Raw genomic sequence first — 59,683 nt, forward strand, 5'->3', positions numbered from 1 at the left:
AGCATTAGGTTTTTGCAACATTAAGTGTTAATTATTGGAGTAGGGGTAAGAACAGTGTCACTACTAATCAATATCTGGTCATGGGTTAATATGGAAGCCCACAGGATGATGGAATTGAATTAACATCCTCTTAAATAGAGTTATTATACTATTGGTAATCACATCAGGAATAATGGGTCATTGGTGGTTAAGTGGGGTGAGGCTGGAATTATCTCACCATTCTTACTTTTCCTTATGTTGGGACTCAGTGAAGCTCAAAAAGGACAAGGAGCCAGAAGCTATTATGGTGACAACTTGATAGAAAAGGGGCATCATACAGAGTAAACAAATACCTTAAATGGCTGCATGAAGTTGTTTCATAGAGTTACAGAGGTGTGGAAAGAAAATCAAACGAACTACAGATGCTAGGAATATGAAATAAAAACAGAAAATGCTGGAAACACTCAGCAGGTCAGGCAGCATCTGTGGAAAGAGAAACAGTTAACGTTTCAGGTCTGGGATGTTTCATCAGACCAAGGGTCAGGGATCTGAGATGTGAAGTTGGTGGGAGTTGAATAAAGAAACTCCTCCATGAGAACTCAACATTGAGGCAAAAACATGCAATGGTTTTGTTTAAAAGATTGTTATCAACCTCAAGCTGCAGTTAATTGTGTTCTGCGTGACAGGATATGGAGCTTGTGGTTAGTTGTAGAGGAAAAGCTGCTTGGGGCTTTAAGGTTGATATCTAAGGGTTGGAATAACATTTTGTGTTTATTTTAAGAGAAATTTTAGAATGCAGGTTTTCGACCAACTAGATAGTCAAGGTACATGCGTAGAACGGATAGCAAAACACAAAGGCAATGCCCTCTGAATCTCTTGGTGTTTGTGTGGTTAGGACAAAGGACATTTTAGCAGCAAGTTTTTCATCATATTTTAATAACATACTAGTCCAGTTATAAAAGTCACCCAATCCAACATGGCAAAGAAGCGCTAGGGCATGGAATGACGTGTGTGTTACATGCTATTTGGTATATATTGGTCCCCCTTTGCCCCTGAAAAACATGCTCAGTGGCATGAAATTTTGAGCCCAGCGCATTCCTAATGCACGCCAACCAGTCCTGTAACTCATTTCGATTATGGGCCAACCTCTGTATTAAAGAGTAGCTGTCCCACAGCTTCTGCTCACACTGCCACAAAATGCTCAAGGAAATGGCCACATTTGCACAGAAACTTAAAGCAGTTGGTATCTAGGAAAGCTTGGTCTTTAACAAAAATAAAGAACATTTAAAAGAAGGGGAAGATACAGGTGTGTTAACCAACAGGATTGTGAGATCTTCTCTTGATTTCACAACTGTGAACAGACCTCAAGTCCCTCAAACTTCCTGTGGCATTAAGTTAAATCAGCAGTTGTTCTATCTGATATACTTTATCTTTCGAACAAAACATGTAATGGATCCAACACTGCTGCGGTGCAACTCTCTGCCTATTTTCTCCGTGCTAGTTATTTTGTGTAGATGTTGGCATCAGTGATCTTGCTTGCTTGCTTGCACTTAACCTCTATAACAATTTACCACAGAATTTTCTGAAACAAGGAGCTGTTATTTTCTAAACTTTCCCATAAATCGTAAGCATGGCAAAGGGAAATTAATCTCAGATTTTTTTTGCCACTAATTTGAATGGAATTGAATGTTATGATCCAAGCTATAAGTTGAAAATGTTTCTTCTCACTGATCCTTATTGTCTCCTGTGCCTTCTGAAGGTTCTGGGTTCAAGACTCGCTTCAGAGACTTGACCAGAGGAGCAATCTAATGCAGCACTTGTACAATGGAGAGGTGCACCATAAAGTGATACCCTTCTCGTCATCTTGTGTGGCATTATTTTGAGAAAGAGCTGAGGAACAATTCACAAAGTTCAAGCCAATATTAGTTCCTTAAATGACAATAGTCAAACAAATTATCTGGTCATTACCATGTTACTGGGGGCATTGTTGCACTCTATTTAATTGCTGCAGTTTCTACATCACAACAGTGGTTATAATCATTGGCTGTAGAGCACTTTGGCAAGTTCAACAATCACGAAAGGGACTATAATGCAAGGTTTTCTTTCTTTGGATGTATTTGACAAGAAAATTTGCTCTGCACAAATTTCCTGCTTTATAAGTTTAGGAATGTTGAGGATACCTCCAGCAAAGGCTACAAACTTTTATAATTCCTGAGGAAGATCAGAACATAAACAGGATTATTTAGCTCCATGTTCCACCACTCAGTTAAATCATGGCTATTCTGTGTCTCAACTCTGTTTACCAATGCTGCCTCTGTAAATCTAATGCCCTGCCCAACCATAATGTAATATTTTCAGTTATGCAACTTTCGTGGGTATCCAATTTCCATTTTCTTTTATGTGGAAATTTATAGTCTACCCTTGACTGCACCTTCCCCCAGAGGTCTGTCTTCCTGACCAGTTGTAGTCCCTATGAATGAGTAGCAAACCAATGAGCCAAAGACATAGCCAAAGACTTTGGTATTTTGTGTGTCTTTATTTATTTATTCATTACAGGATATGATCCATGCACAATGCAGAGCAGCAAACTAGTGTAACTCTTGATGTACTGAGAGCCAATAGAAAATAATCATAGGCTTTTGCAGTTATATTCATTAATGCAATTGTCAATGTCTATAGGAAATGCTCAAAGAAATAGCCTGGAGCAAAAACAGAATAATCAGGGTCATCTTTCAGTCTGAAAGGTCAAGTTGGCTTTCCTCATCTCAGCCCTTGTCCCAATCCAACTGAAATAATTGAGCCATATCAGCAATCTGTTTCTGTGACTTGTGAGGGAGTTGAAGAGGGATTGGACTTCCTGTCAGGGGTTTGACTTATATGTTAAGGATCCCGACAAAAAGTCCATTTAAAAACTCACAACCTTCTATTATGCCAGAACACAAATAGTTTTTGCAATAAAAAAAAGTAAATCACAATGCTTGAATTAACTTGTTGAAAAATAGCAGACAATTATATGATGCAGTTGGCGGTTCAAAAGAAGAGTTGTGGAGGGACAGCAGCTTTTAGCTTCAGTTCAGTATGCTTCAAAGTGCTTCTCAAACATAATTCTCCACATAATGAACGCTTGAAGCTCAAAAATTGTTTGTGGGGAGAGACAATAAATGGCCCTTGTGCTTTGAACAGCTAAGGAGGGAGAATGGAAGGGACATAAAGGTCCGCTCACACACAACTTCTAGCAACTGCAAGTGTATTATGCTTTATTACATGTTTAGTTGTAAAGCAACTTGGAAGGACATAAAAGGTGCGCTATATAAATGTAACAAACAATCTGCTGGAGGAACTCAGCGGGTTGAGCAGCACCTGTGGGAGGAAAGAAATTATCGACATTTTGGGTCAAAACCCTACATCAGGATTATATAAATGTGTGTCTTTTCGTTCAACACAGTAATGGATTGGCAATTATCGTAAGCACAATTTGAAGGATCCAGGGCAGGTGAAATCCAATACACAGTAAATAATTCCCATGAAAGGAAGAAAACATCTATAGAATTATTCTTCTGACAGCAACAGAGTTCTGTTCTCTGTGCTAGGTGAAAATATGCACAGCCATGGGAAAAGTAATACTTCTCACACGAGCTTGGTGTGTGTTTGAGTAATAGCATATTAACAGGTTCACCTCTCCCTTTCCTGTTTATCACACTAAGGGCAACCTTTCATTTGTCATTATAAGCATTTGAAAACTTGCTTATTCAGACTGGTCAGCAGGTCCTATTGCTTTTTCAATTTAAATATGTCATCCATACTTTCTTGTCAATACACACCAATTTCTCCTTCTGTAATATGCAGGGTGAAGTCTATGGAAGGCAAATATTGGAAGGGAAAGGGTGATTTAACATATGGGGCACTGCTTGTCTGCCTGCCTGGTTAGTGCGCGTTATCTACGCAATCTCCAAACCTTTTTCTTAAGCTCTTTGTGGAAACATAGAACAGTTACTTAAATCTGCCTGAACATTGTGAATTTTTTCAGCCTTTACTCAGCAATAGCTATTTTCACTGTAGTATACCGAGTGCATGTAGGATTTAAACACAAGTGGAAAACTCTGGACTCCTGTAATTTCAAGCAATTTTTCCAATTCAATGAAGGTGTTGTCTGCAAAGAAAATAGCGAAATTTTCAGTGTTTTACTACCACAATCAACCGTTAAAATGACTGTTTCTATTTATGGTCATTCTTTTGACAAATTCTGTTTTATTGATCTGAATTCTTACTATAATTGATCAAGATTGCTAATTTGATAAAAGGATTCTAGATTGATCTACCTTTCCTGAAGTCCACAGAGGTAAAAATAGAGGGAGAGACCAAAACACATTGCTGCTTTTGGCCATTTGTCAATGTTGCCAGCTTTATAAATTTTAACATCTACTTGAAATGAGCGACAAAACACCAAGTAATGGTTTATTCAAAAGCAAAATTTTAAAAACATTTTACAATCCCTGCCCAGGTAAAATTAAATTACCTTCAAATGCATTAACAAAATTTTAAAAGTATAATGGAGACTAAATTACAGAATAATAAAAAGTACAAAACAAAAGCTTCTGTTAACTTAGCATCAAGCTGGGTATTAAAAGTTGCAACAGCCTGGTGTAAATCACTTGTGACACCACAACACAGTAACAATCAAATGACTCCCATGCTATAATGTTCAGGCTGCTGGTCACTCTCTCTCCCTCTCTCTCTCTCTCTCTCTCTTTCTCTCTCTCCTTTCTCTCTCTCTCTCCCCCTTCGGTCAGTTCTTGCTCACTGTTTTGCTCCTCAGCCAGACTTGGTGTCGCTATAGCCTCAACAAAAAATGAAATAAAGCAAAAAACAAACTCTCAGATCAGTGTCATATAAGCGTTACATACAAACACTGCGACAGTATGGTACCAGTGTACTTTGAGGTTGTGACACATTTCATGAATCAGACCAAATATTTGACAGCTTCTCACAGCTTATGATGTTGCTCGATTTATGAGATGTGATATAGCCTGGAAGCACACTACTTGTTATTTTATATTTAATCCACTATGGTCCCACTTTCCGTATTTTTATAATAGGAAAGATCAAGTATCAATTCTCTCCGTTAAGTTGACCATTCTATACTTACATCTATTAAAAAGACAACATCAACATAAAATACTCATTCGATATTTTGAAGGCAAATGGCAGATTTCCCAATTGGAAACTCTTAGCAATTGGTGGCACTCACAGAGAACAGTGAGCAATAAGTCATTGGCCAGCAGCCTATCTAAACAAGTAGATGAAAGCTTTGGGCCGAGCAATTCTGGATCAGCATGTCCCAAGACTGCTGATCCTCTCAGCAGCCTTCAGTTTGGAATTCATCCTTCAAATGCAGAATGAAAAATAAAGCGGTATTTAACTTATCCAGAAGCAAAATGCTGTTGAGTCTGGAAATCTAAACAAAGGGGCATAAAAATCCCGGAAATCTGAGGAAGGAAAAGGTCATCTGGGTGACACACAATGTCTTTTATTCTGGTCCAACTCTCTGAGTATTATATGTACTTGAGAGATGAAAAGAAAAGACATACTTTGCCATAAATCTGAAGCATAAATGTAAAATGCTGGGAAAAGACAAAAAGGACCATTGTTTTTTTAGGGCAAAAGGTTGGATGTTTCTCTTTCATAAGCTGACTGAACTTATTAAGATATATCCTTTTAATTCCTTAGGGAGGTTGCTGGAAAATTCATGGTCTTGTTGATTTTATTCCTGAAAGAAGGACCTTTCACTGCCATAATTGGGAATTCCCCCATGATGTAACATCACAAATACTAGACTCTCACGTAAATATTTTCATTGATGTCATACCTACTGCTCTCTACAAAAACGGCAATATCAGAAAATAACGTTGCAGGAGAGGTGAATTTTGGATGAGCCTCTCCCTTGCCGTCAGGACTGAAGGACTTTCCCGGGATCTCCGTCCTTCCAAGATGCTCATAGGACCCGCCATGGATACTACTCTGGATGGAATCAGGTGGGGATTCACTCACAATGCACACGTTCTCATGGTAGCTTGATTTGAAGCCTTCCAATGTATCCTTTGAGACGCCAAGCCAATCCTGTAATGAATAAGAGATTGCAGAACACAGTAAAGTACTTGTGTTCTTTGCTTTAGAGTGCTGGCAGATCACAGTATTGTAAAAACTCTCTAGCTTGCTCTTAGAATATCAAAGCTCCACCTGCTTGGATGGAGGCTCTCTACTGCTGGTACAATACTCATCCAATATTTTTGTTTTCCCTTTGCTGCAAGATATGTTTACCTGTCCATTCGATTGTTAAGCATTCTGAAACACTGTCTAGCAACCCATGTCGAATATTCACTTTTATTGGTCTGAAGGCACGGTACTATAGCGGTTAGCGTAACGCTTTACAGCATCAGTGACACGGGTTCAATTCCAGCCACTGTCTGTAAGGAGTTTGTATGTTCTCCCCGTGTCTGTGTGGGTTTCCTCCGGGTGCTCCGGTTTCCTCCTACTTTCCAAAGACATACAGGTTAGGAAGTTGTGGGCATGCTATGTTGGCACCAGATGCGTGGTGACACTTGTGGGCTACCCCCAGAACACTCTACGCAAAGATGCATTTCACTGTGTGTTTTGATGTACATGTGATTAATAAAGATATCTTATCTTATGAAAAGCAAATAAAATGTTGCATGAGAGTAGCTGATAGATTATTCTTTTCCTCTCTGTGTCTGACCTCCCTACAATAATGTAGCTGAGATGAAAGTAATCCATGAAATTACATCAACTGATCCAGCATAGGATTTATACTATGAATGGTCGGGCACTAGGGAGTGTAATGGAACAGAGGGACCTAGGAGTACAAGTGCATAGTTCGTTGAAAGCAACTTCACAGGTAGACAGAGTGGTGAAAAAGGCATTTGACATGCCAGCCTTCATCAGTCAGGGCACTGAGTATGGGAGCTGGGACATTATGTTGCAATTGTATAAGTCATTGGTGAGGCCACACTTGGAGTACTGTGTACAGTTTTGGTCACCCTGTTATAGGAAAAACATGGTTAAACTGGAAAGAGTGCAGAAAAGATTTATGAGGATGTTGCCAGGACCAGAGGGCCTGAGTTACAGGGAGAGGTTGACCAGGCTAGGTCTTTATTCCTTGGAACGTAGGAGAATGAGGGGCAACTGTATAGAAATGTTTAGAATTATGAGAGGCATAGATAAGGTGGACAGTAATAGTCATTTTTCCGGGTGGGGGACTCCAAAATTAGTGGACATAGATTTAGGGAAAGATGTAAAAGGGACCCGAGGGGCAACTTTTTCATGCAGAAGGATGGTGAGTATATGGAACGAGCTGCCAGAGGAAGTGATTGAGGCAGGTACAATAGTCTCATTTGAGAAGCACTTGGATAGGTACATGGAGGGGCGGGGCTTAGAGGGATAGGGGTCAAATGCAGGAAATTGGGACCAGCTGGGTGGGCACCTGGTCGTCATGGACTCGATGGACCGAAGGGCCTGTATCTGTGCTGTATTGCTCTATGACTCTATATGGCATCAAGAAGCACTGGTAAAACTTGAGAAATGGGCATTAAAGGGAAAGCACCAAGGGTTGGAATGTTACTTGTATAAGGGAAGATGGCTGAGGTTGCTTGATCGTCACACCATCCACCACTCTAAACTTTCACAGCTTCCAGCACCAGCACTTTCTAACTGCAGTGTATTTCATGCAAAATGGACTGTGGTCATTTTCCTTGGCTGCTCCACTCGCACTTCCCAAATCTATGACCTCTACCCCAAGAAGAACAAGGATAACAGGCATATGGGAACCTCGCCACCTATAGATGCCCCTCTATGTCACACACCATCCTGACCTGGAGGTATGTCATTTTTTTATTGTTGTGAAGTCTAAATCCTGGAACTTCCTACCCATCAGCATAGTGGGAGGATCTTTATCAGGTGGTCTGCAATGGTTCCAAAAGGTAGCTCACTACCACTCTCTCAGAGGCATTTTGGGATGAGCAATATATGTTTGCCTTGTCAGTGACATCCAGATCCAAAAAATGAATAAATAAAATATATCCTGAAGAAACCTCACTTGTGGATGTTGTCCTGAATGGGCAACCTAAAGTAGTTCATTTGCTTCAGGCCAAATCAACAGCAAGAAGCTTGGAGCCCATCTCTGTGGGAAATAGATCAGACCAAGGGAACTTTGGGCTCAAGGTATTTCCCTTTATTGTTGTAGACCCAGAGACTTGGCAATGGGCAATGTAATTTTAGCCATTACCTTTTGGTTCTAATGTTGGGTTTTATAAACTGCAACATACATGGAGCAAGCCATCTCCCCAATGGACAATTAAAACTGTGAGAAATTTTTGAGTCCACGTTTAAGCTCCCACTTTTGGATTGATTATTGAGTCAAGCAGGAATTGGGGTTGATTCAAGCAGGAATCTAGGCTACCAACAGACAGCTACTGCTAAAATTGAGATCAGAGGTGATAAGCTAAATACTAATCCTCTATTTTTACACTATCTATCTGGAGGAAGGGAGATAAAATCTTCTCCTATGTCTCTTAAGACAGTTTACAAGAACCAACACACAACCTTTCCAATATCATCTGTACTTTGAAAAACAATCACTGTCCCCAGGAGATACCCAATTGAGTCCTGATTGTACAGAATGTCAAAGATGCCCAGTTAAATAAAGAAAAAATTTACTTCATTAACTCTGTAGGCTTCTGTAAAATGTGTCTTTGAGAAAATTCTGCATCAGTTCAATGCAGCATTAGACATCCTGAGTTAATAGCAGAGAAGGAAAAGAGGAAGGATTGTGCATCCCTTTTTAATTATTTGTTTTTTTTTTCTGTGTCTGTAAAAGCAACCAACCTTCATATCTGTATAGTGCAGAAACCACATACAACGGTTACATTCAACTGAGGTTTGGGCAGGATGTACCATAAATTGTAGCATGGGGAGGAAATTCCAAGCAGAATTTCATTTTCAGTCATACTAAACATATTTCTTGTCACTGTGCAGTCTTGGGAGAACTGAATGCTGGTTCATTGACACCTCTGATGCTCCCACAAGCCACACTGATTTGTGTCACTTACCCGGGGCAGCATAATGACACAGCTAGTAGAGCTGCTGTGTCACAGCTTCAGCAACCTAGGTTCAATCCTGACCTCTGGTGTTGTCTATGTGGAGTTTATACATTCTCTCTGTGACTGTGTGGTTACTCCTGGGTGCTCTGGTTTCCCCCCACATCCCAAATACTTGTGGGTTGGTAGGCTAATTGGTCACTTGTAAATTGTGCCTAGTTTGTAGGTGAGTTAATGGGAGTAAAAAAATGGGACTACCATTGGATTAATGTAAATGGGTGGTTGATCCTCAGTACAGACTTGGTGGGCCAAAGGGTCTGTTTCTGTACTGTATGACTATGGCTATGATCTATAGGTTACTTTTCCAAGTCCAATCTGGCCTTTGGCAACATTCCAATGAATCTCAGGCAATTTGTGATTCTTGCCGTGATGTTAATCTTCATAAGTTCCAACCTTAATTATGGTTTTACTTTCTGAACATGTAGAACTGGCAATGCAGAATAGGCTTGTATTTAGGAATCAAGGGAAGGTGCTGAGATGATGTTGGGGATAGAGAACATCCATCAGAATGCCAAACTGGTAAAGCAATTGCACCCTCACAGTAAGCGTTCTTTCCATCTGCCTAAACCCCCTGCACCAGTGCATCTCCTACCTACCAAACCTGGTTCAGTTTATAAACTTCTCAAAAGACCAGTTAACAACTATCCTGCCCAGTTTAATACAGAACCATTCAGACTCATCAATCCCAGCTTTGATCCCTGATACTTCCTGTCAAAAAATCTCAGGGCAGGTGATGGCAGATTGACTGCTATTGGCTTTAACATCCCTGAACCAGAGCATGGTAATGATAATTCCTGCTACAGTCACTATAATTCCACTTAGTAGAAGTTGTTGGGGTCAGCTAACAACAGAATTGTATATGGCACAAACGGTCTTCTGCTCATCTGTGAAGGAATTTCGGTGGATTTAAGGAATCTTTCCTCAGGATACATCATCACCTTCCAAAGCTGGGAGAGGATTGAAGGGTTTAAAGTTATAGCCACAACAACATTCCTGCATCACATGCCAAGCACAGTATACATTGAGAAAGCTGGTCTAGAGTCATGGAGTCATACAGTCACACCATACAGAAACAGGCCCTTTGTCATACCTTGGCCTTGCTTCCCATTTTACCTATCTAAACTAATCCCTTTACCCACATTAGGTCCATGGCCTTCTATGCTTTGGACTAATCTATCATCCTAAGACTAGTTAGCCTCCAACTGATCTGAGGAGCATTCAGGCATTTAACACTGCAGCCTTAAAGTGACTCATCAAACTCCACACCAGAACATAATAACACAGATATAATGCTTCAAAATATAAAACCAAATTATAAAGCCAAACCTACTGGCTTACTGCAGATATCTATAGGACAAATAAACACAATACTTATTTTGGTTTACCATGCTGTTGTAGCTTCCATCTGTTCAAACATTACTCCCACCCCAACCCTTACACCTCCACCTACTCATCTAATCCATTCAGTATTTTCTACCTTAGAGAGTGAACAGGGTCTACCCTAATTCTCAGCAGAAGGCTGGAGGGAGTTGGTTCGGATGATTGCTCCACCGTTTCTTTCCCCCTCACTGTCAGATATGCATCCAATTGCAACCCCCAAAGTGCCAAGAGATTGAAGTGATTTTGCTTCAGTAAATGGAAGCCAATCTCCTTCATTTTTTTTCCTTACCTGAAAGTTTCCATTGTGATTGTTGAAAAGAGGATCAAAATTTCTGCCTGGATTTGGAATTTTTGGGATGATAATCACCTTCAACCTGCAAGTAAAAAGCAGATAATTAAACCTTATCATAACCATAAAATGGAGTAAGACATGAATGGATCTGAGCAAACAATCAGACACTGAGTAGGAGGTACCTCTGATCATTTTGATACCAAACTCTGGTTCAGAGTGCAACTACCCATCAAACATATACACATTTCTCAGCTGGGCTTACTAAATGAACTGTATAGTGGAATATTTGATCTTTGTGAGGGAGTGAAGCAGTTAAAATAACTGCAAAGCTACACTGGTTCATCTCCTGAGATAGCATGCTTTGACCTAGTTGATAAAGAGTGACTAGTGCCAGCTGTGAGCTTTTTCTGAACACCTGCTGAAGAACTGTGTGGTTATCCCAGTGTGACTCAGTAACAGTAACAATTCCTAATCGCTTTAAATAGGAATGGCCAATCAAGACAGTCATTCTGTGAGGGGGAAGCTCACTCATTATGCATATATGGAATCATTAGTTTAGCTGCACAATATCCCTTTGCATTGTGCCTGGAGACTCACCTGCTCCAATTTAGAGTACCTAGGTATGACATTATTCTTCTTCTTAGGCAATCCCATGGAATCAAGGAGGATGCATCCATTCTGGTTTTGTGGGTTCTGATGTGTCTGATGAGGCCAATGTGGGAACCACAAACTAAAGCATGACATTAATAAATAATCAACATCACTATAATAGATTATCCAGTTACTTTACTGTTGGCCAGAGATTTCTACGTACAAACCAGCCACTACATTCTCTAGATGACAGCAATGACTGCACTTCCAGACACAGCTTCCTTGGCCACAGTGAACTTTGGAATATTCTGAGATAAAAAATGGCACACAATAGAAATGCAACTCTTTCTTTAAATAACAGTATTTGGGAACAGTGCTAAATATTGTTCTCTCTTTCTGTAAATTGGCACAGATGTAATTAATCTCAATCGCGAATGTGTCATGTTAAACAAAAAGATCTTCCTTCAAATACCCTGCAAAAAAAAATGGAATGCAATTTTCTACATTTCAACAGTGATTACAATTTGAAGTACTTCATTGGTTATAAAGTGCTATGGGATAAGCTTAGAACGTAAAAGGTCAAATTAAATTTTCAGCAAAATAGTGCATGCGGGGAGCATCAAGCAGAATATTGGGAATTGAGGTAGACTTTACCCAGTATCCATCCACTCACTTCAGCTGATAGAATACAAGATAGATTGCGTAAAGCATATACAATTGTGCCCAATACTCGACCTGGCTTTTCTAGTGCAAGACCTTCCGCCAAAAATTTGCCCAAATGTTCCATGGAAGGAATAACACAACCGAATAAACATTCTATTGACCTAGACAATGATAGACTGCAATTGCAAGGACAGATATTTGTGGCTATATTTGATTGTCCCATCGTTGTTTGTTTTAGCTGAAAACCACTGTACTGAGCCATCCTTTTGCTTGATGCACACAGCCTTGACAGGAGGAAAGTTAGGTATATCAGTCCTCAACTCTGACAGAAAGGGAAAGGTGAATGCGGAGAGAAAGAAAACATAAAGTGAGAGGGAAAAGAACAAAGAGAAAATAGAGAAAGAAAGAGTCGATGGAGATAAACTAAGATCTGGCAAATATTGCTCACTCCTTCCCACAGGAGTCTTCTCAATCCACAGCACTTTTGGCAAAAGTTCATGTTCCTTCAGGCATTCATCCTGATCTTCCCCCTAAGAGCAGTGGGGAGATTACAACATAGGCTCCTCGCCTGGCACAAAACCATCCCACCACTTGACTTCAACTCAACCACTTCACATAATGACATAGATCTGATCCAAATGAAAGGAACCACAGAGCCACACCTACCCATTGAGCTCCACTGACTGCATTTGTAAGAGCAGCCCTTCAGTAGAACTGGACCCTCATCAGATAAGTTGGCAAGTACTACTGTGTACATACAGTGGCCTGTTGTGGAATAGCGCACCCCTGGTAATATATTAGTAGCAGAAACATATGGCACAGCATGGAGTAGTGTTTTACATGTATGCTAATATTTGGGATCTTACCTTTCACTTCTTATTAGACAAATCACAAGTAAAATTAATCCCACTAGTGAAATCACAGTGATGTAGGTGCGGAATGCCTCTTTTGAATTCTCTGCAAGGTAAAATAACAAATTCTCTTCATTATTTTAGATATTCTTACTATTTCTTTTATTATCTTTACATTTCCTGCCACCTACAATACCCTAAGTAATTTCCACCCCCTCACCCCCCCCATTTGTTGATAACTATTTGTCTGAGAGTACACCTCATCAAGAATCATATAGTTTGACTAGGTTATCTTTTCTCCCTGTCTGCCTGTGTCCTGTACACTGACAGTTCCTACTGTCACACCATATTACATCTTCTTAAACTCTCTCAGTGACATTTAGAAACTTTAGATGGTGGATAGCACTGATTTGAGAGTTCTGAATTGGCATCATCCAGATGGACAGGCCTTGGGAGATATTGGGAGATCTTCTGAGCGCTCTTGTTAACGACTGGGTTTATAGAATTAGGCTATTGGTACTCTAAGCACTCACAACAACCCCTCTCACTTTCTGTGAGAATCCTCTGCCCTGCCAGATTCAGTCTTTGAGGAATCACTGTAATAAACTGCCAAGTTCTTTGGAGTTCCTGGGTCTTGGTGAGTTGGTCCACACCTTTGTTATACAGAGAACCTGGAATGATTTGTTTGGGGACTTCTTTTATCTGGTCCAGTACCACTCAACTAACTGTTCAGATATCCTGCACACCTTTCCTCCAAGGCATTCAACCCGCAAAAAACATCTGCTATCGGTTCCCAGTAGATGGAATGCCCACATCATCAGAAGTCGCTTCAGAACAGAGTATCTTTAGAACACATTTTATGAAGATCTTGTCAATAGCTTTACACGCATGTTTGATGTACCTTTTTGGGTATCGTTTTTACCCCAGTGAACAGGGAGGCTCCACTCACTCCACAGCTGAGTTGTGCCACAATAGATGTTAACCTTGCTTTTCACTTGAAAGGTGTAGAACTTCTCTGGGTCCACACTTGCCAAATTAAAGTTCCTTTGCATTGAAACTGATGCTTTCTACATGGAGAAATCATGAAAAAGTAGAATGTCATCAAATATGATGACAAGTTTAAAATCTAAATACAGAGCTTAACAGTCTGTCTTCAGCATTATCATTTATACTCTAAAGCAAAAGAAACTGCAGATGCTGGAATCTGGAACAAAAAACAGAGTGCTGGAAGAACTCAGCAGGTCAAGCAGCATCTGTGGAGGCAAAGGGTATAAGATGATGTTTAGGGTCGAGATTCTGCATCAGGTCTGGGAGGTAAGAGGAAAGATTGCCAGTATATAGCAGTAAGAGGAGATGGGGGTGATGGGTTAGGGTAAGGGATAGAGGCTGGTACCGGATGGGCAGGGGATGATGTGTAGATAGAACCAGGTGGGGGGAGGAGATGGGAAAGGTGAACAAAGGGAGAAGAAAACTCGGTGGACGGATGCAACAAACAAAGCACTGGAGGAACTCAGCAGGTCAGGCAGCATCTGTGGATGGAAATGGACAGCTGACGTTTCAGGATGACACCCTTCATCATGGACAGATGAGTGTGTGTGTTTTTTTTCAATTTTCATTAAAGTTAACCAAATTTTGTCTGATAACATCCATTTATTTTATCTATTTTAATGGGACTACGCAAAGGCAAGAGGAGAGCACCGGGAGTGCGGGTCACCTGAAATTGGAGAATTCAATGTTCATACCATTGGGTTGTAAGCTACCCAAGTGGAAAATGAGATGTTGTTCTTCCAATTTGCGTTTGGCCTCTCCGTAGCTATGGTGAAGGCTAAGGACAGACAGGTTGGTGTGGGAGAGAGACTGAGAGGTAAAATGACATGCAGTCAGAAGCTCGAGATGGCCACTGTGGAGTGCAGGTGCTTTGCAAAACAGTTGCTTAGTTTACACTTGGTTTCAGCAAGTTAGAGGAGACCACATCATGAACATCGATGCAGTAGACTGTCAATGAGTGACTAGGTAACCCATTCACTCATCAACTTGATAACATGATTTACAGCTTATCTCCACAGTCACTCTGGTTTTACTCTATCAGAGACATCTTCCCTTCCCCACCTTTCATGCAGCTTAACAATCTTCTTTTCTCTCCTTCCTACTTCTAAAACAGGGGCTTCAACCTTAAACATTGACCCTGTTTGTTTTCCCACAGATGCAGCGTGACCTGCTGAGTAGTTCCAGTATTTTCTGTTTTTATTTTAGATTTCCAGCACCTGAAGTTTTTTTTTCAATTTTCATTAAAGTTAGCCAAATTTTGTTTGATAACATCCATTTATATTATCTATTTTAATGGGATTACGCAAAGGCAAGTTGTTGAAAGGAAGTTAATAATCATCTGGCCCAAGTCAAGTTGGGGAAGTTGGATGTTGAATAAATCTCCCTTGATTCAATCTCAACAATGGGGGTATACTTCCTTGCATTTTGAAAATAATAGGAAAATACTTTGTTTTCCATAAACTTTTGAGCAGGCAGTTAATGATACTGTGGAAATGCATTGTTTTTGAGGATCTACTTCAGTTAAGGAAATGATAAAATAGCATTGAGAAATATTGAAGACTCAATCAATCCAGCTATGGAATGTAGGAAAGTAGAAACGTCACTGAAAATAGCACAAGGAAATATGTAAAGCCAATTTTCAGTCATGACCCTAATGGCTCATCATTGTTATTATGGATATATATAAGCATATTATCAATGGCATACAAAAGTAACAGCAAGAATGTGTAATTGCTAGATTGCCTTTACTGTAACAAAATCTACTGGGAAGTTTCACAAGACTAATATCAAGTGACATTTGACACTGAGTCACGTATGGAGATATTAGGGGAAAATCACCAAACACTTTGTCGAATAGGTAGATTTTCAAAAGTGTATTAAAGAAAAGAAAGGAAGAGCAGTGGAGAGGTTTAAGGAGTCCAGCACTTGACCAGAGTTGGGAAACCAATCACGAACAGCTGAAATGATAAAATGGGACTTCCAGTTCAAATGCGTCTAAATGCAGATGTTGCTCTCAGTTACATGGAGTAATGTGGTGATTCTAGTCAGAGGGACCAGGTTAGCAAGATCTGCCCCCAAATCGTTTTTCCAAGGAATGGCCTTACGCTGATATCATTTCAATTAGAATAGGGGCAAGTTTTTCACACAGAGTGTGGTGGGTATATGGAACGATCTGCCAGAGGAAATGGTAGAGGAGGGTACAACTACAATGTTTGAAAGACATTTGGACGTGTTCATGGATAGGAAAGGTTTGGAGGGATATAGGCTAAATGCAGACAAATGGGACTAGCTCAGAAAGGCACCTTGGTTGGCGTGGATGAGTTGGGCCAAAGGGCCTGTTTCTGTGCTGTATAATTCCATGACTCTATGACTATTTTACCAACTACAAATCAGACTTCCCTCAGTTTGAGAAAGGACCAACAGAGAGCAGTTTGATCCAATCCGGCTGCCAGAGGGAGGAAACCTTTATCCTAATTCCCAGTGGCAGATGATAAACTACTTCTGCTGCTCCAACCCATTCATAAGAATTAGATATTAGCCTCAACGTGAAACACATGTAAGTCTTGTAGTCACTGCCACTCTGTACCTGCCACTCCTTCTCCTTATTATTCTGGTGCCTGACTTCATACTCCAGACATCTCTCTGTTGGCATCGGAGCATCCCAATGCAGGAGGAGCCCATTGTCTTCTGTGGCATTCACCACCAGGTTCCCAGGAGGAAAGGGTTTCACTGAAAAGTAGCAATTGAGTTTTTGTCCTGTTACAAAAGTGGCTTAATCCAAGCATATCAGAGTGTAGATTCTTTCAAAAAAAATTATAGCATGGCAAAATTGAAGTGAGAGAAGTGGCCAAGCTTCAAGGGCTGGCATCAGTTTAAATTCAATGCAAAGACTGGATATTGCAATTTTCTTATCAGTAGGATATGGAAGAAAATTTGTTAAATTATTAACTGACTATTTAGACACCTAGACTATTGATGTGTAGACATGCTGTCCAGGTGATTTAAATTAACTAAATCTGAAATAAAAAGCTGGAGTCAATAATGGTGATCATGAAACTTTCAAACTATTGTTAAGAACAATAGTTTGAAAGTTCACCAATGTACATCAGACTGGTCTTCATGTGACTTCAGAATCACATCAATGTGCTTGACTTTTTAGTCCCAACAAGCTCCTCTGTAAAGGGTGAATGAGGAATTGGTAATACTTGCCTTGTCAGTAACGCTCATGTACAATCAAATAATAAAAAAAGGTTTACAACCTAAGAACCCTTGATCTAAAGCATTTTCAATGTGATAAAACTTAAGTTTTTAGGACTATATTTATACATTTACCATTCCAGTTATCATTAATTCAATAGTGGAGACTTTGTGCTGAAGAAGTTACTGATAAGAACCTGCCAATGAGTTAAATAACTGAACAGAATAATAGATAAAATCAATTAAAGAGATTAAAAATTTAAAGTGGATAATATGGCCTCTTTAAAGTCTCTGATAATGTGAAACAGTAGGCAAAATCTCACAAAAGGGAAGCTTGTTTTGAAGGTGATGAGCTTCACAATGTAAAAGTCTATCATTTATTGAAAACAGTTCTTTGCTCATACATTTTCTTATGATAAAAGGAAATTAATAGTGCACGCTTGTACATAAACTAATATGCAGGAAGCTGAATGATTATGGCATAAGATAAAGGATTAATGAAAGGCCATTTAGCTTCATTATTCAGAACTCATTTTACAGGTTTTTCTATTTCTTTTAATTTTTTTTATTTATTCATGTTTCGGGAACTGGCAGTACTGACAATGCCAGCATTTAATCCCCATCCCTAATAGCCCTTGATAAAATGGTGGTGAGCTGCTTTCTTGAACAACTGCAGTCTTTCTGATGAAGGTACTCCTACAAAGCTACTGGGTAGGGAATTCCAGGATTTAGACCCAGCAATGAAAGACCGGTGATGTATTTCCAGGCTGGTCTACAGCTCGGAGGTGAACCTGCCTGCGATGGTGTTCCCATGTACCTGCTGCACCTGTCCTTCTTGCTGGTAGAAGTCACAGGTTTCAAAGGTGCTGTCAGAGTAGCCTAGGCAAGTAACAGTTGTGCATTGTGCACCAATGGTGGAGGGAGTGTATGTTCAAGTGGTGGATGAGGTACCAAACAAATGGAGAGGGCAAGGGGTGGTGAGAACAGAGGGCAAGTGGTGCTACATTCAATATATTTCTCTCTCTTTCCATAGATATGGCTGTACTTTCCTGTTTCAATGTTTTGTTTCTTTCCCTTTTATCTTTTATAAAGTAATGGTTACTTTGACAATTTAGTTCTATACCATAACACAGACATTCTCTCTGTTCTGTCCATGATCATTCCCTCTTCATAATTTAAAACATGCTGGTGTTCTCACTTTTTCATCTCTGATGAAGTTTCCTTGACCTGAAACATCAACTCTGCTTCTATCCCCACTGATGCTGCCTGACCTGCTTAGTGCTTCCACCATTTTTTTTAATTTCCAGTGTCTACTGTTTTTTTTGCTCCAATTAACATGCAAAGGGGGAGGTTGTTTCTAAATGCTGGCCTCTCTTTGATCAAAAATCTAAGACTCAAGATTAACTTGCCTAAAACTTTTCCTTGAAGCTTTGCTTTGTACTGAACCCTTCTCACAAAGATTGATCTCTTTGTTTGATTATTAAAATATAAATATTAGTTTTTTTCTTACTAAATAAACCACTGACAGAAAAATTGCTTTTGATTGTAAAATAATGGTTAAAATGCCAAGGTCATTGCTGTGGTTGAGCATAATGCCGCAATTGTTAGTGTCATAATAACAAATTGTAAAACATTGGTAAAATGAAAATAATTGGGTGGAATCAAGCTTCCAAATGTATGAGTCCAAAATGAGTTGATGGTCAGATGCTAGTACATTTGACCTCCTGCTTTGCAACTGGGCTCACCATTGAACATTTGCAGCTGGATTACCTTAACATTCAAAGCAATCCATTACATAATAGAATGCTATTAACATAAATTAGTGTGACAGTACCTAAGTCAACAATGTCCATATTACCTTTTGAAGATTTATCAGTATTATGCGCAACTAACTCAATCCACAAATATCTTCAACAACACTACTCCCTACAAGAATAACATTGCCAGGGCCCAATTACTTTAGGAAAACCCATCTGCTAGTTTACATTGACATCACTGGCTCCAAGTCGTATCTTCTTTCCGAGTTCTCTCACCATTGACCTGAACTGGAACTTTTTTTTGACACACTTCTTCAGTCACTGGACATTAATATAAATGGGTGCAATAATCTTCCTCAATTTCAACATTCTTTTGTGATTTTGGTTTTACCCATCTCAGCCAGTGTCTTATTTACAAACACCCTTACCTTGGTCCTGGAGATGAAAAATTTGGGCTGCTCTTGAAATATTTTGTGAGTCATTGGATCCATTTCTGAAAACATAAAAGTCTTTGAATTGTACAATCTCATTGGCTGAGAAATTGCACCCAATGTTATAGCCATCCTGCTGAATGTAGTTTCTACATTCCTCTGCTGGGTTTGAGCCATACCTGTAATGAATGACAAATGGTCACATTTTCAATTATGAGTGGGAAATTAAAAATTGTAAAAACTACACTTATGAAACTATGAGAAGAAAGAAAGACAGTCTAAAAATTCATACACGTGGTGCTGTCTTTATTTGCGCCACCCATATGAAAAACAAGTATTTTCAGAGTGGAACTTGATAAGACAACCTCCAGGCTGAATCATTGCCACTCTGAAGCATTAACTGAATCATTGTTGTATTGATGATGGGAATTCAGCATCTGATCATCTGATAACATTCTGAGGAAAAAAATTAATCTGAGTCCTGATGCAGGGTTTCAACCCAAAACTTTGACAATTCCTTTCCCCCCACAGATGGTGCTCAGCCCACTGAGTTTCTCCAGCAGATTGTTTGTTGCTCCAGATTCCAGCATCTTGTCTCTTGTGTCAGGATTAATCTGCACTTGGAGATTTAGGGATTATTCAAGTACAGTTAACATGGCTTTGTTAAGTGGGGGATCCTGTCTGGCCAGTTTGAATTTTTGGAAGAGGTAACTAAGTATGTTGATGAGGATATTGCAGTTGATGTATTCTACATGGACTTCAGTAAGGTCTTTGGCGAGGTCCCACATGGGAGATGGTTCCAAAAAGTAGGAACCCATGTGATCCGGGGCAATTTTGTCTATTGGATCCAAAGTTGGTATGGTGATAGGAAATAAGGGGTAATGGTCAAGGGTTGTCTTTGCAATTGGAAGCCTATGACCCATGGTTTACCAAGGGGGTCGATACTGGAGCACTTGTTGTTTCTTATGCACATTAATAATCTGGACGTCATTGTAGAAGCTATGACTAGTAAGTTCATGGATGACAAAAGTCACCCCTCAGCCTCCTTTGTTCCAGGGAAAACAAAGGCAGCTGAACCAACCTCTCCCCATAACTAAAACCCTCCAATCCAGGCAACGTCCTGGTGAATCTCCTCTGCATTTTCTCCAGTGTATCCACATCATTCCTACAGGGTGGCAAACAGAACTGTACACAATACTCCAAGTGTAGTCTAACCAGAGTTTTGTAGAGTTTCGACATAACGTCCAAAATTTTTTAATACTATGTGCTGACATATGAGGGCATGCATGCCATATGCTGTCTTTACCATTCTGTTTACCTGTATTGCCACTTTCAAAGAATAATGGACTTGAACCGCAAGGTCCCTCTGTTCATCAGCATTCCTCAATGCCCTACCGTTTACTGTATGTGTCCTACTTTATTTAACTTCCCAAAGTGCATCAGCTCATACTTGTCAGGATTAAATTCTATCTGCCAACACTGTTGTAAGCTAAGGCAACCTTCCTCTCTGTCCACAACACCACCAACTTTGTGTCATCTGCAAGCTTACTGATCATGCTTCCTACATTCACATCCAAGTCATTTATGTCTCCTGTGGGGGAAGGCGGGAGAACATGGACATACACCATGAATGATAAGGTCCTAGAGAATACTGAGGAACAGAGGGACTTTGGTGTGCAAGTCCATAGATTCTTGAAGGTGGCAGCACAAGTAAATAAAGTTGTTAGGAAGGCATATAGTTTGCTGGCCTTCATTAATCGGGGCATTGAATACAAGATCAGGGAGGTTATGCTCCAATTTTATAAAACCTTGGTCAGACCTCAGCTGGAGTACTGCACGCAGTTCTGGTCACCACGTATAGGAAGCATGTGATAGTGCTGGAGATGGTACAGAGGAGATTAACCAGGATGTTGTCAAGGATGGAGCATTTTAGTTATGAGGAGAGACTGGAGAAGCTAGGCCTGTTTCCTCTGGAGCAGAGGAGGTTGAGAGGGGACATGATTGAGATATTTAAAATTATGAGGGGTATAGATTGGATAGACTGCAGGAATTTTTTCCCCTAATTGGAGGTGAATAAAACTAGGAGACATAGATTTAGGGTAATGGGTAGGAGATTTAGAAGGGATTTGAGGGGAAACTTTTTTACCCAGAGAGTGATGAGTACTGGGAATACATTACTAGAGAGAATGGTGTAAGCAGAGTCACTAACAGTATTAAGCAGGTGTCTAGATGAGTACTTGAATTGCCTAGGCATTGAAGGCCACAGGCCAAGTGCTGGAAGATGAGATAAATACAGATGGGTGCCCATTGGTCAATGTGGACATGGTGGGTCAAGTAGCCTGTTTCCATGCTATATGACTTTATGACTCCAATCCAATTCTTACTTGTGATTTAGTTTGTGGGATAAATACTGGTCAAGGTCTATGGGAAAGTAATCCTGATCTTACACAAAATGGTGTTGGAGAAACTCGATGTTCAATCCAAAAAACAGGTCCTTTGTGATGTTTGAAGTGGCTGTATCAGGAATTCTTATTTTGTCACTTTTACTTGCTGTTGGGATAAGAGTATAGTTTATAAGGAAATGGATGGGTGAATGGGATTGATCTGATGTTTGGCATAGACTTGATGGGAGGAATGGCCTCCTACATCATAAAGAAATATGAAACACGAGAATAGAAATAGATGGATCATTGTGGAGTGGGAGTTTGTAACTAGTGGGTAGCCAATGACACAGCTGGTAGAGCTGCAGACCTACAGTTACAGTAATCCAGCTTCAATCTTGACCGAGGTGCATCTGTGTGGAGTTTTTAATGGGTTTCCTCTGGGTGCTCCAGTTTCCTCTCACATCCCAAAGATGCGCACACTGGTAGCTTAATTGACCCCTGTAAGTTGCACCTAGTGTGTAGGTGAATGGTAGAATTTGTGGGGAGTTGATGGGAACATGTGGAGAATAATACAGGATTACTGTAGGAATAATGTAAATGGCTGTTTGGCATAGAGTTGGTGTACCAAAGATTCTGTTTCCATGATATATAATTCTATGACTCTATGCCACAGTTTCTCAAGACAAGAGAGGAGGTTGAGCAGAAACTATGTTGGAGTGGAACATTGAAATCTTAGTTACACTTCACAGGTGTAACATTATTGGTGGTTATTTCAGCCTAAAAATACTGCACTATAAGTTGAGATTCTTGTCAATTCACTGCCCTTGCTTTGATTGCCAAACTTTGATTCAGTACTGATTGCAGGATATTACTGAAAGCAACGTTGTATTTCTGCATTGAAATGTGTTTACACGTTCTTCAGAAGCTGCTATACAGCAATGAGAATGAATGTTGAACTGTTGCCTGGGGAGCCATCTTCCCATTTGGACTCCCAACAATGGAAAATGCAACCATGGATTTATTGGATTGCTACAGAAACCTCCATATTTTTAATATAAATACATTGATTAAAGAATGCCAGAAGTTCCTTGAAGAATAGACACTTTTCTTGACCATATTGTAGGTAAGTGTTCAATGCTTCCATTGAAATAGCACAGGCTACATTTTGTAGTTTCTGCATAGAAAATAATTGACTGCCAAATGTATTAATGGATAGCCAGTCTGTTCAACTTTTCCAGAGTAAACAATCCAATATATTAGTCCAAAGCACCAAGTGTGATGGCATAGTGGTTGAGTTACTGGACTATTACCGTAGGCCTAGACTAGATTTGAAGATGAGAATCTTAAACGCACTGTGGCAGTTGAAGAAATTAAATTCAAGTACTTAAGTAAATTTGGAATAAAAAAACATGTGTTATGGTAACTATGGAATTAGTTCACTAATAGACTTTATGCGATTCTAGACATACAGCAATATGGTTGATTCTTATCTGTCCTCTGAACTCTTAGGAATGGGCAATAAATGCTTTTCTCCCCAGTGTTGTCCACAGCCTATGAATGGATCATTTTAAAAAGGATTAACATATGGAGCTCTGAATCAATGTGAAGAGTGAAATTAGGCTAATTACAAAGATATAATTGTGTAGGAAGTGGGAAAATTCCAGCCGATCAAGTATGACTAATACTGAGCAAGAGAAATTACTCTGACATGAAACTTTGCTTCTAAAACTGCACGGAAATCACATTTGGTTGGTATTAGGGAAGATTTATTCCACATTAAATCTATCCTTTAGTTGTCGTCTAAGTATTCTGTGTAATACCGTGAAAGGAGTGCTATTACAGCGCCGGTGAACTGGGTTCAATTCTGGCTGCTGTCTGTAAGGAGTTTGTACGTTCTCCCCATGACTGCGTGGGTTTTCTCCGGGTGCTCTGGTTTCCTCCCACATTCCAAAGACGTATGGGTTAGGAAGTTGTGGGCATGCTATGTTGGTGCCAGAAGTGTAGCAACACTTGCCGGCTGCCCCCAAAACACTCTATGCAAAGGATGCATTTCACTGTGTGTTTTGATGTATATGTGACTAATAAAAAGAAATCATATTTTATATTACATCAAAATGTGTGTTATACCTCATTTCAGAGTACCAAATGCTTGACAAAAATGAAAAGATTTTTGTTATTCTACATATTTCTCATAATGTCCCACCAAAATCATGCCAACAGTTACAAAGAATTATTACAACATTGAAACAGATGACTTGGCCCAAATGGTCCATGCCTTTGACCAACCTCCTCCCACCATCTTTCATTGAGTGTCAGCCATGGTTTAGTTGTCAGTCATGGTTTAATTAGTTGCACTCTACCTCTGACTCAGAAGGTTGTGGGTTTAAGTCCAAGTTCAAGCTCAAAATACTGGCAATGTCAGCATTCATTGTGAATCCTTAACTGCCTTTAACTGAGTGACTTGCTCAGTCACTTTAGAGAGCATAAGAACATCAAGAATGTAAGCAGGATTAGACCATTCAATCTATTATCTCTGCCGAAGGAAGTATCATCCCTGCATTCTCATTCTTTCTCTCTCTGTCTCTCTTTCTCTGTCTCTGTCTCGCTCTCTGTCTGTCTGTCTGTCTCTCTCATTGCTTGCTTGCTGTACCTACACATTAACTTTCAGTGATTTGTACATAAGAACATTCAACTCACTTTGAATACCAACACCTTTTCACATTCTCACTATTTAAATAATACTCTGCATTTCTATTATTTTCTACCAAAATGGATAACTGCTGAATACTCAAGTGACAGAGTGTTCATGTAATTTCTTATAGCACAATAAACTGGCATTCATGTCGACATTAGAACATAAAATTGTACCAAACAGAAACAATTAGTTGCATAGCCCCTGGAGCTTGTCTTGGTATTGAGTAAGATCATGGTCAATCTGTTATCTCAAGTCCAATTTCCTGCTGATAGCTTGATTCTCTTTTAATGCTGAGAAATATGGTGCATTATATTTTGGTAGGAAGAATGAGAAGAGGCAATGTAACCTAGAGGGGACAATTCCAAAGGGGGTGCAAGAACAGAGAGATCAGGAAGGAGATGCATTGTTTTTTGTAAGTGGCAAGGCAGGTCCAAGAAGTGGTTAAAAAGACAAAAAGAATTCTGGGACTTTATGAATAGAGGCAAAGAGTACAAGAGCAAGGAAGTCATGCTGAACCTTTAGAAAGCACTGGTTTGGCCACAACTGTCCAGTTCTGGATGCCGCATTTTAGCAAAGATGTTAAGGGTTTGGAGAGGTTGTGGAAGAGTTTTTCCAAAATGATTCAAGGGATAAGGAACTTGAATTATGTGAATAGACTAAAGGAGTTGGTGTTGTTCTTTGTGGAACAGAAGAGATTGCAAGAAGATTTGATTGGGGTATTTAAGTGATGAAGGGATAAAGAGAGAGTAGATGGGGAGAATCTGTTTTCATTGAAGGTGATTGGCAAGAGAGCCAGAAGTGACATGGTAGGGTCTGGTATGTACTGCTGGAGGTGGTACTGGAAGCAGATTCAATTGTAGTGTTCAAAAGGGAGCTGGATAATCAGAATCAGGTTTATTATCACTGATGTATGTCGTGAAATTTGTTGCTTTGTGGCAGCAGAACAGTGCAAGACATAAAAATTACTGTAAGTTACAAAAATAAATAAATAGTGCAAAAAGAGGAATAATGAGGTAGTCATGGACTGTTCAGAAATCTGAAGTCTTTGATAAAAAAAATTTGCAGGGCTGTAAGGGTGGGGTGAGGTGGGTTGGAGGCAGGGAGTGAGATAAGCTGGATAGCTCTTACTTAGAGGTGGTACAGACTTAATGGGCCAAATGGCTTCCTTCCATTCTTAATCTTTGATTCTGTAAACTTAATGTCCAAAGACCACCAAAGTGCTTCTGCATCAATTGCTATCAGAATGAATGCATGGAAGTTCCCAAGCTACATTATGTGGTCGGCGGACTCACCAGTAGTACAGGGTGTAGTTTATCTTCCCTCCATTGTGGCTCCACGTACACTCCATAAATTCTTCATTGTGGACAATACAATTCACATCTAGAAGGGAGGCAGAAGAGGGACTTACTCGCTGTGCTTCCAACTATCCAAACCAAAGCAAAATATAACTAAAATTTTACTTACAAAACTGATACACTAGATTATCTACAGATCCAGGAACTTCCAACCAGCATAATTTTGAAGTCACAGCACTAGAAAAAAGAGGGTTGAAAGGCAACATGATTGTTGCTTGCAGGATTTTAAAGGGGGTCAGAACATGTAGACCATTTTAAGTTTGTCCAGAACAGGAGAATGGGAGAATGCGGCCTGCAGTCAAAAGGGAGTGATTTTAAGATTAATCTGCAGAACACCCAGATGTTTCATGGGTGCAGTCCACTGGCCACATTCACTGCTCATGTTCCCCATCGTCTCATATTTACCTGCACTATATGCCCTGGTGGGAACCATCCTGGAGCTGAGTGAAGGTTCTGAGCAATTGGCAGGGTCTCACATAAATCTGTGGGCCAGAACAAATCCCACTGATGAAGTTCCCCTAGAAACCTTTAAAAGATGGCAAAGCCATGCCCTCACTTTGCAATCTATTAAACCTGTCAAGTTTTTATTTCAATGTTTCTGATTGTCTCCGATGTATTTAAATGATTAAACTATTAAAGGAGACATAGGTTGTATACCCATACAGTCACAGAGGTGAGGTTCCACAGAGTGCCTGGTGATGGTAGAGCCACCTGCTACTTGAGTTAACCTGTTGGAGAGGGTGCGGAGGAGAAAGTTGGAACAAAATAAATCCCACCACTGAGGGAAGAAATGGAGGAGAAAAGCACGATCTGATTATACTAGCAGTGAGCTCAGATAATTCTTGCATATATTTTAGTTCATGGTGTTTCTCAAACTCCATATATTTGGATAAGAACAAACAAAATCATAAACAATAATCTGTTCTGAAGTTAAGCAAAGTTACAAATGGTAGGGTTGGGGGTGCGGGGCAGTGTGGGGACTGTAATGCACGAAGATAGATTCTTCCTGTGGTGTGAGTACTGCAAAGAATTGTGCTTTTTTTTAATGTCAACTTCTTGTGGTAATTACATATTTAAAAAAAAATTACAAACTATTTATAAAACCACAGAAAAATTGAAACTTACTGACTAGGACTATATGCTCATACAATTAGTGAGTAAAAATATCCCCTGATGTTGCTAAATGTGTAATGAGAATTTCCATTGATTATCAACTCAAAGATTACAATCTTTTGTCAGATCTGCTAGTGAACAAAGATCAGATGAATAACATAGGGTAAGTATATACACACTGAGAGTTGGACCGCAAAGATAAACTTCTTGCTAATCTGAAATAAAACAGAAAACGCTGGAACACCTTTCAACAGTTCTGATGAAAGCTCATCAACTTGACAAGTTAACTCTCTCTCTCCACAGATGCTGTCTGACTTTGTGAGCATTTTCAGCATGTTCTGCTTTAGATATCCAGCACATGTAGTGTTTTGTTTTGGATTCTTTTTAATCCTGCCGCTCAAGGACAGTCACTACTACTTCAAATAAAATGCTGGGATAGAAAGCAAGTTATATTAAATTTCTTCAGCATACGTTATGGTAAGAGGTCTTGTGCTGGGACAAGAAGACAATCTGGAGTCAGAATGCACATTGCTAGGAATTGATAAGATTCCCTGTGCAATATCTGTAACTTCTTCTGCGACCACAATCCTGCATGAACTCTATGCCCCTTCAATTCTATCCTTCAGTGAGTTCCTGATGTCTTTCGGTTTTCCATTGGTGGCCATGTCATGTGGTCTGATGATGTGGAATCTTCTTCCTAAGCTCTCCTGCTTCTCTACCAGTGTCATCTCTCCTAAAGTGCTCCTTAAAATCTGTTGCTTTGACCTATTTTTTGGTCAACCATCATAATATATCTGATGTAGGGTTTTGGCCCGAAAGATCGACAATTCCTTTCCTCCCACAGATACTGCTTGACCTGCAGAGTTTCTCTAGCAGATTATTTGTTGCACCATAATTTTTCCTTTTGTGAATAATGTCCAAGAAGGCTCCTGCGGAGCACCTCAAGACATTTAATAAATTCAAGCTGCAACCTGTACCATTCTGCCAATGGATTAATTCTCAGATGGATGGGAACATGTGTCTAAATCAAAATGGGAGAGTTAACCTCAATCACAAATCCACCTGTACAAGCAGACAAATTAGGAGCAGGGGTAGGCCATTTGATTCCTCAAACCTGGCAAGACCTCTAACTCAATTCCCCTCCCACTCTTCAAAACTTCAGTGAATACAAGCCTAGCTTGGCCAACCTTTCCTCATAAGACAGCCTTACCCATTCCAGGTATTAGTCTGGTAAACCTTCTCTGAATTACTTCCAATGTGTTAAGATCCTTCCTTAAATCAAGAAAACAGTACTGTGCATAGTATTTCAGATGTGGTCTTACTGATGCCCTATATAACTGAAGCAAAAGCTCCCTACTTTTGTATTCAATTCTCCTTAACTAATTGAGAACACCTCATTATCTTGCTTAATTTCTTGCTGTGTCATGCACAAGGGCACCTATCCCTTTGCATTTCAGAGATCTGCAATCTCTCACCATTTAGGTAGAACATAGAACAATACAGCACAGGAACAGGCCCTTCAGACCATGATGTGCTGAACCAACTAAACTAGGAGTTAAATTCCTAACTAAACTAAACCCTTCCGTCTAGACAAGGTCCATATCCCTCCATTCTCTGCACATTCAGTTGCCTATCTAAGAGCCTCTTAAAAGCCTTGACCGTATTCGTCTCCACCACCAGCCCTGGCAGCACATTCCAGGCACCCACACCCTCTGTGTAAAAAACCTGCCCTGCACATCTCCTTTGAACTTACCCCCTCTCACCTTAAATGCATGGCCTCCAGTATTAGACATTTCAACCTTGAGAAAAAGATACTGGTTGTCTACGCTATCTATGCCGCTCATAATCTTATAAACCCCTATGAGGTCTCCCCTCAGCCTCCACCACTCCAGAGAAAACAACTCAAGTTTGTCCAACCTCTCCTTACAGCACATGTCCTTGAATCCAGGCAGCATCCTGGTAAACCACTTCTGCACCCTCTCCAAAGCCTCCACATCCTTCTTATAATGGGGCAACAGAATTGTATGTAATACTCCAGATGTGGCCTAAAAAGAGTTTTAAAAAGGTGCAACATAACATACCTTTCTTTTGCTTTTCTTGCTGAACCTGACCTCCTTTAGTCCCACTCACCTCCCATAACCAGAGATGGAGTGAGACTAGAGGAGGTCTGGTTCAGCAAATTGTGCAGAGGACGTAAGAATATACACAGAGAGGAGTGGGGTTAAAGATATAGATTGCAATCAAATAAAATGTGACAGTCAGATTAAGCATCTGAATTATATATAAAATAAATAGTTTTTTGCAAGGATTGCCTGGAAATTTTTGTTTCCAATTTTAGTGGATGTGGTTAACACCGTAAAGATGTTCCCTTATTGCAGTAATGTAGCTGTTATTTTGTTGATTTAAAATCTGCTGATTTTTCCTTGTTCTACTTGCGTAAAAGAGAGAAATTAAAATTATGCTGAGTCTTTGCCTCTTACTTCATAGACAGGCAAGAAAGTGAGCCAGAATGTTATTACCAGGATGAATTTATTCCCAGGCTTCCCTGAAATGAAAGTTATCGCTTAATCTATGTGGTGACTGGAACCTAGCTATCTCCATGGAAGGTGTGTCAGTGTTGAGGAATGGAGCACTTCACATTCAGAAACCAAAGGCACTATTCTGACTCTGCCAGGCACACAACTGGCCTTTCCTGTTATAAATCTTGGCCTGGATTCGGACTGTGGTCCGACTGGTGAAAAGCCAGTGTCTAACTCACTCTATCACCCAGATCATCTTTTCAGGAGTTTGTTTTATAAGTGGCCAGGGACTAAGCCTGAGACAGGTTACTTGGCTGCCTTCTTGGTGAATGAATGTACTCAGGCATGAGAGAGGAAGGAAACATGTTTGTGACCATCATCATTTCAACAAGGCTCTTTCTGGTTGGAGGCAAGGTGTCCATCAGAAGGAAATGGAGGCTTTATTAGTATTGAAATGTCTGATCCAGATGTGATTGTAACCCTGAGTCATACAAATTACACACAATGTTGGCCCTGCCAGTGAACTCTGGTGGCAGATAGTATTGTGGTCTGAAGAGGCCCAGTTATCAATTTCTAACTTTATTGAGGACTCTCAGCAAGCCTGAAGAAACAGTTGTTCCCTGGACCTCACATGGTAAACCTGAGAACCCCTCTAGTAGGACTTTTCTCTTTGCTAATCTCCTGGGAAAAATGTTAGCTCAAGAGAACCCTTATCACAGTGCTTGGGACCATTTCTGTGTTCCCACCTTCTGGTTGGGTGAGTTCTTGTGCCTAGTTATTTCTGCTGAGTTTGGGAGGAAGATTAGCTTACAACAAGGCTTACAAATTACAAGTTAAACTGGTCCAGCCCACTTGCCAACACGGTCAAGGGCATCTTGCTCTCTCCACACTCAACTCATCCTCTAGTGCTAGTCCTAGCTCTGAAGTCACCAAAATATCTCCAGGTGAATTATAGCATAGTTTAGTACAGTGTGTTGTTCATCCAATTCTGTCCAAACACTCTGCCTCACACCTGAGATGAGAAGTGTACCATTGTGCATTGCGTGATATTTCTGAAATCCTGTTCTCCTGGGTTATCATTGTTGTACACAGAGCTGCCAAATTAGAGGCTGTTTATCACCATGCCTCTATTCAGATTGAAGTCCCCCAGCCAGATTTCTTCTGGGACCTTTAAACCAATGAAGGTTTTGAACTCATTAGTCTTGGCCTGAATTTGGACCATGGTCCTACTCGTGAAGAGTTAATGTCTAACCCCCTATACCGCCAACGTACTCTTTGCAAGGTCCTGATGCAGGGTTTTGATCCAAAACATCAATATGTCCTTTCCCCCCTGCAGATACTGCTTGACCTGCTGAGTTCCTCCAGCTTCCAGCATCTGCAGTCTCTTGCTTTTTGCTCCAGGTTCTAGCATTTGCAGTCTCTTGTACCTCTACTCTTTTCAGGGGTTTGTTTTGGCAAGTGTCCAGGGTGCAAGAGTGAGAATAGGTTAGTTGTCTGCCTTCCTGGTGAGTGAATGGAGTCAGGTGTGAGAGGAAAGAATTATAAACAAATAAAATAATACAACCAATTAAAACTTCAGAAGAAACTTCATAACCTAGCAATTGTTAGTATATAGAACTTACTACTTCACAAAGTAATTGCGGTGAATACCACAAATTCATTGAAGGCAATGTAAAGGAAAAAGGACTGAACTGTATTCTTTTTGAGTCAGATTAAAGAGGTTGAGGGAAGGCTTGGGTGGAGCATAATCACCAGCTTTGACCAAATTGGCTGATTGACATGCTTGTGGTCTGTAAATTCTAAGCCTATGTAAAAACTCTGTTTAAAAAATGACTGATAGTTTGATAATAGGAAAATTTCACAGATAATTAGATAAAAAGACTGAAAAATTGAATGCATGTGTTTGACTGAAGTACCATGTCTTATTTTTATCGAAATAGCCATGTTACTTGGCTCTAACATGTCACTGGAGATCTACATCTGCGTTCCAAAGCAGTTTGCCATTTAAATTGACCTTTAAGGGTATTTTTCTCTTTTAATTATGCATGGATGATACGGTAAAAGCAATGTGGGTTTTCCCCTTAACACAATCTTTTTACTGTAATGGAAAATAATCAGTTGCATTGCTACTTAAAGGAACAGTTGTTTTAATATATAAGCTATTAAATCTATAGTAAAAACTTGCAGCATCTGTCTCTCGTCTGCATTTAACAGAATAGACTAAATATTCTTCAGTCAACATTCTAATTCTATATTAAATGGATTTTCCATTGTATAGTCACATGTCTATTCTCCTGTAACAATACACCTCACAGAATAGTGCACTGATCATGGAATAATGTGACTCAGAACCTCAAAACCTGTTTATCTAGAACTTCTCATGACAATCTCCAAAACTTGAATTTTAAGGCATTAGAAGCTCCTACCTTAGCAGGGCATTACTGAAATAGATACTTAATAGTTTAATCAAAATGCTCTATTATTTTTCTATATTTCTTCTTCAATGGCTTTTCCCCATTCTAGTCAAGATGGAGAGTATAAAAACAATTCCAAGGCCTTTGCCAAGAAGATTAATGCAAAGTAATCCCCATTTCCACTTCTTTCTCTTGGAACAAAAGTCTTTCTCCATATAGCAAAGGCAGGAACTCTCCATCCTTCACCCAAAGCCACATTCCACCAAACCATAAGACAGAGTATTGAAACTTGAACACTTAGTTCTTCAACTGCAGATAGTTTTGGTGGTTACTATTTCCAATAATAGAAGCAGTCTGCTGTAAACCACATATTATACAAGTCATGGGGATATTTCTAGGCCCATGAAAAACATTAATCATTTGCAGAGGATAAGAAAAGTGACTGCAATTAATAACATAAAATGAACAAAAAAATTAAGACCAGATTCTACCGAAAATAAATCCTGAGAAACTGAAATAGCTGAGAATTGGATATAAAAGCTCAGACATGTAGTAATATAGAATAGGCCAATCAGTAACTGTAAACAGGTTAATATTTCATCAGCTTGATCCATTTTCAGATCAGAAAAATGAAAGAGAAACAAATACATCAGGAAAACAAAGTGAAAGGAAAAATGGATCTGGATACCCCTTTCACCAAAGGAAATGAGTGGGATAAATGATCTGAACAGTGTAAGACAGAGAGACATGAACTCTTTCAGTGAATTTTCTCAATAAAACAACACCAGATGGCACAAAGAACATACAAAAATTAAAATGTTGTATGGTTTGTCAAAAGAAAAGGGATGACAAAGAATACAGGAAAGGCAGGCATTTATTGTGAGAAAGAGAATGATTACTTATTTTGCTTAGTTATTCATCTGCCTTATGATCTAAATGTAGTGTTTGTTTTCCCCAGGAAATTCAGGGGATGAGGAACAGATCTGTTGCCATGGAAGGGGACCAAAGGCAAGCTGATGAAAATGGATCTATCACCAAGACACAATTCCACCTGGGCTTTTGTTCTCCAATGTTAATTATTTTTCCTTTTTTTTACAACAGTGAGCTTCTAGCATTTCCTGGTTTCATTCCAGATCTCTGACCAGGCTTTCTGGCATCCTACCACTTTGTACATTACTCTGTACTTTTAATGTCTTTGTATTGGCCTTGAGGTGACCTTTTAGGCTATATGACATGCTTGTCCATTCATAAGTTTACAAGTTGTTCAATCCATTATGATCTTCCTCCCCTTTTCCCTTCTGTCCCCTTTTCCTCCATGCCATACAGAGATTGTTTATCTTCCAGTTTCTGTTCCAAAGAAGAGTGGACACCTGAGTTACAAAGCAGTCCTCTATTAAATCTGATGAACCTCTGATGTATCTCCACTTTCTATCTTTACACAAACAATTTCTGTCGTGCTTTAGTGCTCTTGAAAAATAGTTTGGGAATTACTTTTGTCACAAGTAGTCCCATGACATACTCCAATGCCAGAATGGCAAGTTTTGCCCATGGTTCCTATTTAAGATGCTTATCAGAATGTACTCAGTTCCTTGGGAGCACAAGTAACCCATTCATGGTAAATCATATTTATTAGAGTTATAGAATCATAGTCATACAGCATAGAAACAGGGCCTTCAGCCCACCATTACTCAGAGAAGATGTTATTAAGCTTTCTGGGTCAAATAAGCTAACCAATGATCTGGTTGTGATCCATTAGAATTGACTCTAACACATGGATCTGCTGTTTCGCTGCAGTAAAACCATTAAATTAACAGAATGAAACAGTGATCAACTGCCAATTGAAGCTGATTAGGAAATAAGACTATGAGCTTTAAGTTAGCCAGTACAAATGTGGTTAATCTGTTGGCAATCTACTCCTCTTTGAGATGTAGGAAGATGCCCCATTCCAGTCACATATTCAACAGCTTGATTGCACTCATTTGTGGGACATTTTACAATCTAGTTCATTCTAATGAGTTTCCACAGAATCTTCGGCTTTGTATTACCCTGGCAAAATCAGGAATTGTCCATAATATTTTGGATACATTTTTTCAATTGCATCCCCAGTGAAACCTCAGGCTGCCATTGAGTCATAGAGTTGTACATCATAGAAACAGGCCTTTTGACCCATTGAATTTAGGCCAACCATGTTGCATGCATTAATTCCATATTCTTCTATGCCCTGCTCACTTAAGTATCTATCAAGATGTACTGGTCATCCACTATTTTAATCACATACTGTGACAGAACAGTGCACTTTTAACAACCAAATTGGATTGGGAAAGCCCAATTGGACTTCAAGTGTTTGGACTCTGCTCACCATATAAAGTCATAAATACTTGGGGTGGGGTGGGGGTGGGGAGGGGGGGTTTGGAATTTCCTTTTGCCTGTTTTGGGACATGGAACCAAAGTACACCTGAAATTGGACCTTGCATCTAATTAGCCATCAAATGGGCATCTGGCGGAAGCTTACTGACTCCTTAAAAAAAGATTGGCTTGATTGCCTCCTTTACAGTGGTCCATAGGTAGATTCAGAGGTAGTGAGGTGATTGGAAGGTGGGGTAGGGGAGGAGAGGCTGGCTGTGGAACCAGGAAGAGAATTTCTCCCAGCTCAAATTCCTAAGCTTGATCTGGTTGTGGTCCATCAGAATTGTGGCTACCACATGGATCTGCTGTTTTACTGCAGTAAAACCATTAAATTAATTGATTAAAACAGTGACCAATCGTCAATTGAAGCGGATTAGAAGATAAGATTGTGAGACAAATAATTTAGTGGTGACTTTCAGCAATCCTCAAGGATCACTAGTTAGGCCACATAAAGAACTGATTACTCAAAATACAGCAGGCCCTGCTCTAGCTGCCTTCATAGTAGGCCAGTTTTGGGAAACGGATCTCACCTCTGGAACATGCCCCTGTTTGCATAGGCACAGCACTTCAAACCTCAGTTTAGCTAAGGCCATGGATGGCACCTTCTACCATTACTAAAATGAGAGGCGCTGATCTGGTTGTGGTCCATCAGAATTTTGCACACTTACTGTGTGGGAATGTGTGAATGTATCGCTTTGGCAACTAGTTAAAATCTGCAAAACAGCAGTAGCGTTAACCAGTTTCCAGGCCTTTGACTATAACATATGGTTTTGCTAAATTTGGACTCACAGTAGTTTCTATCTTGGACACTAATGGCCAATACATTACTTTTGGTTGAAGTTTGATGCTGAATGCTGAATAATGAGTGACTGCAACACGTTTAACTGCAATTTAATAAGGAACAATTAACAATTGACCATTGAAAAATAGCTCTCTCTTCATAAAACATGAAGCACACTATACCAGTGCAATATTAATCAAGAATGAATGCTAGTTTTAGAATTGCTTCAGTCAGACTCTGACTTTCTGTCTGACTGTTAAAATCAGCTAAGTCAACATAGACTTTCTACCAAATCAGGACCTTGCAGTCTGTATGCTCTACAAAACTATAGTTAATTTGCCTATTAAGACAAAGAGGCAAAAGTTAATTTATTATTATTATTTAAATCAGATATGCTCAAAAACTCTCTTTAGCCCGAAATAAAGCGATACTTTGAATGCAAAATCAATTTACTTATTTAGAAAAAAGTCAAGTGATTAACAGCTGATTTTGATATTAATGTTGTAAGTCCAAGTCAATTGACCAAATATTAGATTCTATTCCATAACGGGTGTAAAGTGCAAGGAAAAGAATTGTTTCACAAGCAGCCTTGCTTGCTAGTCATTAGAAAAGATGCATTAAGTTTACCTGCATTGTCTCCAAATTCTCCCTTAGCTGTAGTTTAGGATCAGACGGAGGTTAAGAACTTTTGGTGTCATCAGTGCAAGCATTTTACTGCTTTGGTGAGAGCAATGAGCAGGGAGGGTAATCATTTTCAAATATGTTTCAAACTGGACACAATCCTGTAGTTGTTCTTTTGTAAGGCACATTTTATCCCATCTGTTGTGACACAGATATCACTTCCAACTGGGTGCCTTCCATTTTATCTGACAAAATGCTGGTCCAGACTCAAGGGCATCATTAGAGGAATTGCCCTTGGATCTTCTTCTTCCTTCTTTTTCTCAGGGAGGTCCTCGGGACTGAGGCTGACATAATTTCACTCCAGTTTTGTGGGTTCTGAGGTGACTAATGAGGCCAATATAGAAACCACAGTCTCTGCCGCATATGGGGCAGGTAATAGTTAATGGGGTAGCAAGTGGGTAGTTTGTGAGGTGGTGCATTCCTTCTGCTGCTTTTGTAGGGCCTCATGTTGACTCCTCTTGATCAGTCCCTGCCTTTCCAAGTGAACATAAATCCTGTCCCTGAGAATTTTTTTCCAATGATTTCCATACTATTGATGTAGGGTTCACCAGCCTGTAGTTTCCTGGCTTATCCCTACTGCCCTTTATGAATAAGGCAACAACATTAGCTATCCTCCAGTATTCTGCTACTTTAACTGTGGCTAATGAAGATGCAAAAATCTCTGTTAGAGTGCCAGCTGTCTCCTCACTTGCTTCCCATAGCATCCCGGGATAGATCCTGCCGGGCCCTACCTGTGTCATTATATCTCCATCCTTCCTGACACAGATATGTTCCAGAATATCAGTGAAAATCTCCTCTAACTCTTCATCCTTCACATCCTGGTGAATGCCAATAAGAAGCATTCATTTAAATTCCCACTCACATTCCCTGGCTCCACACATTGATTTCCCTTCTGGTCCCTGAAAGGACCTACACCTTCCCCAGCTATTCTCTTGCTTTGAATTCTCCTTAATCCTGCTTTCCAAGGTCATTTCATGTCCTCTTTTTGCCCTCCTAATTTCTTAAGTCTGTCCCACATCCCCAATAAACTTCAAAGTACTCACTCGATACTAAATGCCAATAACTGATATGTGCTTCCTTCTTATTTCTGGACAAATCTTCAATTTCCTTTGTTAACCAAGGTTCCCTAACTTTGGCATCTTTGTTTCTTACCCTTGAAGGGACATGCCAACTCTGAACTCTTACTATCTCACCTTTAAACACCTCCCACTTATCAGATGTTGTTTTTCCCTTTAGCAGTTGGTCCCAATCTATTTTTGCCTGGTCCTGTTGAAATCAGCCCTCCCCCAGTTTTAAGACCTTAATCTCAGACCAACTTCATCTTTCTCTATGACTACCTTGAAACTTAACAAACTATGGTCGCTGTTTCGGAAGGGTCCACAGACACTTCCACCACTTGCCCAACTTCATTTCCTAAAATTAGGTCGAGTACAGCCCTTTTGCTTGTAGGCCTCTCTGCCAAACTGCTTTAAAACCCCTCTTTAAACTGTATTAGTTTATGAATTCCACCCCATCTAAGCCCCTTACACTGAGGCAATCCTGGTCAATATTGGGAAAGTTAAAATCCTCCACTAACTCAACAAAGACATTTAAAGAGGAGGCACAAGAACTGAAGGTGCTGAAAGCTGGAGCAACACACAAAGTGCTAGAGCAACTCAGCAGGTCAGGCAGCATCTGGAAGGAATGTTTAGTGCCCTGGATGGTGGTGAGGGAGGAGATGTAGCGGCAGGTGTTACACCTTTATGTGGTTACAGGGGAAGAATGGCTGGGGGGGAGGGGGATGGCTGGGGAGGGATGAGAGGACAAGGGAGTGATCCCTATGGAGAGTGGAGAGGGGAGGGGAGGGGAAGATGTGGCTGATGGTGGGATCCCGTTGTAGATGGTGGAAGTTGCAAAGAATGATGTGTTGGATGCATAGGCTGATGGGGTGGTAGGTGAAGGCAAGGGGAACTCTATCCCTGTTCTGCCTGGCGGGGGGGGGGGGGTGGATGGGGGTGAGGGCAGACATGTGGGAAATAGAGGAGATGTGGGTGAGAGCTCCATCAATAGCAGTGGGGGAGAAACCCCATTTTCTGAAAAAGGAGGACATCTCAGATGTCCTGGAGTGGAAGGCCTCATCTCGAGAACAGGTACGGCAGAGACAAAGGCACTGAGAAAAGGGAATGGCATCCTTGCAAGTAACAGGCGGGAAGAGTCATAGTCAAGGTAGCTGTGGGAGTCAATGGGTTTGTAGTGGATGTCGGTGGATAATCTGACTCCTAAAATGGAGACAGAGAGATCAAGAAAGGGGAGAGAGGTGTCGGAGGTGGAGCAAGTGAATTTGAGAGTGGGTGGAAGTGGTAGTGAAGTTGATAAAATTGATGAGCTCCGCACAGGTACAGGAAGCAGCACCAGTGCAGTCGTCAATGTAGCGGAGAAAGTTGGGGAGTGGTACCCGGGTAGGTTTGGAACATGGACTGCTCCACATAGCCAACGAAAAGGCAGCCATAACTGGGGCCCATGTGAATGCCCACGGCTACACCTTTGGTTTCGAGAAAGTGGGAGGAGCCAAAAGAGAAGTTGTTGAGGCGAAGCACAAGTTCTGCCAGATGGACGAGGGCACTGATGGAGGGGAACTAGTTGGATCTGTTTTCCAGAAAGAAACAGAGAGCCCTGAGGCCTTCCTGATGGGGGGGGGGGGGGGGCAGAAGTATCCAGGGACTAAATGTCCAAAGTGGAAATGAGGCGGTCAAGGCCTGAGAACTGAAAGTTGTTGAAATGGTGGAGAGCATGCGAGGTGTCATGGGTGTAGGTGGGAAGGGACTGGACCAGGGGGCACAAGATGAAGTCAAGATATGAGGAGATGAACTTGGTACGGCAGGAGCAGGCAGAAACAATGGACCTACCACGGCAGTTTTGTTTGCGAATCTTAGGTAGGAGGTAGAAACAGGCAGTGTGAACAATATGGTTGGAGGCTGAGGAGGGGAGATCTCCAGAGGCAATGACGTCCCTGATGGTATGTGAGACAGTGACCTGGGGATCATCAGTGGGGTCCTGGTCCAGGGGAAGGTAAGTGGAGGTTTCTGAGAGCTGCCTTCTGGCCTCTGCAAGGTAGAGGTTAGATTGATAAAATCCCCCAATAAATCAATAAAAACAGATATTTGGCTACGGAAATGTGCAGGGATCTGCTCATTGGCTCCTACCCTTTTACCTGTAAATCAATAAAATATTTGGTGCAACTTTATCATCTGTCACATCACATTTGACACTTTAAACCTCAATGGCTTGAGCAAAGCATACTTCCAGTGTGTAGATTTATTGCCTACCCTTAAGCCCCAACATAGATTCATAGAAATTTACTGTACGTAAGGAGACCATTTAGCTCCTCATATCCATGGCAGCCAAGGAAAAACTATTGAGATTAATTCTACTATCCATTTTCAGTCTGTAGAGTTGTAGGTTGGATCATGTCCAGTGGTCATCCAAGAATTTCTCAAATGTGATGAGGGTTTCTGTCTCAATGACCTTTTCAGATGCTCTCCACTCCTTGGGTGAAAGATGTTTTCTTTACTACTTCCCCCCCCCACCAAACTCTAATCCTCCTTTCAATTACATAGTTCTATGCCCCTCAGTCAATGAGCTCACTACAATGGAAGTAAGTCTATCATGTTTGGCATGTCTCATAATTTTATAAGACTCAATTAAGCCTTCTTTCAGCCTCCTCTGTTCCAAAGAAAACAATCCCATGACTAACTGTCTGATATATATCCATGATTAATGTACTTTCACAATGTACTGAAACAATTTTTAACTTAATAAAACTTAATCATGCATGGCCTTCAGGCACTCAGGCACAAGGATAGCTTCAACAACTAGAATTGTTTTATGCTTTTTTCAGGGCTTGTCTTTGAATACTATCCCCCTTCCCCATCCCACCCCAACATCCTGCCACCAACCCCTCTCCTCCCCCCCAATCCATCACCCTCCTTCCTTTCCTTGGTAGTACTTAAAGAAAGCTTAATTCTTCTTACAAATCTTAATCACAAATTTTATATTCAGGGAGTCATACAGCACTGCAAGTAGTATCCTTCAGTACCTCATTATTACTGGTAGGATATTCAACTATTTGCAGGCGTCATTCTCAACCAATCCTGACCATAAAGAAAATCTACAGAATAACCAGAGACGTTAGGGTGGCAATGTCTTAGCTGATAGCATTATATGCAATATGCAATTTTTAAGAATTTCTTATGTTCTACATTCATTTTTATGAACAGTTTGCTAACGCGATACATAATGACAATGAAATATTGGCTCCAACCTTCTGTTCTATAATTCACTAAACACATTAATTATTGATGAAAGTTAACCTTTTATTAACTGGGTCATCCTCTCAGTAGGGAAGTGAAATATTCATATGATCTAAACTTTGGTTCATCCAGGCAGCTAGAGGTAATGACACTGGGCTAGTAAACATACGTTGTGAAAGGGAATTCATTAACATTTCTGGTAACTGCCATGTTACGGCTGTATCAAAAACAAAGCATGAAATTGTTGAATAACTGCATAAACTTAACCGGTTGACTAATGGAAAGGGAACTTGCCCTACTCTGTTTGGCCCGCGAGGCAATTCTTAATATCATCAAGGCACATGGCGATGGTTAGTAAATGCTGCCTCACAAGGATAGTCCATTAAACAAGGACCAATAAAGAAAATAACCAGGTCTATAGTTTGGATTGTGTCCAAGTAAAATACATAAACAACTTTGAAGGGGCAAATAACACTCAACAGAACACAAGTTAGTACTTTCCCATTCTATTTATGGATATATATCAACTAATATCAAGTTTTCTAATAAATTGATTAAACTTGCTTTCAACTCCTTGGCAGAAATTTTTCCTTGCTCTGTAGTCACTAAAAATGTGATTACTTATCTGAGATTAATTTCCTCTAAAATCACTCAGATTAATCATAAGACAATCATGTTTTATGGTTTTGGAACTATGTGCAAGGGGAGAATATGCTTTTGTGTATTTCTTGTAATTCTGTTTCCATTAAACAGTATTTAAGTATTGCCCTTCCTGACAGATGCAGCACCTTTGATTGTGCCGTTGATAAGTGAAAAATCAAACATGTAACATGAATACTTTAACACAAGTTAAAAACACCAGTTAGGAAATTCAAATGTCTTTTTTTAACTATATGTTTTAGGTTGTGTATCAGAAGAACAATGTCTAAATTCGGTAGCAGGAAAAACATCCTTCAAAATGTTTCCTTCCTGATAGCTTAAAATAAAATGTAGAAAAATAACAGAAGACTCACCATCTGAGAGCACGCTGTATGGCACATTAAATAAAACAATTAACCAGATCGAGGAAACCAGCTTTGGTAATACCTTTCCCTTCAATGAGTATCGACTGGCCATTTTGTGACTGCCGCAAAATTCTAGTGGATTCTCAAACAATGCACATTTTTAATTCCATTCTAAGGCGGAGCTGCATTCATTCGTTCTATTCTGTGGTCTGATAAAAGACTTCTGATATAGGCTGAGTTGAACAGTTTCCTTCTCCTTACTCTGTCACTTCCTTTGTAACGTTTCCTGTGTCTTGTCGTAGGTGGTGAATGCATACGCCATTTCATATAAGATGTTTCCAGGTAGCAGTGCGGTATGATGTAACAGTTGGAACGATGGTCATTATTTCCTCCTCTACACCCAACTCATCATCAAGATTGTGAGTTGGATATAGGTGAAAAATATTAAAAAGCTCAAGTACTCTTGCAAACTTGAAATAAGTATTTTCTAAGCATGCAGTCCTGCAGCAGAGCTTGAAGCCAATAGGCCAATCATACACAGACTAATATTAGAAAGAGCTCTCCAATTAGTTCCATGACCCTGCTCTTTTTTCAAAATTTACCAAGGTTTTCCGATTCAAGTTTATTAGCAGTTCAGTTCAGAAGTTATTATTCACTCTGTTTTCATGGCCCTTTCAGATAATGCATTGGAGACCAGAAACATTTTCTCAATTCCCCCTGGCTCTTCGACCAGTTTTCTTAACAGCCATTTCTCTGGGTACCTGCAGCTACCCAGCTACTCCATCCTAACCCCGTGGTTTGAACACCTCCAATGATTTTCGCCTTAAGGAGAACAATCTCCGTTATTAGCTAGTTAGTCCATGCGTTTATGGAACAATACTACCTGACAGCGATGTGGTTGCAAACCCTTGGGACCAGGGCATAACATATCACATTGCAGAATAAGTTGGGTGAAATTAAAGTGGACGGAGGCATTTTATTTTCACTTTGAGCAAGTTGCCTTGTCTTTTTTACAGTCCCAATTATTAGAGTCAGTAACAGTGTCTGGATATTGAAATGTATTCTAATTACATATATCAAACCACAAGAGGCAGAAAGTGGGAACTTTCAGCTTCCTTTGGGATGAAGCAAGCTGAAAATGGAAAATTGTTCCTCTCCTGAATCATTTGAATGGCTGCACAGTGGTACAGCTAATAGAGTTGCCTCCTCATAATTCCAGAGACCAGGGTTCAATTCTGGTCTCTGGTGCTGTCTGTATGGAGTTTGCATGGCCTCCCTGTGATGCTGTTGGTTCCTCTGGGTGCTCTGGTTTCCTCCCATGTCCCACGGACGTGTGGATTGGTTGATTAATAGCCACTAAAAATTGCCCCTAATGTGCAGATGAGTGGTAGAATCTGGGGAGTTGATGGAAATGTGGATAAAATAGGATTAGTGTAGAATTAATGTTTGATGATTGGCAATGGACGAGATGGGCCAAAGAATCTGTTTCTGTGCTGAATGACTATTTGGATGAGTTTGTTCTTACATATCCTTTAAGCAAAGTGTTCTGATACGTGTATTTCCAATAAAAGTCCTTGTATGTTGTTTTATTTTGATCCTAAGGAACAGTCGTTGTAGCAGTATCTGTTGTGATATAATAATTGATAAAATTTAAACATTGCAGAAATCCAATGACTGAGCAAATAAGAAAATGAGTTGGGAACTCATTCCTTAGTTTCTACCTGGTGTAACCATGCCTAATATCAATGCTGAATACCACCTGAGATTATGCAATCTCCCCTTATAATTTTACCATTATGCTCCATTCTGGTAACTCAATGCTGCAATCCCTCCAAGGCTTTCCCAAGTCTCGGTGCCCAGAACTTTGCACAGTACTCCATGTATGTGATAACCAACCTCCCTATGGAAGTAAAGTAACTTCTGCCTCTTGTATTTTTGTATTCTATTGACTGCTTTGATTATTTTCTGTGTATCCATTACATTTTAATGATCTTTTGTGTATGTTTAGACAAGCACTTTTTTGAATGTTTCACCATTTAGAAAATATTCCGAACTATCCTTTATAGGACCAACATAGACAACATCACAAATTAAGAGACCAAAGTATTTGGAGGAAGTCTCAATCATTTATCATAGATTGAGAAATGGCTGTCCCATAGAAAAGTGGAACAAATGGAATGAATAGTTCCTTTTCAGGCTGAAGTGATGTAACTAGCGGAATACCACAGGGATCGGTTCTCGACCCTCAGTTGTTTACTATTTACATTAATGACCTGGAAGAGGGAATTGAGTGTAAGGTTTCCAAGTTTGCAGATGATATGAAAATAGACGGAAGGGCACGTTATGATGAGGACATTATGATTCTGTAACAGGATATAGATAGATTGAATGACTTGAAGAAAACCTGGCAAATGGAGTTTAATGTTGGGAAGTGTGAGGTGAAGCATTTCAGTAAGAGGAATCAAAAGGTGGATTATTATCTAAATGGAGAGAGATTGCAAATGAGTGGAATTTGGAGGGATCTAGGTGTTCTCGTGCATGAATCACAAAAAATTGGCAGGTAGGTCCAACAAATAGTTAGGAAGGCACAAGGCATGTCGGCTTCTTTTACAAAATGGTTGGGGTTTAATAATAGGGAGGTTTTGTTACAGTTGTCTATGGTGTTGGCGAGGCCACACCTATAATTCTGTGCACAGTTTTTGTCCCCTTACCTAAAAAAGGATATAGTAGCAATAGAGATAGCGCAAAGATTGACCAGGCTAACTCTTTTGAGAAAATTTGAAAGATTATAGTTAGTGCATCTGCAATGTTCTCACCTACTTTCTTTAAAGTGGAATGGAACCCAACAAGCCCTAAGAGTCTTTTGTTCTTTAGTGCTGGTATAATGTTATTTTGCTTATGATAATTCTGATGAACTCCACCCTAGTTCATCATTAGTTTCTACGCCATCCTCTTTCTTCACTGCAAACTATGATATATAGAACAGGAACAGGAACAGGCCCTTTGGTGCACAATATAATAATGATTCAACATGCCCATCATTTCCTTGTTTTATGATCTTTCTTATCAATTTTTATGGGGATCACATTTCTCCGCTCTTTCCTACCGTAAGTGTAAAAATTGTTTGAGGTAATTTTGATATCCCTTGAAAGTTTATTTTCATACTCCCTTTTTGTGGTTCTTGTGTGCCTAGCCATTGGATCCATAGCACCTTTTTTCAGCCTTATGACATTGAAAATCAATTTAATCCAGTGTTGTGTCTGAAGGCTCTTCCATTTGGAGCTTCCATCTGGGTGAGCAAGTACTGAAGAGAAAGTTCCAATCATCCTTTATTAAAGGTGAACAACACTCCACTAACAGTAATGGGTGATACAACTTTGCACCATATGATGCAAAGTCTGTGAAGGTATGTTTACACAATAGAAAGCAATGGCCTTAATGTGGGTAAATGGGATTAGTATAAATGAATGTGATGGTTGATGTGCACTGAAGAGCTTGTTTCTATGCTGTATGATTCTAAGTTTAGTATTTCTCTTTTCAATGTTCAACTTCGATGTTGATCATTTGTTTAACATTATTAGATAAATATCTACATGAGCTTTTATCAATTACTTTATCAATGGCCTTGTCTACTCATTTTATTAAATCTCCAAGAAGTCTATAAGGTTGCATGTGCTTGAACTCCTCATTTGAAATATAAACAGAGAATATTGGAAATAGCAGGTTAGGCAGCTTCTGTGGAGGGAGTAACTGAGTTAACGACCTTTCATTAGAACTGAGAAGAATTTTGAATGGAACAAGTTTTAAGTTATAGAAAAAGGAGGCGAGGAGCAGAGAGAATGAAAGGGAAGGTCTGTGATAGAATGGAGACCGGGGGGAGCTGAATGGAACAAGTGGTGGTGCTGGCTGAACGAGATTGGTAAAGGTGTATCTGGGGGAGGAATAGTGCTTCATGGGATGAGCCCAAAGACCTGTCTGGCTTTCACCGCCATCGTTCCAACAAAACTCAACATAACCCCGAGATTAGCACCTCACTTTACAACTGTGCATTACAGCCTTCAGGATTCATCACTGAATTCAACAGTAGCAGTTAGCATAATGCCTTACAGTGCCAGAGACCCGGGTTCAATTCCGGCCACTGTCTGTAAGGAGTTTGTACGTTCTCCCCGCATCTGCATGGGTTTCTTCCGGGTGCTCCAGTTTCCTCCCACATTCCAAAGACGTACAGGTTAGGAAGTTGTGGCTATGCTATGTTGGTACCAGAAGCATGGCGACACTTGCAGGCTGCCCCCAGAACACTCTATGCAAAAGATGTATTTCACTGTGTGTTTCGATGTACATGTGACTAATAAAGATATTATCTTATCTAATAGGACAAGCAGTCTTGAATCTCACATTTCCAGCATTCTTTTTATTTCCTCCTCTTCTGGTATTTCAGATTTCATTCCTTACTTACACCGGCAGTCACACCTTTCACCACTCGGGTGCTACCAGTCCCAATCAGTCCTCGTGATCTCTATCCAATCAAAAACCTTCCCCATTGTACACTCCGCCTCCCCCCCCCCCACACTTTTTTTCCCTGCAACTTAAAACTTGTTCCATTTCTAACTTGTCGATCAAACTTTAAGATACTTCTTGACCTGCTGAGTATTTCCTGCATTTTTGTTATTTTATTTCAGATTTCCAGCATCTTCAGTATTTTGCTTTTGGATTACTCCGATTTTGAAATCTATGCTATTTACTATCTTTTTTTAAATATCACCTTTGGATGAAGATTTCAGTATCTTTCCTACCACTGATAATAAGTAAATTGGTTTATAGTTTCCTGAACTGGTTCCAGTTCCCTTTTTAAATATATTAGAAAAGATAGCTGTCTGTCAGTCTGTCGGAGACTCATGCCTTATCAGCGAGGATAAATTACCTTCCTGCTGGTGGTAGTGGAGTTCGGGAACGCGCTAACTGAAGGGGCGGTGTTGCAAAAACACCCATCACTTTTAAAATTCCCTTAAATATACACTTCATGCGCTCGAACCAAGACATGGAACGTGCTATTGGACTAGCGGTAGTTGTCCTCTTGCAGGCAGTACACAATGGCCTCCTTCAGTGCTACAATTTTCTATGGTTTTTATGTGCTTCGCCCATCGGTTTCACTTTTTAGTATGACAGCTTATTGTCAGGGTACAGTGCGTGCTGCTGAAAACTCAAAACGTGCTTGAGTTATTAGAGAGGGTTGATGAACCTACCCTGGGCGCTGGCACTTTCTCCTCTGAAATATAATGATCATTCGCATCATAACATACAGGGAACTAAATTAGCACAGAATCAAAAGATGAAACCCAGAATCCAGCCAGAATTGGTGTATAATATCGCAGCCGCCCGTCATTGGCCGCTTCAGTTTGCAACACTCCCAACATTCTGGAACGCTCGGCGCGTGCTCCATTAGAGGATTGCGCGGATTGGTCAGGACCGGACACGGCTGACCTGGGGATTGGTCAGAACGAGGAGGAAGTGGATACAATGTGACAAAGGTTCGGGTGAGTGTCAATTTCTCAACTGAGCGTGATTGTATTTTATTGAGGAAAAAGAAACGGTAAAAATAACATTGGGTGTAATTATAACTTTTATTGTTATGTTCTCTTTCACATTAAAGATCGCAGCGCTATGCTGACCGTGGCCAGGCTGATCTCAGCCCTCCTCTTGCTCTCCGGGCTCATCTGGGGGGATGATGAATCCGAATGGGTGAAACTCCCCAATAAATGTGAAGGTTTGTACCCCACTTCTTACTGGACTATCGACAGCTCCACCTGTTACGTACAGAAATAAATACTGCCGTTTAATTCTTCGGCTTATATTCTCATTGCAACTGCTACTCACCAGAGTGTGCATAAATCTCTTCATCGGGAATCATTGCTATTAATATGGAAATAAAAGGTTTATTATTGCTTATTTTTGATATCTTCAAGAAATCCATCAGGAGGGATTGATTCCTGAATTGTTATTGAGAGCCACATCCCTATTGCGTCCATAATTTTCATGAATTACAGCTTCTTTGGTTAGTCTGCCTAATGTATAATAGGCCTCGTTGGGATTTCAGTGATAATATATTTTCATGTAAGCTATTCAGATTCCAGTTGAAGTTTTTATTTTAACTACTTTGGGCGACACAGTGTTTAAATGTTTTACCGAAAAAGGGAGGAATTGCTTAATGAGAGCTGCTGTAAATTGGTTAAATAGATTGGTGCTTAATCCACTTTATGAGTGGTATTGAGGGTTTTTTATAATTATCCATAGGAATAATGTTTGAAATACATGTGATCCAAAATATACAAAACTATCTGAGTTGAGAGGTACTGTCTGCACTATTTAGTAATTGTTTGAGTAAGGAGTAGATCTTTTGTGTGGTGATGATAAGGAGTAGATCTTTTGTGTGGTGATGGTGGTGTGATTTTCAAGTTACTCCTTCAGTGATATTGGGTTGTCCTGGGATGGCCTGTTTGAAAATTCTGCCACATTCTTAGGTCTAACAGGTCTCTGTTTTAGTATGAGCATTTTAAATGGTATATATGTAATTTTGAATAAAACACTTGGACATTGGTTCGACATTGTTTCAACTTAAGTTTCATTTCCCACATATTTTGTCTGTATCCTAATTCATTTATTTTTACATATGCTTAAGAACCTGCTCCTTTTGGCGCTTTTGCCTATGGCTTTTTGAGGAGATTTGAAAACTGGCTTGGATATTGATTGGAAAGAATTTTACCTCATTCTATTATTGGTCTCTGTTTTCAACTTTGATTTGATCCGCTGGTGCTGAAAAATGGAGCATTTTTGAATGTGGACACCCAGAATTATTACTCCTTGGCAGCTAGCTTCAAAGTAAACTTTTTTTTTTGCCTAAATACACTATGATTTCAGAGAAAGAATGCTTTCAATTATTACAGTGGTCTTGTACATTGAGGGTACATGAATTAAAAGAACTAGAGTGAGACTACCAATCCAGTGTGAAATCTGATCCAGAAGGGTTGGATCTCCAAACCTTTCTGCAGACTTATCCCTCTCTTTCTACGTTCCCTTATCGCCCTCGCCCATGTCATATTGCTTGTGGTGTCCTCATCCCACCCTTTTAATATCTTCTTTGAACTTGTTTCTCTTTTTAATATATGCCTTTTGAAGCAATGTGTTTTTAGGATGTGTTTCAATCATTTGGGTGCTTTGTAATGGAAATTGTTTGTAACAAAAGGCATTGGAAAATTTGGAACTGAAAGCTCTGCTCTTGTGCAGAGTTATTTCTCTTCAAATGTTTATATAAAAAATATAGAAACCCTTACTCTCAATATTTGTGGCCAGAATAAATGAGCATTTTTGAGAATATCACTGCAACTATTGGCTTGATTCATTCCAGTGAAATAGTCACACTGTGTTCTTAACAGTATGACATTGTAGTTTGAAATGGACACAATCCTTTCAGCTGCTCATTTGCACACTTACTTTATCATTGTATTTTACTTAAAGTTTAGTTTAGTTTGCAGCTGTCAGTAAATGGTTGGCATCTTTTCTAATTTACTTACAAACTGAATGAAAATGTGCTGTTAAAGCAACTTGTTCCTCATTCTGCGGAAATGTAGAAGTGAGAGATGGTGCTGCTGTTTCTCAGTCTATTTCTAGGTCACAACAAATGTTGATAGTTTCCACTTGTTTATTTTGTCAATTTTTTTTAAATTTAATCTTTCTTGTATTCCATCCTGTTGTAGATCTTGTCCACTTCTTCCCTTTCTTAGTATCTTAAAACTTCATTTATTGTAAACTTTCTCCAGTTCTGGAAGGTTATTAGTCTAGTATATAACTCTTTGTTTTGTTCCACAGAAGCCACCCAATTAGCTGAGCATTTCCAGCATTTTCTCTTTTATTGCTGGTGCTTTTATTTTAAATTCTACATTATCCATCTTGCCAATGAGGTCAGTGTAAGAAATTTAGAATTTTAAACTGGTGCATAAATGAAGATGGAATTGAAGGTTAGAGCTTTGCTTTCAATTCCTTAACTAAAATGTATGGTGGATAACTGAAAGGGGAAAGACTGGTGAGTACCAGCACTAACACCCCTCAATCCAAGCATAAATGTTCTCAAGAAAACACTACAAACTTAATATTACCACAAAAGAAAAATGCATTAACAACTTGAAAAGGAAGGATTTCAGGTGGGCCACCACATGAGAATTGGCGGGCTCATGTTGAGGAAGCAACCTTCTATAGCCAATTTGATCAGGTTGGCAAAAGGGTAGGAAAAATCAGCAGAATACAAAAGATGGTTTGTAAGTGATTTAATAGCTTATTTACAAATTCCCATCAGCTATCATTTTACACAAGAGATTATTAAATTTGAATCTGCTATGTGATATTTAGAGCATGTTTTCAAATCTTCTGCATTCCTATTATTACAACTATGATGCATATAATCTGATGTGCAAAGTACTTAATAAATGTATAACTTTGGGTAAATGACAGCATTTTGGAATTCAGACTATTGAGACAAGAACTTAAAGTGTTCCTTCTCTGGCTTAATAATAAAGTTTACATTTTTTCTTATTCCTCCCTCACATTTTTTCCTACCTCTTTTTTTTTGCATTGTCCCTTAGTTTGCAAGTACCTTGCTGTGGAATTGAAATCAGCCTTTGCTGAAACAGGAAAAACCAATGAGGTGATTGATACCAAATACAGCTTTATGGAAGGAAAGGGTTCAAGGATTAAATACAGGCACTCGTAAGTGAATTTTGCAAGAATTTGCTTATTTTTGAAAGGGTGCTGACATTTATACGTTTTTGTCTTTTGTTTGTCTTTGTGCCATGGCCAAAAAAAAACAGTAGGGTAATCTGTCATTCTCTTCAAAAGACATTCTGAATCCCCATTAGCAAATTCGCCCTAAAAAAGAGGTGACTGGTTGATGTAAATGGTGAGATGCTGTCCTTTGATTTTGGTTGAATTCATATTTGAAGCTCACAGGTTGAAAGTATCTTTGTCACGGTTTATCCCCAGCAGCTGTGTAACAGAGGATTCTCTGATCTATGGGCTGTTCCCAGGGACACACACAGAGATACCGACATCAACTGCTGCTAGAAGATCATCAACTTGGTGAAAGACGCCCTTTAGTCTGCCCGAAACTTGTTGGTCTCCCAGCACTGCGAGATGTCCATAGGGGAATGCTGCTGACTGGCACATTCCAGGCTGCTGGAATACGTGCTGAGGGACACACTGAAGCTGGGTGCAGCCAACGCAAGGGCTCAGTGGGGAAGGACTACAGTTTAGGGCTCTTCTGCCACTGGAGAGGGAGGGGCGGAGTCAGGTGAGAAAGTCCCTTAAATATTGTAAATACAGGACTGGGGTATCACCCCAGGGAGCTACACGAGTGGCATCAGTGCTGTGTTTTTTTTACATAAAAAGGTAACACTCATGATGGATCCGTACACGAATGTAAATGTTTGCACTGTTTTATTGTTGTATATAATTTGTTTTTTATGATGGATAAAGTTTATTTTGGAATTTAAAAAAAATCTTGATCATATCAACAAAGTCCTGACCATTGGTGTATTTTGGTTTGAACTATCATCAAGCAGATTCCAGAAATGAAAAGAAGGATGTGACTAATACTCTATTTTGATGAAAGGTTTGAATGATAACTGATGGCCTCTGTTTTTTTTCTCCCCCTCTTACAAGTGATATTCGGCTGATCGAAGTAACTGAAAATATTTGTAATCGGCTGCTGGATTACAACCTACACAAGGAGCGGACTGGGAGTAATCGCTTTGCTAAGGTAAGAACTGATGAGCTGCTGTTTAGCGGAGGGGAGAAAAGCAGTTCTATTCTGGATTCTGATAGACATCATAATAGACATTGCACTTGCTGGAGGTAGAAGTTTGCATCCACACAAGAAGATAATGGATTGTGCAAAGTGAATGGCTCATAACTGACCATTTCTATTCTTGAATGGAGTGACTAAAGCACATTGTGCGCAGCATATTAGAGCAAATCAGAACAGATAGAATTTATGTGCTGAATATGCTGCCCTCAATAGGGATTTTGACCTGGTAACAATGAAGGTTGGATATATCCAAGTTAGGATGGTGTGTGCTTTGGTGATATACAAGGCTGGGAGGTGATATTAAAGTAAATACAACAGTGTGCTGCAGTGCCTTGTGCAGATAGTACATGCTATAAATTCTGCCTAAATACTTTTTTTTAAACTACAGATTTCCAAGGTGCTGTTTAGGGTCATTATCAGTTCATTTTTAAGCATCAAAAACTAGGGGAAATAACAACCTAACAATTCGAGAAGACATTTGGAGAAAATCCATCTTTTATTTTGAACAGCACTAAACCTGAGATCTAAATCTCAATATACAGTCAAGTGAACAGCTTAAGTTTACAGACAACAATTTTATGGTCCATAATAGTATCTTGTAACTTTGCCAAGAATATTGCTGATATTACAAAGGATCATATCTCCATGCAGTTTATTGGTTCAATATACAAGGAACTTGGCTTCCTGCACTCTCAAATTTAATTATTTTTATCTCTTTCCCCCCATCACAGGTGTGATGATAATATATATGACTCATTTTCAGCTTCTTTTGTCTGAATGGATGTATAACTTATCCAGCAATGTAAAATCCTGACTTTATATACTAAAGATCATTAAGTTAGTGAAGCCCAATAACCTACTCTGTGATATAAGGAGACGATATTTGTGAGATCAGAGTGATGAGTGAAGACACCATAAAGAAACCAATAAAGTGGACGCAATGCTGGAATATATCTTTGTTAAAATCACTGTGCCTAAAGCCTTTAATGCTTAATTTCTTTTCCAACCAGGGAATGAGTGAGACATTCCAAACTCTCCATGGTCTTGTTCATAAAGGTGTGAAAGTGGTGATGGACATCCCCTACGAGCTGTGGAATGAGACATCTGCGGAGGTCTCTGATATGAAGAAACAGGTATGTGCGGAACACCCGAACTGCAGCCTGGGGTAGAGAGGTGGTGCAGTTGTTGATAATTGTGAGACTGTTTTATAAAGTAAAATGACAAAACATAAGATTACTTTTTCCACTTGCCTTGATTGTGTCATTGTACGTGCACTAACCTGCATGCAACCTGACCACTGGACCACAGATACAAGCAACATTCTACGTCTGGGCTCACTGAGTTGATCTGCTGATTAAGTAACACCTCAGTTTTAAATTTTTCATCCTTGGTTCCAAATCCCTCAATGACTATTGCTATTACCTTCTGTAGTCTTATAACCTTGAGTGATATTTCCACTCTTGCAATTTTCACTCCTGTTTATTTTTTTTATTGCTTCATTGGCAGCCACATCTTCAATTGCTAAGGCTCTGGATTTCCTTCCATAAACGTCAATGTCCCTCTGCCTCTTCACCTCTTCAAAATCTACCTCTTTGAGCAAGATCTCCTGCACTGGCTCCATCTTTAACAAATTTTGTTTGATGTAGCTCATGAGAAGCACCTGTCAGTCCATTCTGTTTCTACGTGAGGCTGCTTCAAGTGGTCACATCGAATTCAACAAACCCCCCCACACGTATGTTTGGATTTCATTTGTTGCTGTTGAGGGCCTCTACAAAAGACTTGCCTTTATATCTTCAGGCTTGAATTCCTGTCATCTGCTGGTGCTTTTGCAGCAATGAATTGTCCACGGCTGTGTGTGGAGAGGCTGCCTGTTAGAGCTGGTGTCAGGCAGGTTAGGGCAAGTGTTATAGCTGCTTAGCATTGAGATGTGGGGCTCAGGGATGCACCCTGGTTGGCATGGTGAATGCGAGCTATCACCAGAGACTGGCAGCACCTACCCTATATGTCGACAGGCCACTCAGATCCTCCAGTCTCTCTCATCATCTCCTAATGGATGTGACAGAAGCCACTGCTTCCCTCTTTGTTCATCTGCACAAACTCAATAGCCAATAATGCACGTCTGCAAGTTTGTTACCTTAGAGAAAACTCTGAGCTGAGGCGAGATGTGCAGCCATAACAAAAGAAGCAACAGCTTCCATCATCCCCAAGAGAAAATGTAGATGGTACCTTCAGAAAAGTGTGCATTTAATTTCTGATTGTGAAAGATCATGGGACCCTAGTTTAAAGAAACTTCTATTTTTTAAAAAAAAAAATGAGTTGAAGAAAACTTAGAGGAAAATTCCTTTCATTCCGAAACATGATTTACCTGAGGACACAATTTACATATGTTTTCTCCAAGGAGATTTTGCAGTCTGACTGTCTATAGATGTCTGTAGAGTAGAAGTAACTTCCCTCGGTGTCGATCAGCTCAGGGCTTGTTCCCACCAGAATGCTTCAGTGAAAATTGATTAGAACTGTGAAGCTAGTGGAGAGTTCAGTTTGACCTCTGGTGTTGTCTGTGTGGAGTTTGCACATCCTCCCTGTGACTATGTAGGTTTCCTCCAGATGCTCTGGTTTCCTACCACATTCCAAAGATGTGCAGTTTGGTAGGTTAACTGAGCACTGTAAGTTACCCCCAATGTGTGGGTGAATGGTAGAATCTGATTGTTGGGGGGAATAAAATGTGGTTGGTTTAGGTGTGTTCCTGATGGTTGCTGGGCCTATTTCTGTGCTGTATGACTCTATTATCTCTTATTGAACTGATTGCCCTTACAAGACCATGAACCCCCACACAATCACCAAGGAAGGGCTTTACGTCAATTGTCACAGGCATAACTCTTCTGAATTACTAAAGGTGGGGGTTCAGGGGTTCACCCAGACTGTTTGAAAGGATACTGCAGACAGGTCCAATCAACCTATACAGACGGGGGCCAAAACCAGTGTGAGATGCATCAAACGTCGGAGTTAGAGCTAATTATGTGGGGGATGCAGTAACCGTTTGGTTAAAAGTTTTGTAAAATTAATTGTTTAAGTAAAAAAGCTGCAGCAGTGCATGGAATTTTATTATGGTTTGTACATTTTATCATGTACTGTATCATAGAATTTTGTAGTTTATTGTAATATGTCGTATTTGTGATTTCTATTGCCTTGTTCTAGTAATAATGTTACTTAGCTTAAGTAAAACTTTTAAAAAGGGTTATGAATAATACTGCTCTGAGTTTTGACTAGCTTCACCCCACCTGGATGGTTTTGGTGCCAGTCGCATACAATAAGTAATGTGGAGTTATACTACAGAGGTGATGGGACTATTGCCAGTCCACAGCAGCTCTAAGCCTCCCATCTCAGTGCTGAGCGGCCACACCACTGGCTCCAGTCCGCCCAATACTAGCCCTCATAGGCAGCCTCCACACAATGAGCCATGAGTGTTTCATTGGTACAACGCAAGGCAGGTGTTCACTCCAGGTTCCCGGCACAGCAGCACACAGGTCGAGTGAGCGGGGGTATGTACTTGTGAGTGTTCGGATTGGAGGACCAAGAGTGCTATAACACATCAGTTGAGTGGTGGTAAGCAGAGACCAGTTTATAGAATCATAGAGTTATACACACAAAAACATGCCCTTCAGCCCAACTCATCCATGCGGACCAACGTGTCTATCTGAGCTAGTCCCATTTGGCCCAAATCCCTCTAAACTTTTTTGTATCCATGTACCTGTCCAAATCTTCTTTGTAATTGTACCTGCCTCTACAGCTTCCTCTGACAGTTCGTTCCTTGTACCCACTATCCTCTGAGTGGGGAAAAAGTTGCCCCTCAGGTCCCTTTTACCTTAAAACTATGCCCTCTAGTTTCAGACTCCCCTATCCTGGGAAATAGACTGTGACCATCCACCCTTTCTACGCCCCTCATAATTTTATAAACCTCTATAAGGTCACCACTTAGCCTCCTACGCTCCAAGGAAAATAATCCTAGCCTATCCAGCCTCTCCTTACAAATTTATATTTCTTTCTTTAAGCATTATGCCTGTGTTGGTGCTTGTTTAACTCTAAGTCCATGTTCTCTTTAATATCACAGTGTGATGTGATGGTGGAAATGTATGAGGATGCTATTGAGGACTGGTATAAAAATCACCAGGAGGAAGACCTCACCATATTCCTCTGTGAACGACATGTGTTAAAACCCCACGAAACAGGTATAAAGCTTTAAAAATTTGAAGTCTGGCAGGTGTACATCTAGGTTGCTTTGATTTTAGCTGTAGATTAACTTTTTTTGTTCTAATTGTGTTCTTTCTTGTATAATTTTGTATAATTTGTTTTTCTTGTGAGTGTTGTGTCTCTGATGCTATATGCCTGTGATACTGTTGCAGCTAAGTTTTTCACTGCACTTGTGCATACAACAATAAATTTGACTTTGAGAATAATCATTTCAGAATGGAATGCACCTCTATAACAATAAAAAGCACTTCTTTCTCTCTCACCCTCTCTCTCATTCTCTTTTCTTTCACTCTCCTTCCCTGTCCCCCTCACCTTCCCTATGTTTTCCCCTCCCCCTCTTTTACTTTGGGATCTTATATCTATTAAAATGCTACATAAGTTTGAGTTGAGTTGTATTGAATGTTATGTAAGTGAATTTGCATTTTTGCTTCTCTCGTGGAGAGGCAGTGAACTGGCATCCCTCGGGAAACTTGGTTTGGTAGCGCTTCTTATCAAAGTGGAAAGCTTGATGGTTAAATTTAGCCATACAGTTTGAACTCTGTTCCCCTTTGCTGGCAGTGAATGCAAGGGTATAGAATTATGGAATAGTCAACACGAAAGGATGCTGTTTGAATTATTGAGTCTTTACTGGCTCTCTCAAACAACAGTCCCATTAGTTCTAGTTCCCTTTTTCATTTCGCTGAATTTTTTCCTCAGTATTTATTCAGTTCCCTTTTGAAGGCTACAGTTGATGCCCTGTTAGTGCATTGCAAATACTGGTCCTTCCCAGGTTATGAACGGCTGAATTATAGACAGCTTGTACATATGATTGAGCATTTGAGAGACTGGCAGGATGGATTTGCTGGCTGCTGTGGGGCTGCAAGCTTCTTCTGCCAGGTGGGAAAGGGCCTTCTCTCCCCACACTTCACCACCCCCACCCCCCCCCCCCCCACCATCCTGAGCCCCGCAACATCTGGGGGCTGTGCAGAGCTGGGAGCGCTGAGCAGACTCGCTTGCTTACTCACTCACCAAGTCAATGAGGCCAACTGGCGGCTGCTCTTCCTGCCCCTGCTTGTTCTCCCCTCACAACTGTTTCTGTGATTCTCTCCCGCGTGCCACTTTTGTTCATTTTTGACTTGCAAACAGTTTGGCTTACGAACACTTCTCGCGAATGGAACCCTGTCTTTACCTGGGAACTGTCTCCTGCTGACCACTCACCATATAGAAATAATTCTGATGGATTTTCTGAATCTTTTGCCAGCCATCTTAAATCTGAGCACTCTGCTAATTGACTTTTCTGCTTGGAAGTGTTTATTTTTACTTGCTCTGTATAAATCATTCATAATGTTAATTACTTCCATTAAATCGCTTCTTTGGCCTCTTTATACAAAGGAGAAGAAGCCCTGCTTCTCCAATCTGGCAACATGACCGCACTGCTAACCCTGGAATCATTCCAGTGAACTCCTCTGTATCTTCCACAAAGTCCTTTGTAACAATGGCAGCCCAGCATTGGACTCAGTATCCCAGCTGAGGTAATTGTTATAGTTATAGGTTTAGCCTAACTTCTGGTGTTTGTATTCCATAAAACCAAGCATTGCACATGTATTGTTTAGCTGTCCCATCATCTTCAGTTTTTACTTATTCATTTGCATTGTCAATACTGACATTTACAGTCCATCCCTAATTGCCCCTGAAGAGAGAAGGAAGGAGTCACATTGGTGGGTTGGAGCCAGACCAGTAAAGAATGGCAGATTTCCTTCCCTGGAGGACATTAGTGCAAAGAAAACCCATTTGATTTAATTATTGAATTTAAATTTCTCAGTTAACACATTGGAATTCCAATTTATTCCTCTGGTTCAATGGGCTAGAATGCTGGCTGCTAGTCCAATAACTTAACCACCCCACTGCTACACATAATACTACCTTGGGGTTTTGCAAACATTCCCAGATCTCTCTGTTTAAGCACATCATTTAAAATGGTCTTTCATATAAAAAGATAACTTATGTAAAAATAAATGAACTTCATCCTCCATATGTCAGAGAACTGTCTTGTTTAAATGTATTACCAGGATAAATGGGCAACCCATTGTGGTTTCTCGCTAGAGCAATGCAGTTCAGAATCGATTGCTGTATCTGTTGAAGAAAATCAGTTTACAAAGGTTATGGCACACTTGGTGAATCTACAAATGAACTTATTCTCTTTCAGAATGTTTGAAGGAAGAATGGACCGGCCAGAAGGGAGACCCTGCAGCAATTGATATGGACAAGAAGAAGAAGAAGAAAAAGAAAAAAGATAAAAATGGCAAGAAAGAGGACAGAAAGAAGGGAAAACAAGGAAAGAAGAAAAAGAGACTAGAAGAGGAGAGTGAGCAAGAGGAGGATAAAGACATATCATCAGACATTGAGCAAACACAGCAGGAATTCCCTCCCCACAGACCCGATGAACTGTAAAGACTGAAAGACTTGAGCAGGAAACATTGGTTTAGAACAGAGTGTTAAAAAGCATCAGTGGTTTTAAAAAAAACATTCACCCAAACCATATGGACCTTTCTCTTAATGTGCATTTAAATAGATTTAAGTTAATCAGGTCTTTTGTGAGCAAGTGGTCACTTTTCCAGCTGCTAGTTGGTTTGTTTATACATCATTCTCTACAATAATCCTTTTCCTTCTGTTTTTTCCTTTGAACATAGAATTAATTTTAAAACACATTTTATGACTGGATTCTGTATGCTTTGTTTAAAGAAAACTTGTTGGATGTTTTGTTGACCCAGTATTATAAACAGAAAAAATAATTAGTATCATACCACTTTTTATTTAGTCAATGTGGGTGCATTTGCATAATTAGTTGGATTAATTTTGGTTTGCAGTTCTGACCAGTAATTGGGCACTTGGGTCAGGATATGGTGCTACTGCATTCAAATGACAAGTTTTAAGGTACAAATGTTCCTCCACAGAATATCATGAATAAAAGATCCAGAATAACTTTTAAATTGAGAAGATGGAATATATCTTTTCAGTGTTACTATTTTTGATGCTCAGGCAAACAGAAGAAATGCACACAAACTGTTTAACAGAAAGATAGAAATCCATTTATTTATTTCCAGTAAACTAATGTATCTGAAAATACCTCCATTGCCTTGGGATTTTCATTTCCATGGGAAGGCATGAGATTGGAGAAGCTAACTGTCTTCAAAACATCAGTAAAAATTGTTGAATCTTTGTAATAAAAATAGAGTTCACCATTAAATCAACTAACGTCAATTCCCTCCGCACCCCAATAAATGTTCATCTACGATGCTGAAAAAGAATTTGAATTCTGTACAGATGACAAATACAAATGATTGTTCCATGTATTAACTCGAGTGTAATAATCAAATAAGTGTGTACATTTTACAGTGCTGTCAGTTATACTTGGATTTTAAAAAATTCTTTTCAATTGAAAGCCACATTACAAAACTCAGCAGGAATATTTAGAGTATTGTTCATTGTTTTTAAAGCAAAGCCAAGGTAATAATGTTGGGTTTGGATGACCAAATACACAACCATTTTCATCACATGGTTTGAGACTTTATCCACATTGCCAGAGACGGACAAACATGCACAGAGTGTTAAAAATAGCCTGCATCAGTCGTGTGGTAAAATAAGATCCCGAGATGTAGTCAGATGCAGCTGCCTGGATTCTAGGAATTTTCCACTCATTTCTGCTGGTGACTTTTGTAAATCAGTAACTAGTGCTGCACCATTCCTTACTAAATCATTTGCTTGTGGGGTTGTGATGGTGGTAGGAAGAGGCGCTGTGGAAATTCACAAATCTAAGATGCAGGCAAATAGACTTTGGGAAGAAGAATGTTTTATACTTGTAAAAGCCCCAGTTGTACCTGCTGCATGTGGCTTTTATGCTTAGTCTGATTGCAAATAGAATAATTTCACAATATTAGAATAACTCAATATAATTTAAATACATGTCCTTCTATAATTTTGAAGTGTATTGTTGGACTCTGCAAATTAAGATTATTAATCAGGATTGCTTATTAATTGCAGCAGGGTTTAGTTGAAGCACGTCTTGTAATGTTCCAAACATCTGTTTGCACATTCATTCTCAGAAATATACCTATAGGCTCACATTGCTTACAAAACATTGAAACATTATGCCCCACTCTTCCAGTCTTGGATATGTGAAGAAAAGTGGATGGGCAGATCACTCTGGACCACCACTGTAAATTGTGCAAAAGTGCCCAGAGGCAGTGTTTTTCAATTGGCGAATGATGCTTCAGCAGAGGAAGGCAAATAAAGAGTTAAGATGAATTGAAGAGCACAGAAATGCAGGTAATGAATCCCTGGAATTCTCTGCCCCTGAGGGTGGTGGAGGCCAGATCATTGGATATAATTAAGGTGGAAATAGGTAAAAAAAAAAGTGAGATTTAACCTTATTTTCATAAATTCATGTTGACTCAGTTCAACCCTATTATTTCCTAAGTGCCCTGTCACCACTTAATTATTTTCCCTACAACTGATTTCAGGCTACCTGGTCTGTGGTTTCCCATTTCTCTTTCCTCCTGTTTTAATTAGTGTGTTTGTGTTTATTGCATTTGCTTCTGTGGGA

The 59,683-nt window shown here is 39.9% G+C and overlaps 2 protein-coding genes across 4 annotated transcripts; one reads left to right on the top strand and one right to left on the bottom strand.

The window, feature by feature from the left end:
- Positions 1 to 2,513: 2,513 nt before the first annotated feature.
- Positions 2,514 to 41,225, bottom strand: LOC127573055 (cytokine receptor common subunit gamma-like). Of its 3 annotated transcripts, none has more exons than XM_052020856.1 (9): positions 41,010 to 41,225; positions 25,731 to 25,818; positions 19,357 to 19,538; positions 16,561 to 16,703; positions 13,828 to 13,993; positions 12,942 to 13,032; positions 10,819 to 10,903; positions 5,846 to 6,096; positions 2,514 to 4,129 (listed from the first exon to the last, which is right to left on the bottom strand). In XM_052020856.1, the coding sequence occupies exons 1-9, from the start codon at positions 41,110 to 41,112 to the stop codon at positions 4,114 to 4,116; spliced, it is 1,125 nt and encodes a 374-aa protein (XP_051876816.1). In that variant the 5' UTR covers positions 41,113 to 41,225; the 3' UTR covers positions 2,514 to 4,113. The 3 variants fall into 3 exon arrangements, with proteins under 3 accessions (XP_051876816.1, XP_051876815.1, XP_051876814.1); XM_052020855.1 differs by having other exon boundaries at positions 2,514 to 4,810; XM_052020854.1 differs by having other exon boundaries at positions 2,514 to 6,096; positions 41,010 to 41,224.
- Positions 41,226 to 46,467: 5,242 nt separating this feature from the next.
- cnpy3 (canopy FGF signaling regulator 3) lies at positions 46,468 to 57,872 on the top strand. Its single transcript, XM_052020858.1, has 7 exons — positions 46,468 to 46,534; positions 46,651 to 46,764; positions 49,634 to 49,757; positions 50,709 to 50,805; positions 51,864 to 51,986; positions 54,962 to 55,079; positions 57,287 to 57,872. The coding sequence occupies exons 2-7, from the start codon at positions 46,662 to 46,664 to the stop codon at positions 57,529 to 57,531; spliced, it is 810 nt and encodes a 269-aa protein (XP_051876818.1). The 5' UTR covers positions 46,468 to 46,534; positions 46,651 to 46,661; the 3' UTR covers positions 57,532 to 57,872.
- The last annotated feature ends 1,811 nt before the right edge of the window (positions 57,873 to 59,683 follow it).

The sequence above is a fragment of the Pristis pectinata genome, chromosome 8, assembly GCF_009764475.1.
Source record: "Pristis pectinata isolate sPriPec2 chromosome 8, sPriPec2.1.pri, whole genome shotgun sequence".
NCBI classification, from domain to species: domain Eukaryota; kingdom Metazoa; phylum Chordata; class Chondrichthyes; order Rhinopristiformes; family Pristidae; genus Pristis; species Pristis pectinata.

What these genes read in the sequence shown, in the direction of transcription:
- cnpy3 (XM_052020858.1), top strand. Translation starts at nt 46,662, where the DNA reads ATGCTGACCGTGGCCAGGCTGATCTCAGCCCTCCTCTTGCTCTCCGGG. An exon ending in ACTCCCCAATAAATGTGAAG is followed by an intron (nt 46,765 to 49,633) that starts GTTTGTACCCCA and finishes ATTGTCCCTTAG; the next exon opens with TTTGCAAGTACCTTGCTGTG. An exon ending in GGAGTAATCGCTTTGCTAAG is followed by an intron (nt 50,806 to 51,863) that starts GTAAGAACTGAT and finishes TTTTCCAACCAG; the next exon opens with GGAATGAGTGAGACATTCCA.
- LOC127573055 (XM_052020854.1), bottom strand. Translation starts at nt 41,112, where the DNA reads ATGGCCAGTCGATACTCATTGAAGGGAAAGGTATTACCAAAGCTGGTT. An exon ending in ATACAGCGTGCTCTCAGATG is followed by an intron (nt 25,819 to 41,009) that starts GTGAGTCTTCTG and finishes CCTCCCTTCTAG; the next exon opens with ATGTGAATTGTATTGTCCAC. An exon ending in TGTCTAATAAGAAGTGAAAG is followed by an intron (nt 10,904 to 12,941) that starts GTAAGATCCCAA and finishes TTTTACTTGCAG; the next exon opens with GTTGAAGGTGATTATCATCC.